This window comes from Trachypithecus francoisi, unplaced genomic scaffold (assembly GCF_009764315.1).
Source record: "Trachypithecus francoisi isolate TF-2019V2 unplaced genomic scaffold, Tfra_2.0 Lachesis_group2, whole genome shotgun sequence".
Taxonomy (NCBI): Eukaryota; Metazoa; Chordata; class Mammalia; order Primates; family Cercopithecidae; genus Trachypithecus; species Trachypithecus francoisi.
This window is the reverse complement of record NW_022681465.1, coordinates 24,664,677-24,736,765: the sequence shown is the minus strand read 5'-3', so window position 1 is coordinate 24,736,765 and position 72,089 is coordinate 24,664,677.

The following is a 72,089-nucleotide window of genomic DNA, read 5'->3' as shown; positions in this document are numbered from 1 at the left end:
GTAAAGCTAATTAGGTAACACAGATGTTTACCCCAATTACCAGGATCCCATGAACTATGTATATCCTGTATATCCCATGAACTATGTATACTGTAAAGTCCTTACATACTATAAAAACACGTAAGTAGTTTATTGTATCTGCTTGGCTATAAAAAGGGTGTAACTTCTTTCTGTCTTTGTTATCTCTTAGGGGATTGCTTGTGATATGCATTATATTTTGGTTCAACATTCATTTAAGAATAAAACTCTTTTCTGTCTACACTACCTTTGTGAAGAGGTTTTCTGGGATGGGAGATTTTGTTTTCAATTATATTTTCCCAATACAGACAAGGGATAACCAATGAAGAACTGATAGGAGGGCAGAAGTTCCCTGTGTGAAGTGGAAGAGTGTCTCAGTCATGTGAAAAGGAACAGAGATATCAGAAGGAACTAGTTGCAAGAGAAATGCAGGGAAGAACCAGATACTAAAGAGCCTCCTAAGTTATGTTAAGGGATTCGAGCTTTATCCTGAGGTAAACTGAATAAGCAAGGTGGTATTTTAATAGGATTTGCCGTTAGGAACCATCACTCTTACCATAATGAACAGAAAGAATTGGAAAGAAGTGTCAGTGGATATAAAACAATAAAGTTAGGTGAGAGATTCAGTTATCAAAATGGGTTATAATGATAACAGCAATGATAATATAATAATTGTCACTGCAACTAATACTTTCTTGAGCTATGTGCTGGTCCTTCTTCTAAGCCCTTCACATTATTTTCACAATGCTATGAGGTTTGTTTTATTATCATCTCAGTTTACAGGTGAAAAAACTGAAGCATAAACAGATTAAATGACTTGCTCACAGTTATTATGAGGTAGAGTGGGAGTATGAACCCTGGTTCCAGGGATAGTTCTCTCATTGTGTCATGATACCATAGTTTGGATGAAGGTGGTGGCTCTATACTGTCTCATGATACCGTGGTTTGGATAAGGGTGGTGGCAAAATGGATAGGCTTGAGTAGATTGATTCAAGAAATATGTAGAAGGTAAAATAAGATGTGAGGATTGAGTGGATATGGAGAATGGGCAAGAAAAAGATGTTAAGTATGTTACCTAGTTTCAGGTACAGATGTCATAGGATCCTTGGGGTCTCGCTTTGCCAGCCAGAAACCCCTGTGGCTGGTTGCACCTTCTGCCTGAGTTTTGCTCACATCTGCTGGGCTCGCTCCTCCCACTTGGCCCAGCAGGCTCAGCTCACGCTACTGGCCTGAATCCCACACCTGCCAAGGGCAAGGCAGGTGCAGAGTGGTGAGCGGTGCATGGCACATGAACATAGGGAGTGAGTGCCTGCTCCCACTCTCGGCGCCTGCTCTGGGGTGAAGCAAAGTTGCAGCTGAGCCCAGGTGCTATCACAACTCCAGCTGGGTGTGCATGTGCTAAGTCGGCACTGACATGCCAGCCCCCTGCCGCCTCATCCCCATCTGGACTTCAGGCACACATGGGCATAGGAGGGAATCCGAGGGAGTACTTAGGGTGGCTCTGCATGGGCCTGCAGGCACCCTTTGGCAGGAACAGCCTGGGCACCACTGACAACATGATTAATAGTGGCAGGAGGCAGACAGGCTCCTGGGCAGAAAGGGGCAGATCCCCGGTGAAGCTCCACCTTCAAGCTGGGGATGGCCTGAAGCCTGGGGACCAGGCTGTCAGTTCCTAGTGGCCCCAAGTGAGAACTTATTGTACCTTTTCCAGGCCCACCCATGGCTACCCATGGACCAATCAGCATGCACTTCCTCTCTTCTGAGCCCATAAAAACCCTGGACCCAGCCAGGCTCACACAGGCATCAGAATTATCAGCTATGGGAAGGAGCCACCCAATTCAGGTCTCCTTAGCTCATTAGGATGACCTGCCTGCATAAAGGAGCTGTCTACTCAGTCCACTCCGTGGAGAGTGTCTCCTCTCCACTGAAAGCTGTACAGTCATTGGGACAACCTGCTTGTGGAAAGGAACTACCCACTCTGGGTCTTCTCTCTGCTGAGGGCTGCACTCATCAGGATGACCTGCCTGCAGTAAGGAGATAACCACTTCAGGTCTCCCAAGAGCTGTTCTGTTGCTCAATAAAGCACCTCTCTGCCTTGGTCACCCTCCAGTTATCTATGTGCTTCATTCTTCCAGGATGGAAGACAAAAACTCGGAACCTGCCAAATGGTAGGACTGAAAGAGTTGTAACACAAACAGGGTTGCTACATACTCCCATCTCCCGCCACACACCCTACTTGCCACATTACAGGCAACAAGATGGAGAGAAGAGCTGCAGTCCTTCGGAGAGCCCAGATCTAGGGGCTCCCTGAGCCAGGGCTGTGACACCGTCTTTGGGGCTCTGTGGTTCCTTGCATCTCCAAGCTTCCAGGCAGCACTATGTTCCCCTTGTTCAAACACAGGTGCCCACAGCAGAAGCTACTTGTGCATCAGATCCAACAGCAGGCTTGCATGGAGCTGGCACCTGTGCCTGCAGCTGGAGCTGCCTGCCCCACAACAGCAGCCGGCATGCCCAGCTGTGTGCAGTGGCCAGACCCTGCGCTAGCTTGCTCATGCACCCCTCACTGCTCCATGCCTGGCTCACCATTGGCAGGCATGGGATCTGAGCAAGTAGCGTGAGCTGAGCACAGCCCAGCAGGTTGACCCAGCAGAATGAGCCCAGGGGGCCCAAGCAAAACTGCGGCAAAGGCGCCACTGCCCACAGAGGTTTCAGGCTGGAAAAGTGACACCCTAAGGATCCTGAGACACAGGCCATTCACTGAGGCAGAAGTACCAAGAACACAGCAGTTTTAGAAGAGAAGTAAGAGAACTTGTAGGACAGTTGCACTGAGGAGCAGGTAAAGATGTCTAATGAGGTGGTTATTATGTAGCTCTGAAGGTCAGAAAGGAAGACATCTTTGGGCAAATGGATGGCAACTGAAGTTGTAGGAACAGACCAGAACACTCTAGGAGAATGAGCACAGTAATAAGAAGAGGCATGATCCAACTCCAGGGGAACAGCAAGAAAAGAAGTATCACCCCATAGGAGATTAAGAAGGCATGTTCAGAGAAGTTTAGGAAAAAATATTAGGAGAGTTTGGTATTTGCAAAGTCCGGAGAAAAAAAATGTTCCCCAAAGGAGGTATGGTCAGTAGTGTTAAGAGCTGCCACAAAATCTTCTCAGGCTCAGAAAGCAGAGAGTCTGCGACCCTCTCTGTCAAACCACCATCCAGTCTGAACATAAACTAATTCAGTATCTCATGAAAGATTAACATGGCAATACTGTGACTTGAATTTAGTTTTAAATGTTTAGACCACGATGACTTTTCCCCTACTCGTATGCCGTATTGCTTTCCTTCTGTAAAGCTAAGTATGTAAAATAAGACATCACAAATTCTCCTGCTGCCTCAGGAAAAAAAGTGCAGAAAATGAAGACTTGTGCAGTAAGCCATCTGAGAATTTGTCTCCGGAAAATCAAAACCAGCCATTTTCATAGTTTCCCCTTAAAGCTCTGCAGGTGACAAGGATGCTATTTACTTTGCAGCCTTCCCTTATTTGTGACCTGCATCTATTAGTATCATTTTATTAGTTGGCAAGTAACTTGGCATTTTCTTTTGGAAGCAGCTTTGGGGTGAGTTAATGATGTTTGCAGAGATTTTCTTTCTTTCTTTCTTTTTAAGACTTCCTAATGGGATTTTTGACTGGTTTGTGTAGGTTAATATGGAGCCTAATATTTATGTTTGAAAATTTGGGAGACTGACTAAATAACATTTTCATTCTATGCATCAAGAAAATTCATTTCATTTTGTCACCTGACATTTGAAGATAGCTTTAAGGTTTTATTTTCTCTTTCCCTTTATTCATTCCCTCCCAAGCTCTTCTCCACTTCTCCTACTGTCCCCACTATTGGATTGTTCATCTTTATCAGCTTGGAAACAGAATTGCAGTGTGATTTTTCCACTTGGTTTCTAGTGGAATGGAACTTTTAGAAGTTTTTTTATCCTCCGGCTGCATGTGGTCAATGAGGAACGCTGTCTCCATCAAGGCTCAGAAAACATTACAATACATACCTAATAGGAATGGTTGAGGCCTGAAGTTGAGGTGCCTAGGCCAGTATATAAAATAAGGCCAGACTTGAAGAAATGGAGAAAGTAAGGAGCTACTGGAGGGTCTTAAAGGGCTCAAGGAATCCCTTTTTACCTTTTCCTTGTCTCTCTGTATTGAGTCCTCGTAGAAATAAGCTAGTGTTGGTTGGAATTTTGTGCAGGGCTCTGCCAATCAAGTTTTAGTACCTGATATGGGTAATAAATGATAGCTTGAGATAAGATGTGAGATACTGAGCAGAATGTCTTTCCTCACAGTGCCCGGTAGGCTTTTGTTTTTTCCTTAATTTGAAAAGTGAAAATCACCAAGTTTGGCTTCATTCAGTTCTGAACATCCACTCCTAGCTTTGCTATTGTTTGCTGAACATTTAGCAACTTCTGTAATCACTCTGGGCTTTGCTTGCTCTACCTTGAAATGCAAGTAGTGTCATCCCATCTTTCCAGGACAGTGGGATATTTAGGTTGCAGAGAAAGAGAAATCAGCTCTGTGGGCACCTAATCTTTTGCAATCTCCCTCCACTACAGATTAAGGTCCTAGCCAGGATACCTCTTGTAGGGATGCAAGGTGTCATTGCTTCTAAAAATTTAACTGAAGAGCCTTCCTTTTCAGGAAGAGAAGCATGGAAAATTCTAAGCGGCCTAATAACTCCTCTGAGGAACTCGTAGACTCAAGGTGGTAGAAGGTAGAGGTGACTAAAGGCTTTCTGGAGCCTGGGGGAACATGAGCCACATTGGAGACAGGAGGCTGCCTACATTCACTTCCCTGATAGTAGCTGCTGGCAACTACTCTCTGCTCCACCATTATCAGGAGAAGGATTCTCCCTCACTCCCCACATTGTGGGTAGAAGGTGGTGATGCATCTTCTGGACTTTAGGGGTGGGCACATGACCTGGATCTGGCAATGAGACTATAGTACTCCCTTGGCCACCATGACCGGGTCAGTGTCAGCCAGAGGAAATGAGTTAAGTGGGTGTCAAGTGCAAGTAGCATCCCCCACCTTCTTTCTTTTGGGGTTGCCAAGCCAGAGGAATGTAAGCCTGGAGCTGCCACTGGACGCCTTTGCCACCAAGTAAGTGCAGCCTGAGAATGAAGTGAGCAGACAGGGAAATGCAGAGGAGAGATGGATTTCTGACATCAAAACCACTCGAGCATCTCTTTTCTGCTGTGCCTGAAGCTAGACCAAAACTTTTCAATTACTGAACCAGCTTTTCAGCTTAAGAAAAATTTTGATAACTTTTATGTTACTTGCAACCAAAAGAACCCTAATATGAGCACTGACAGAGGGAATATTTAAAGATGTTTTCATTGTCCTGAATCTTTGAAAATTGGCAACCTTTGAAAATTAGCCAATACTGGGGACGTAACACACGTCTCTGAAAAGTTAAATAACCACAGAGTGCTATATGTATTATATAACATTAGTATTAGTTTTTAGTATTGGCAATAGTAATAGTTTTTATTGCTGCTGTAAATCTTAATGGTTTAACACAATACAATTTTTTGTCTTTTTTTAAGTTTTATTTTTCAGGGATATATGTGCAGGTTTGTTATATAGGTAAACTACATGTCTTTGGGGGTTTGGGTACAGATCATTTTATCACCCAGGTAATAAGCATAGTACCCAATAGGTAGTTTGTTTTTATTCTCTCCCTTCTCCCACCCTCCACCCTCAAGTACTCGCCAGTGTCTATTTTCCCCCTCTTTGTGTCTATGTGTTCTCGTTTAGCTCCCACTTATAAGTAAGAACATGTGGTATTTGTTTTTCTGTTAATAGGTTAGTTTGCTTAGTTTAATGGCCTCTAGCTCCATCCATGTTGCTACAAGGGAGATCACAATACAAACTTATTATGTGAAGTTCAATAGTTCAGAAGTTTGACGGGTCTAATGATGCTAAATCAAGGTGCCAGCAGGGCTGCATTCTTTTCTGGAGGCCTTAGGGAAGAGTCCAGTTTCTTACCTTTTCCAGATTCTACAGGTCACCTACATTTTTTGCTTTGTGGCTCCTTTCTTCCATCTTCAAAGCCAACCACATACCTTCCATAATCACATATCTTTCTTTGACTCTCCTCTTTTGCCTCCCTTTTCCACTCTTAAGTACCTTTGTGATTACATTGGACCCACCTGAAAAATCTAGGACACTCTCCCTATTTTAAGGCCAGCTGAAGAGCGACCTTAATGTCACCTGCAGCCTGAATGTCCTTTTTGTCATGTAAACTAACCTAGTCACAGGTTCTGGGCATTAACATGTGGACATCTTTGGGGGACACGACATTATTTTGCCTACTGCAAGCGCGTTCTCCTTTCATAGCAAGAAACGTGTTTTTATTTTTTATTTTTTTTAGTTTTTATTTTTTTCAGTTGCCTGCTTACTTGCCTGCTTCTGTAACAGACTGTGACTATCTCCTTTTCTCAATTTTGTTCCAGTGTCTACCATGAAGCTTGTTCCTTAGTCAGTGAAAATTATTAATTTCTGGGTTTCTTTGCTATAGAAGATCAGGGAAAAGACAACTAGGCAGGAGATTAGGAAAGGCTTTCTGGAAAGTGATTGACTTTGTTATTGCTGTCTCTTTGGCACTTACATCATAGATTTGCAAAAAAAAATGTTTGGAAAGTGAATGGATAAATAAAGGTGGAATTTGAGCTGGACCTTGAAAGATGGGTAGCATTTAAGGTTTTGAATAACAAAAGGAGCAAGTTATGCCTAGGGCTCAAAGAAGAGGAGATGAAAGTAATAGCTGGGGCCGGGCGCAGTGGCTCAAGCCTGTAATCCCAGCACTTTGGGAGGCCGAGACGGGCGGATCACGAGGTCAGGAGATCGAGACCATCCTGGCTAACATGGTGAAACCCCGTCTCTACTAAAAAAATACAAAAAACTAGCGGGCGAGGTGGCGGGTGCCTGTAGTCCCAGCTACTCGGGAGGCTGACGCAGGAGAATGGCGTAAACCCGGGAGGCGGAGGTGGAGCTTGCAGTGAGCTGAGATTGTGCCACTGCACTCCAGCTTGGGCGACAGAGCGAGACTCCCTCTCAAAAAAAAAAAAAAAAAAAAAAGTAATAGCTGGTGTCTAGGGCTCACAGAGGAGAGGACAGGTTTTGGAACAGGCAGGGTCAGGCTGGGTTACAGCCAGCCTCGGGAAGCAGCCTGTGGAGCAAACAGCTTATTGTTCTCTATAGACAGTAGAAAATCCCCAGTGCTATTACATACCCTACATCAAGCTCACTCCTTTGGCGATCTCATCCAGTCCCATCAATACCATCTATACATTGATAACTCTCAAACGTATGCTATATCCAGACTCAGCTTTTCCTCAGGACACCATGCTCACATACGCAAGTGCCTGCTTGACATTTCCATGCAGATATCTAAAAAAAGATTTTCCAGTGCTTCAAAATGAACTTCACATGTTTGAAACAAAACTTCTGACTCTCACACCTTTCCCCAACTTTCTCTTTTCCTGGTGTTCTACATCTCAATGAATAAATACTCATGTCTTCCAACTGCATAGAAGAAAAACTATGGTATCTGCTTTATTTCACACCCTACATTGAACTTATCAGAAAATCCTGTCTGCTCTACCTTTAAAATAATTCCAGAATTAAACGACTACTTCTCAGTACCTCTGGTACTAAGTCCTAGTCAACTCACCATCATCACTCATCCAGGGTTATTATAATGGATTCCTAACTGGTCTCCTTCATTTCACCATTGTGTCTTCAGTCTCAATAAAGCAGTCAGAGGAATCCTTTTAAAAATCTAATTATAGTTTTATTAAAAACCTGCAGTGGTTCTGAATCCCACACAGTATAAAAGCGAAAGTCCTTACAATGGCCTACAGTCCCCACACCATCTGGCCCCTGTCCTCTTCCCTCCCACTCATCCTCGTTGCCTACCATGCTCTCCTTTCTCACATGCACTCTGCTGCAGGCACACTGGCCTTCTTGCTGCTCCTTGAACACAGCATGTGTGCATCTGCCTCAGGACTTTGGCACAGTTCTTCACAGTTCTCTCTATATAGGCTGCTCTTTTTGTAGATCTTCCCATGACTCTCTCTCTCACATCCTCACTCATTCATTTCCTTAAAGTCTCTGCTGAAATATCACCTTATCAGAAGGGCCTTCCTTCACCACCCAATATAAAATAGTATGCCCTCCCCAACATTCTCTATTCTCCTTCTTAGGCATTCTTCCTCTCCATAGCATTCACCAATTCAAGTGCATCTGATTTACTTCATACTTGTTTATTTTGTGCCCTCTCTGCTAGAAATGTAAGCTCCACAATAGCAGTGACTAGGCCTATTTTTTGGTAAAGTATTCTCAGTGTCTAAAACACTACCCAGCATGTCATAGGAACTCAAAACGTATCTGTTGCGTGAATGAATGAACAATGAAAAATAGATTAGAAAAACTTATCTGACAGTGGAGCAGAGAAGAATGAGGTGGATACAGACTTCGGGCTATGAAATCTCCTAGGAGATGAAGACAAAAGTCCAGGTGCTTGGATGGAGGAGTATGGGAAAGCAGAGACAATGTGAAAGAAGTCCACACATAGGAACCATCTCAAACACTGGAAATGAAGGTGAAAGAAGAGTCAAATGACTTGACAGGTTTTAGATAGGAAAACAGCAATGTGAGTACCACTAAGAGAAAGATGGTGTTAGTACTGTGAACCCCTGTAACAAACAGGTGCTAAGTGTTTTGGCTAGACTGCATCTGGCATGTTTACAAAATATCCAGTTGGATGGCTTCTCTCAGGAGAAAGGGCAAAGACTAGGAATGTATCTACCATTTTGCAGGGCTCCTTGCAGAAGCCTGAAGAGACAGGCTTGTTGCATGAGCAGGAGTCTTTGTGCTCACTTGTACCATTGTCTCGGCCTGGGCTAGGGCTGGTATCCAACTCAGCTGATTAGGAAGTAATCAGATGGTGTGCCTTGCTTGACAGGCAGTGTGTTTAGAGCATGGCATACTGAGAGAGAAGACCAGCCATGGGAAGTTCCAGGAAAGTGCTGAGAAGGAGGATAGAGACAATTAACCCAGGAAAAGAAGAGCAAGAGCATGTGTTTACCTCTATTTTTTTATGTTGTTGTAAATGTATGGAATTAGGATTTCTGAAGAAAGAAAAACACCATTTAATATTAAGTGTTATGGAAATTCTTGTCTCATGAGTTGAGTGAGGCGATCTGTAACTTTAAGTTCACTGACAACTGTACTATGTTGGTAACCCTGACTGCTCAGGAATGTGCTACCTCATAAATCTTGCTTGACCACCCAGCTGAGATTTCACTTAAGTGGTTTCATCAGTTAAATATTGGCAGAGTCCTGTGTTTCTACCACTCAGTAAAAAACATGAGTTGCCTTTTCCAAGGGATGATGATGTGAGTAGAAAACCTTTCATACATTCATGAGTGAGGACAACATGGCCCTTGCTATGGAGGCTGTAGTCACTGAGAGGATGGAGCTGACTCTAGATCGGAGCAGATCCTCAGATGCCAATGGGGTACAAGTTGTTTAGGCAGACCTCATCAATGACCTAGTGAACCTTGATAAAAAGATGCTATTCCCAGGATGACTGAACTCTCAGCAAATCATTGAATGATTCTTGCCAATTCCCTTCAGATATACTTTTGAAATTGGTAATGGTTTATCTCTAGCTTGGAACCTCTGAAGCAACAGCTATGAAGAACAAATTTCTCTCTTATTTAAAAATACACACCTGTCTGTCCTCCCTCAATGTAACACGCAATAGACACTGGCTCTGATTTTCCCTCAGGGTGCCTCACTCCTCCACTTGTCTCTGTGGAGCAAGTGGTTGATTTACCTTGGGTGGTATGAATAGATTCTTAGTGGACATGTTACTTTGGTTAAATATTTAACCAATTGTCATACTCCTCTTTCAAAGAAATGGACAACTTTCACTTTTGCTAGATTTTTGCAACCTCAAATGGAAGATAACACAGTATAGTGATACATGATATGGCTTTCTTATCTCCATACATCATGGTCACTCTAGCATCATTATGGTCTAAGCCCAAGGAATCCCAAGTTTCTATGCTTGTGACCTTCCTGGGGAGGTGAAGCTATACTGAAGCAGAAAAATTGTGACCTTTCACATCATATTTGGGATCATGCTTCTTCTTCATTACTTTCTACTGGGACATTGCAGTGAACTAGGCATTCTTCCTCATGACTTCACATCTCATCCTCAATCTACCAGAATTTTCCTCTTCAGACTGCTTTTTTTCAAAGGCATTTCTTTCCTCTCCTACCTCTCCAGTACACTAGCATCAACTCTTCAACTAGAATAAATACAGGACAGATATACAAATACAGGTAGGGCCACCGCTCTCAAACAAGCCAGGAGCAATTCCTGAGACAGCAAAATGTAAAGCCTGACAACCTGGTTGGTTGAGTGAGAGAAAAAATACCAGGAATCACTAAATTACTTTCCCCATAAATTACCCTGCCCAGAACAAAGATACAATTGTAGATACTATGCAACCTTATACAGGCCATGTTTCTAATTCTCTATTTATAAAATGGGTATCTTGTAGGGTTGTTATAGGAAGTAAACACCATAGTTTCTCAAAAAGAGTAAGAAATTGTTAATTCAGTTATTTATTCTTTCCACAAATACTTTTTAGTTTCCATGATATGATAGATACCAAGGAAGAGGCAGTATGCTCCTATGGGGTTGACAAACTAATAAGAAGTTTGGATAAAAAGAAGGAAACGGTCAGCCACATAGAGTCAGGAGGAAGAGCATTCCTAGTAGGGGGAACAACACAAAACCTTTAAGGTGGAAATAAGCTCTGCACCTCAGAAAACCAGAAAAAGACCAATGTGGCTGGAGCCTGATGAGTAAAGGTGAGAATAGGGAGGTAAGTAGGGGTCAGCTCATGTGAGATTTGTAGATGAGGATAAGTAGTTTGGATTTCACATTAAGTAAATAGGAAAAGTGGCATGTTCTGATTTACATTTTGCAAGATCATGTCGTCTTCTTTACATACAGGATTGCAAGAGTTGAAGTAGTAAGATTGGGTTGGAGTCAAAGACAGTCATTTAGGAAAGAGACTCTGTGGCTTAGATTCTACAAATAGAACGTTCTACTTCCGGACAGTAAAAGTTGAGTCTTAACTGTTTTTCCACAGCATCTGTGTGCATGCATTTTGAGTAAAGCAACTTCCCTTATGATCTATATATATGAAAAGGTCTTTGTGACCCTTTTTAAACATCCAATCTATTTAATCTCTGTCACATGTAAGTCTGGTACCTTTATGGGTCAAAGTCACAGAACAGGATTCTAGAGCTGGTGAGAGACCATATGGTACATTCTTTGTCTCAGCCTGGCTATATTCAGAACCTTTCAGTCCATATGTGTCTACTTAAAAATTTTTTTAATAACTTTATTTAGATATGGTTTATATGCCACAAAATTTACCGATTTAAAGTGTTGAATTCAATGTTTTTTTTTTTTCACAGATGGGTGCAACTGTCACCGCAAGCTAGAGTATTTTTATCAACCCCAAAGAAACTTTATACCCATTAGCAGTTTACTCCCCATTTTTCATATCTCCAGATATAGGCAAATATTCACCTACTTCCTTTTTTTCTGAATTTGTTCATTCTATAAATTTTATATAAATATAATTATAAAATGTGGCTTTGTGTGACTAGATTCTTTCATTTTGCATAATGTTTTCCAGGTTGATCCATGTCATTGCATACATCAGTTTTATATTAATTCTTATTGATAAGTAATATTCTCTTATAAAGATACACTGCATTTTCTTTATCCATTCATCAGTTGATGGACATTTGGATATTTCTACTTTTTGGCTATTACGAAAATGCTAATATGAACATGCATGTACACATTTTTGTGGATATATGTTCTCATTTGTCTTAGGTACATACCTAGGAATTAAATGGCTAGGTTGTGTAATAATTCTGTGTTTAATCATTTAATAAACTGTCAGACTACTTTCCAGACAACTTTTGAAAGTACTTTCTACCCAGTCTAAGAGACTGCAACCTGTACACTTGCTGCAAATTTCTTAACTTCGTGGTCAGGAAGTTTTTATTCACAATGAATCAAAATCTTATTTTTCCATATATAAAAGTAATGTTAAAATCATAATCTCTTAGTTTCCTCCAAAGAAAAAGCAAAAATGAATGCATTAGCTTACTTTTCTTCCCTTTAAATTATTTCTTATTTTTCCTACTTATTTAAAAATAATTTCTGCTTTTATTTTAGATTAAGAGGTATATGTACAGGTTTGTTATATGGGTATATTATGTGATGTTGAGGTTTGGGATACAAATGATCCATGTAGTGAGTATAGGACCCAATAGGTAGTTTTTTTGGCTTTTTTTTTTTTTTTTTTTTTTTGAAGACAGAGTCTCATTCTGTCACTCGGGCTAGAGTGCAGAGGCATGATCTTGGCTCACTGCAACCTCCACCTCCCCGGTTCAAGCGATTCTCCTGCCTCAGCCTCCCGAGTAGCTGGAATTACGGGTACCCACCACCACACCCGGCTAATTTTTGTATTTTCAGTAGAGACAGGGTTTCACCATGTTGTCCAGGCTGGTCTTGAACTCCTGACGTCTGGTGACCCATCCGCCTCGGTCTCCCAAATTGCTGGGATTTCAGGCTTGAGCCACTGTGCCCGGCCTCCAGTAAGTAGTTTTCGAGCCCTTACCCTCCTCCCTCTCTTCCCCAACCCAGTAGTCCCCAGTGTCTATTGTTCCCATCTTTATGTCCATATGTACTCAGTGTTTAGTTCCCAATTATAAATGAGGGCCAGGTGCAGTGGCTCATGCCTGTAATCCCAACACTTTGGGAGGCCAAGGCAGGTGGATCACTTGAGGTCAAGAGTTCAAGACCAGCCTGGTCAACATGGTGAAACCCCATGTCTACTGAAAATGCAAAAACTAGCCAGGCGTGGTGACATGTGCCTGTAATCCCAGCTACTTGGGTGACTGAGGCAAGAGAATCGCTTGAACCTGGGAGGCAGAGGTTGCAGTGAGCTGAGATCGTACCACTGCACTCCAGCCTGGGTGACAGAGTGAGACTCCATCTCAATAAAAAATAAATAAAATAAAAGTTATAAATGAGAACATATGGTATTTGGTTTTCTGTTCCTCTGTTAATTTACTAAGGATAATAGCCCCCAGCTGCATTCATGTTGCTGCAAGGGATATGCTTTCATTCTTTTTTGTGGCTTCATAGTATTCCATGGTGTATATGTACCACATGTTCTTTATCCAATCTCCCATTGACAGGCACCTATGTTGATTCCATGTCATTGCTATTGTGAATAGTGCTGCAATAAACATATGCATGTATGTGTCTTTTTGACAGAACAGTTTCTTTTCCTTTGGGTATATATTCAGTAATGAGATTGCTGGATCAAATGCTAGTTATGTTTTTAGTTCTTTGAGAAATCTTCAAACTTCTTTCCACAATGGCTGAACAAATTTACATTCCTACTAGAAGTGTATAAATTGCTCCTTTTCTCTGCAACCTTGCCAGCATCTGTTATTTTTTGACTTTTTAATAATAGCCATTCTGACTGGTGTGAAATGGTATCTCATTGTAATTTTGATTTGCCTTTCTATGATGATGAGTGTGTTGGGCATTTTTTCACATTTGTTGACTGCTTGTATGTCTTCCTTTGAGAAGTGTCTGTTCATGCTCTTTGTATTTCTGCTTGCTGAATTGTTCAAGTTCCTTATAGATTCTGGATGTTAGACCATTGTTGGATGCATAGTTTGTGAATATTTTCTCTCATTCTACAAGTTGTCTATTTGTTGTCACTTTGGCTTGCTGAGCAGAAGCTCTTTAATTTAATTAGATCCCACTTGTCAATTATTGGTTTTGATGCAATTGCTTTTGAGGAATTAGTCATAAATTATTTGCCAAGGATGATGTCCAGAATGGTATTTATTTCCAAAGTTTTCTTCTAGGATTTATTGTTTGAGGTGCTGCATTTAAGTCGTTAATCCATCTTAAGTTCATTTTCGTATATGGTGAAAGGTAGGGGTCCAGTTTCATTCTGCATATAGCTAGCCAGTTATACCATACTATTTAATAAATTTGGAGTCCTTTCCCATTCCTTATTATTGTCAACTTTGTCAAAGATGAAATGGTTGTAGATATGTGTCTTTATTTCTGGGTTCTTTCTTCTGTTCCATTGCTCTACATGTTGGCTTTTGTACCAGTACCAAGCTGTTTTGGTTATTGTAGCCTTATAGTTGGAAGTCAGATAATGTTATGCTCCCAGCTTTGTTCTTTTTGCTTAGAGATTGCTTTGGCTATTCAGGCTCTTTATTGGTTCCATATAAATTTTAGAACAATGTTTTTTTCTAATTATGAGAAAAATAACATTAGTAGTTTTTCAGGAATAGTGTTGAATCTGTAGATTGTGTTGGGCAGTATGGCCGTTTTAATGACATTGATTCTTGTAATCCATGAGCATGGAATGTTTTTCCATTTGTTTATGTCATTTATGATTTTTTTTCGCCATGTTTTGTAGTTCTTTATATAGAGACCTATCACGTCTGTGAGGTGTCTTCCTGGGTATTTTATTTCTATTGTGGCTGTTGTAAATGGGATTGCATTTTGGATTTGGCCCTCAGCTTGAACATTATTTCTGTATAGAAATGCTACTGATTTGGCCAGTCATGGTGGCTCATACTTGTAATCCCAGCAGTCTGAGGGGCCAAGGCGGGCAGATCACAAGGTCAGGAGATCGAGGCCATCCTGACTAACACAGTGAAACCCCGTCTCTACTAAAAAAATACAAAAAATTAGCCGGGTATGGTGGCAGGTGCCTGTAGTCCCAGCTACTCAGGAGGCTGAGGCAGGAGAATGGTGTGAACCTGGAAGGCGGAGCTTGCAGTGAACCAAGATCACGCCACTACACTCCAGCCTGGGTGACAGAGCAAGACTCCGTCTCAAAAAAAAAAAAAGAAAGAAAGAAAAAAAAGAAATGCTACTGAATTTGTGTTTGTTTCTTTGTTTGTTTGTTTATTTATTTATTTATTTATTTTCGAGATAGGCTCTTGCTCTGCCACCCAGGCTGGAGTGCAATGGCGGGATCTCAGCTCACTGCAACCTCTGCCTCCCAGATTCAAGCTATTCTCCTGCCCCAGCCTCCCAAGTAGCTGGGATTACAGGCACACTCCACCACACCTGGCTAATTTTTTGTATTTTTAGTAGAGACAGGGTTTCACCATGTTAGCCCAGCTGGTCTCAAACTCCTGACCTCAGGTAATCTACCTGCCTTGGCCTCCCAAAGTGCTGGGATTACAGGTGTGAACCACCGTGCCTGGTCTACTGATTTTTGTATATTGATTTTATATCCTGAAACTTTACTGAAGTCATTTATCAGTTCTAAGAGCCTTTAGGTGAAGTATTTAGCATTTTCTAGGTATAGAATCATTTCATCAGTGAAGAGGAATAATTTCTCTTCTATTCCTATTTGGATTCCTTTTATTTCTTTCTTTTGCCTGATTACTCTGGCTAGCACTTCCAGTATTATGTTGAATGGGAGTGGTGAGAGTGGGCATCCTTGTCTTGTACCAGTTCTTCAGGTGAATACTTCCAGCTTTTGGCTGTTCAGTCTGATATTGGCTGTGGGCTTGTCATAGATACCTCTCATTATTTTTAGGCATGCTTATTTAATGCCTAGTTTTTTGAAAGTTTTTATCATGAAGCAATGTTGAATTTGATTGAAAGCTTTTTCTGCATTTACTGAGATGATCATATGGCTTTCATAATTCTGTTTATGTAGTAAATAATATTTATTAATTTGCATATGTTGAACCAAACTTGCATCTCAGGAGTAAAACCTATGTGATTGTGGTGAATTAACCTCTTGATGAGTTGCTGGATTTGGTTTGCTAGTGTTTTGTTGAGAATTATTGTGTCCATGTTCATCAGGGACTTTGGCCCGTAGTTTTCTTTTTTCTTTGTGTTTTTGCCTAATTTTGGTTTCAGGATGATGTGAGTTTCATAGAATGAGTTAGGGAAGAGTCCCTTCTCCTTGATTTTTTGGAATAATTTCAGTAGAACTGGTACCAGTTCCTCTTTGTACGCATGGTAGAATTCGGCTGTGAATCCATCTGGTCCAGGGGCTTATTTTGGTTGGTAGGTTTCTTATTTCAGATTCAATAAGAAACTTGGAACTTGATATTGGTCTATTCTGGGTTTTAGTTTCTTCCTGATTCAATCTTAGGAGGTTGTGTTTCCGGGAATTTATTAATTTCTTCTAGATCTGTGCATGAATAGAGGTGTTTATAATAGTTTCCGAGGATCTTTTTTGTTTCTTTTGGATCAGATGTAATGCTACCATTGTTATTTCTAATTGTGCTTATCTGGATCTTCTCTCTCTTTTTCTTTGTTAATCTAGCTAGTCATCTATTGATCTGTTTATCCTTTCGAATTACAAACTTTTGGTTTCATTAATCCTTTGTATGGATTTTTGGGTCTCAATTTCATTCACTTCTGCTCTGATTTTAGTTATTTCTCTTCTGTTAGTTTTGGGCTTAGTTTATTCTTGTTTTTCTAGTTCCTCTGTGTTTGTGATGTTAGATCATCAACTTGAGCTCTTTCTGACTTCTTGAGGTAGGGTTTCTTCTTAACACTGTTTTTGCTGCATCTCAGAGATTTTGGCATGTGTTTTCATCAATTTCAAATTTTTAAGAATTCCTTCCTTAATTTCATTATTTATCTAAAAGTCATTCAGGAACAAGTTGTTTAATTTCCATGTAATTGTGTGATTTTGGGAGATATTTATGTTGATTTTCATTTTTATTCCACTGTGGTCCAAGAGTATGGTTAGTAACATTTCAAAAGTTTTTGAATTTATTGAGACTTGTTTTATGGCCTATCATGTGTTCAATCTTAGATTATGTTCTGTGTACAGATGAGAAGGATGTATATTCTGTGGTTGGTGGGTTGAGTATTCTGTAGATGTCTATTATGTCCAAGTGATCGAGTGTTGAATTTAAGTACAGAATTTCCTTGTTTTTCTGCCTTTATAATTTGTCTAATGCTGTCAGTGGCATGTTGAAGCCCCCACTATTATTGTGTGGCCGCTTAAGTCTTTTCATAGGTCTAAAAGTATTTGTTTTATGAATCTGGGTGCTCAAATGTTGGGTGCATACATATTTGTAATAGTTAAGTTTTCCTATCAAACTGAACTCTCTATCATTATGTAATGCCCTTTTTTGTCCTTTTTTACTGTTGCTGGTTTAAAGTCTGTTTTATCTAATGTAAGAATAGTGACCCTTGCTTTTTTTGTTGGTTTTTCAGTTCCATGATAAATCTTTCTCCAACCTTTTACTTTGAGTCTGCATGTCCTCACACGTGAGATGGGTCTCTTAAAGACAGCAGACAGATAGGTCTTATTTATTTTATTTTATTTTTTTATGGCAATGAGTCTTTATTTTTTGTACAGGGTGCCACTGCAGGTAACCATCAGAGAACACACTGCTATTTTTGAATATACAGAACTGAACAGAAGCATTTTAGCATGCTGCCTTACTGTACATAGAAAACTGGTGAGCATCTTCATACACTAAGACCAGGAAATAAAATGGGTTAATGCTATTTGTTGATACATTTATGAATCACTCAGCAGTGTTAATATAGCCTATCTTTACCTGAAAGCAGAATTACAGTCACTCACTCTGGCAGCACTCACTGGGCAATTCTAAAATTCAGGTCTAGTGAAAGGTAGTCACAACCAACAAGCAATCAAGGAAAAGATGCCATGTCTGCTTCTGAACGGAGTGACTGATTTTGAACCAGACTCTGCAGATTTTAAGAATTGATATAGCTCTCTTAGCAGCTTAATATTGAGTTTCCCTTACTTTGTATGTTGGCAGTCAACAAAAGTGAGGATTTCTGAAATGAACTAAATAGGATTAAAAAGCAGAACACTGCCCATATGACAGAATTGCTGCTTCACAACTTTTGCCCAGTTATTTATTTATCTAACTTGCCACTCTGTGCCTTTTAAGTGGATTGTTTAGACTGTTTACATTCAATATTAATATTGAAATGCTAGGTTTTGATTCCATCAAAAAGTTGCTAGCTAGTTGCTTTGTAGTTTCTATTGTGTAGTTACTTTATAGGGCCTGTGGACTATATACTTAGGCGTGTTTTTGTGGTAGCAGGTATTGTTCTTTTGTTTCCATGTTTAGAACTCCCTTAAGGGTCTCTTGTAAGGCAAGATTAGTGGTAATGAATTCCTTTAGTGATTGCTTGTTTGGAAAACATTTTATTTCTCCTTCACTTATGACGCTTAGTTTGGCAGGATATGAAATTTTTGGTTGGAATTTATTTTCTTTAAGAATGCTGAAAATACGCCCTCAATCTCTTCTGCCTTGTTAGGTTTTTGCTGAGACATCCACTATTAGCCTGATGGGGTTCCCTTTGTACATGACCTGACCTTTTTCTCTAGCTACTTTTATGGTTTTTTTCTCTAGTGTTGACTTTGACAGTCTAGTCACTGTATGCCCTGATGATGTTCATTTTGTATAGTATCTTGCAGATGTTCTCTGGATTTTCATATCTGCATATCTACTTCTCTAGCAAGATTAGGGAAATTTTCTTGGATTATTCCTTCAAATAAGTTTTCCAGTTGTTTACTTTTTACTTTTTCTCCTTTTCTCTCAGAAATCCAATAATTTATATATTTGGTCACTTCACATAACCCCATATTTTTCAAAGACTTCGTTTATTTTTGAAAATTATTTTTTTTTTATTTTTGTCAGACTGGGTTAGTTCAAAAGACTGGTCTTTAAGCTCTGGAATTCTTTCTTCTGCTTGGACCACTCTATTATAAAGATTTTTCTTGCATTTTGAAATTCCTTAAGTGAGTTTTTCAATTCCAGAAACTCTGACTGATTTCTTTTTAAGATGTCTATCTCTTCCTTCATTTCCTGAATTGCTTTAGAAGTCTCTGTGTGTTGTTTTGTCTTGGATCTCTATTGGGGGAACCAGCCCCCAATATTTCAACATAGGTTCTTTTCTATTTTCCCTAAATGTCGGCCAGTCTGTGAAATAAAGAGAAAGAGTACAAAGAGAGAAATTTTACAGCTGGGCCTATGGGGGGTGATATCACATGTTGGCAGATTCCGTGATGTCCACCTGAGCTGCAAAACCAGCAAGTTTTTATTAGGGATTTTAAAAGGGGAGGGGTGTACGAATGGGGAGTAAGTCACAAGGATCACATGCTTCAAAGGGTCATAAAGATCACAAGGTGAAGGCAAAATTACAATTACTGATAAGGTTCTGTGTCCCGCTGTGCACACATTGTCTTGATAAACATCTTAACAGGAAACAGGGTTCAAGAGCTGACAACCAGTCTGACTAGAATTCACCAGGCTGGAATTTCCCAATTCTAGTAAGCCTGAGGGCACTGCAGGAGACCGGGGCGTGTTTCAGTCCTTATCGTAACTGCATAAGACGGACACTCTCAGAGCAGTCATTCATAGACCTACCCCCTGGAATGCATTCCTTCCCCAGTGTCTCAATTATTAATATTCCTTGCTGGGAAAAGAATTCAGTGATATCTTTCCTACTTGCACATCCATCTATAGGATTTCTGCAAGAAGAAAAAAATGGCTCCATTCTGCCTGACCCTGTAGGGAGTCAGACCTTATGGTTATCTTTCCTTATTCCCTGAAAATCACTGTTATTCTGCTCTTTTTCAGGGTGCACAGATTTCATATTGTTCAAACACACATGTTTTACAAACAATTTGTACAGTTAACACAATCATAACAGGGTCCTAAGGTGACATACATCCTCAGCTTACGAAGATGACGGAATTAAGAGATTAAAGTAAGACAGGTGTTAAGAAATTATAAAAGTATTAATTTTGAGAACTAATAAATGTCCATGAAATCTTCACAATTTATGTTCTTCTGCCATGGTTCCAGCTGTCCCTTCGTTCGGGGTCCCTGGCTTCCTGCAACAGATCTCATTGAGCTTCCTTGCAACCTGTGCTTTGAATTCTTTATGTGTTATTTCTGAGTTTCCACTTTGATTAGGGACCATTGCTGGAGAGATAGTGTGATCCAAATTTTCTATGGTACCAGAATTCTTGCGCTGGTTCCTTCTCATTGGAGATGTTGGCACTTCCAATTTTTGTAATTATTTTCATGTGCATAGGATTTTTTCTTTCTTTCTTTTTGTATAATTAAATATTTTTTCTTTCACTTTCCCCTCCTCCCTAGGGGGTATGACTGTTGAGAATGTTGGGTAGGCTCTTTTGGCTTTGCTTCTATAGCCTTATGTATTTCTGCCGGCAGGTTTTATATTGGTCTGTGCAGTTCAACCTACAAACCAGTAGATGATGCTTATGGGTAAGAATCACCTGCAGCCAATGCAAGTGGGTATATACTTGATCTTTGCTTACTGGGAAGAGCTCTCTGTTACCTCAGGCAATAGGCTGATCTGTGAAGTGCACAGTGGTCTGAATTTCCTGCTTATCCCTGTGGAGAAAGGGACAAAGAAATGTGGGTCTGGACTGGACAGGCCTGCCTACAGGTCCCCGAATGGCAGGCACAAGCACCGATGCCAAAGAAAGATCTAGCAGATGACCACTGAATGCCCAGAGGTGTGCCTGAGTATGGAGTTGGAAAACTTCCTTGGCCCCAAATTCTATGAATGAGAAGTTGGGGATCAATCTAAATTCCTAATCCAGGAGAGTGAGTGCTCCAGATGCCTGAAGATCTGCCTGAGTATGGAGCAGAGAGGGCTCTGTTGCCCCATGTTTTATGCACAGGAAGGTTGGGATCACTCGGGCTGCTAATCCAGGTGAGTGGGAGCTCCAGGTGCTTGGAGATCTGCTTGGATATGAGGCAGAGAGAGCCCCACTGCACCACAATCTATACACAGGAAGAGTGGGTCAACTCAGGCTCAGGCTGCCAATCCATTTAAGTGGGTTTTATGAATTCCTGGTGATCTGCCTGAGCATGGAACAGAGAGGGCCCTGATGCATCACAATCTCAAGGAAGCAGGTTGGGGCACCCAGCAATGGTACATGAAGACCAGTTCCAGGTCTCCAAGCTGGCTCTGGATGCAAATTTCTGCCTATGAGAATCTGCAGCTGCAGCAGCTCTCCTCCCACCCCAGACCTGCAACAGGGAGAAGCACAATTCCACTGCCTACTGCTGGGATGCTTTCCATACTTGCCACTCAATTCTGGCTGTGATGGCCCCTACCCCAATCCATTCCAAGTGCTCCAATCTCTGGCCTTAGATTAAAATGTCTGTGTGACCATGCTGCTGAGTTGCCAAAGAATGACTGATATTGAGTCTATATTAAAAATGGCTTCCTGCTCTTAGTCCTGGGTCTCGAAAAATGCCTGCAACTTTTCCTAGTGTTTTTCCCTCTCAGCATCTCCAAGTCTCTCCACCAGTTAGCTCAAAGTGCTCTTCCTTGGCCTGGGTTGCATGGATGCCCAGTGGAAGGGTAGGTCACATAGGGAGCCTTTTTGCCCCTCTCAAGTAATAGGGCTTTGCCCATTTTTATAAGCCAGACACTGTCACAGGGGCTGTTTGGCCACCTGCTCCTCCCCTGGACTCTCCTTTCTATTCCAAGGGATTTCCATTTTCTTTCTTAAATTAAAGCTCACAGAGTGGATCTTAATGCACTATTTTGCTATTTTCAAGTGGCTGAGTCACACTAAAAGCCTCCAATCCACCATCTTAGGGGAAAAAAAACCTACTTACTTATAGACTCCTTCACTTAAAATAAAGAAATCAAACAAGATCCATCACCCTAAAAAGGATCTGACCAGTGCCATCCATTACAAAAGATTGCTTTCCTAGTAACAGCACATATTGCTTTCTTAATTATATTTAGAGTCATTTTGACGACCCACAGGCTTTTTCCCACCATACTTCCATGAGTTGGGTTAATCTTCTCTCTCCTCTCTCCTCTCTGTGAGGTTTTCCATACTTATGTGTATCACCCTAAATGCCAATGCTTGAATCTAATGTTCACTTGGCTCCTGAAATTGACGCTCTTTCTTGCCCACCTTCACCTGTAGATGAGAATCTTATTTATTTCTCTATTTTGGCTCCATAACACCAGCACACATTTTTCAGAGGCTGAGAAAAGGGACCCTCCTCTTAAGTGAGCCCTGTTTTACATTTTCAGCTCCCTCTAGGCTCTTCCCTTTGAAATGGAAGAAGCTGAATTCTCCTTCTCATGTTCAACGTGATCACTCAGGTTGGATCACATCTCTTTATGAACCAATGCTTTCTATTGATTTTCTTCATTCTTTTCTCAACAAATAGTTATTGAGTACCAGCCAGGTACTGTTCTAGGTTCTGAGAACACTATAGTGAACAAAACAGACCAAGACCCTACCCTCATGGTTTGTTTAGTGAATGTTATACAATTTAAGCATAAACAAGCTTGAGCTATGAGATAAAAATCATTTGAAAGTTACTTTATATTTTCTGGCAAAGTCTACTTTCTCCCCACTTTTAAAAAACAAAGCTATAAGACTGAGACTACTTGACTTGTTCCTAAGCTGTCCCTGATAGAGCCAAACTAGATCTAAGGTGTTAGACTCTCAGCATTCTTTCCACCACACTGCGCTAATGGAAAAGGTTTGAGAAATCCCTCAAGCTGACAGACACGACATGAATTCATGTAGTGCTTCTTAGTAATAGGAACATTTATGAGATGTTAGCTGATATTGCTGTAGATCTTGAAATGAAAGAACACAAGGAACATGGAAGAGAAGAAAAGCCAAAAAGTAGTATTTGAAACTTCTTTGGTGAACCAGACCCCTTTTACTTCAGTAAGCTGCTACAAAGTCAGACTTCCAAGTTGCAGTAAATAGTGTGAGCAAATATATATGACTTAGTGAATCTTTCAGAAACAGATCCCTTTTGTTTTCTTCGAGGGAATATAAAAGCTGCTTTCAGAGAGCAAGTTAGGCAGTGAATTTTCTTGTTTTAATTTCAAAGTTCAGCATGTCATTTTACATTCCCAATGGCTTCCTGTTTCTCTTTTCCTTCAGAGTTAAGATTAACAGCAATTTTCCATCTCAAAAACAATGCAGATGTTCTGCCTTTTTGGATTACAGGGGGACTGGGTTAATGAATGTCATGGGAACACCTGGGCCTGTATGAGGTAGCGTGGGCTTTTTCTTAAGCCTTCCCTATAGACTGGGCAAGGGGGTGGCTTTTCTTCACAGGTGAGGGAGATAATTCCAAATTCCCTTTTTTTTTTTTTTTTAATTAAAAGCCCATGCTCAGAGTCACCCTTCCAAGGCTTCTAGTTTTGCAGTCTGGGAAAATCACCCTTTGTGATGTCTACACTTTGCTCTAATGCTGAGCACCGAGTCTTCCTCCATCCCTGAGACCAGAAACTGTCAATGTTGACTCCACGCTGTTGGGCCCCTGCCTCTGTCAGCACATCTTTTCCCTTCTGCAACCTCAGGGGAATCAATGAGGAATTAGTGGGGACAGAAAAGACTAGAAACAGAAGTAAATCTGTACCAAGAAAACGTACTTCTAAGAAAGAAATTTAAGAGGAGGAAGCATTATGGTGACTCAAAAGTGAAATATTTGCAGATTGGCGGCGAATTTGGAGATTTTTAAAAAAAGTTTACAAAGAAACACAACAAAATCTTTAGGAAATGTCTATCCTTCCACACTTCCTCGTCATTCTACCTTCCCCCCACTGCAAACACTTGCACACACGTACACTCTAAGTTGCCAACAAATGTAGTCTGGCAAAAGTGGCAGTAAGGGAGTAAGGGATTTAATCATTTCCCAAGTGAAATGAAGGAAGATCTGTTCCTTTGTCTCTAGAATTTATGATTCATAAGGCGTCAAACAACCCTACACACTGCAAATGGAAGCAATCGTGTTTCCTGACAGAAATCCTTCTGTCTGCATTTGTTTGCTTAGAGATGATGCTTGTTACAACCATCAATCCTGGGAATCAAAACTCTGGTTCTCAGCTGTCATCTTGCCACATACTACCTTTAGCTAAATCTTGAAGATATCTACCTTTCTGTGGTCATTGAGGTAAAGTGAGATTATTTTCAATTCCATCATTTTTTTTTTCCCTCTGGAGAGTTAAAAATGAGTACTACATTTTCTGGCTTCAAGTCGATCATAGTCTTGTCTTTTTTAAAATGATCAGAAGCAGAGTAATCTAGTGAGTATGGTGACCTTATGTGCATGGTCTCTGTCAAAGACTGCTAACTGGTTTGAACATGAAGTTCTGGTAAACTGCATCTTTCACTTGGGGCTTAAGTCCCTCTGATAACTGTTGAGTGGCTGCAGATCCCAACAAATTTTTCCAAACAGTCATAGCCATGTAGGAATATAAAACTTCAGATGTCTTAGAAAGTTCCCAGGTGGATAGTAACTATTTTTCATGCTTATAATTATAGGAGTGGATCAGTGTAACTTTCACTGATATTATATCATGGTAACTACACATGAATCACATGGTGATATAATTAATCTTCAAGAACCAAATTACATTCATTCCGATCCATCACCCTTACTAGGATCCAAGAGAAATGCAGAACTATTTACAATTTAATAGAATAAACAGAACTAACACCTAGGAGGCAGTAGAATGGATAAGGTTCTAGAGCCAGACTGTATATTTGAATCCTGATTGTGCTACCCACTAACCATGGAAACTTTTCTTAGTCTATAGCATGCTTTGGTTACCCCACCTGTAAAACTAGAAAAGTAATAATAGAGTCTGCCCCATGAAGTTATAATGGCCAAATGAATTAATACAACCATCCCTCCATATCTGCAGATTCAACCAACTGTGGATGAAAAATGTTCCAAAAACTAATAAAAATAACAGCATCAGCATAAAAATAATACAAATAAAAACAAATATAACAACTATTTATATAGCATTTACATTGTAATAGGTATAAATAATCTAGATATTATTTAAATTATATGGGAGGGTATGTATAAGTTATATGCAAATACTATATCATTTTACAGGTACTTGAGCATCTGCAGATTTTGGTATCTATGAGGGTCTTAGATCCAGTCCTCCATGGATACTAAGAAACAGTTGCACTTTTGAATGTTTTTGAAGTGTCTAAGCCATGATAAAGGCTCTGTAAATGTTAGATATCAATATAGTAACTGCCTTAAAAAGCTAGACTAACTTGGGACCAACTGATAATAATATTAACCACATTCGGAGTTCAGAGCACATACATATGTCAATAAAGTCTGGAGAAGTTAGTGTTGGCCTCATGGAGGGGGTGATACTGAAGCTCAGATTTGTATACAGGTATAACTTGCAAGGTAAAGGAATAATGCTGGCAATGTCGTACATATATAAGTGTTATGTGTAACACTTATATATGTGTAAACGTTGTACATTATGTGTAAACGTTGCACATAAGGAAGAGGCTGAGGAATATGTTCCACAAGAGCCAAAGCTGCAAGATCCTCAGGCAACGGCTGCGAAGAATAAACACTCACTGTCCAAAATTCTTCCCAAACCAACTGATTGGTAGTGAAGGTGACAGAGTGAGTACATTGCAAAAGATGACAGAAAACAATTTTAGAAGTAGAATTAATTTATACTAGTACAAGAAAACAAGCACCATTATTGAGTAGAAATTTAGAGGAGTTACTAGGAGGGTGTGTAAATCAGACTACTAAGTTGAAAATAACAGAATTCATTCTGTCTGTTTTAAGCAGAAAATGAATTCATTAAAAGATATTAACAACCTCTCAGAATGGAGAAGGAAGAATAGCATCAAATTGTAGAGCTACACAGCCCAAAACAATGCTTAACCATGCATCTCTAGCTAAAATTTCCTGCCACCACTGTTCAGCACCCACCACATTTGGGACTGGATAACAGAAGCCCCATTAGTGCCGTCTCTGGGTTAATGTTGTAAGTCAGCCTATGGCAAACTCATGGGCTAATTGCCTATTTTTGAAAATAAAGTTTTATTGGAATACAGCCATATACATTAGTTCACATAGTGGCGTGGTAGCTTTTATGCTACAACAGCAGAGTTGAATAGTTACAATAGAGTCCATGTGCCCATAAAGCTGAAATATTTATTATGTGGCCTTTTCCAGAAAAAGTTTGCCAAAGCCTGGTCTAGATAATTTTTTACCCCTGAGGAGGAAAAAGGACCCATTCTAGAATCAAAAATGAAATCATGGCCTACCCTACCAATCAGCACATTCTCTCTATCCTCAGATACAGGCTACAATAAACAGAAGCAGCTTCCACAGAGAAGTGAGCAAAGTCTTCAATGGAAAGATAAGAATGTTACTAATAATCACAAAACATTTGAAGCAAATTTACCTTAGTTTGCTTATTTAGCAAAATATACATAGAAGATAAAATAACCCACAAAAAAAAAGTTATCAGAACAGAAAATACCTTAAAATAAGTATAAGTGACTTCTATAGAAGTTTAAGAGAAGATATTACATCCAGAAAACAAGACAAGTTGATTATGCTAAAGAAGCAATTTGCAAGTGTGGAAAATTTTAAAAATGTGATCATAAAAACAAGAGATGAATGCATTTAGCTAAAAAGTTTAAAAAAAAAAAGTGAGTGAAAATTCTTCTAGAAAACATCTTAAAATAATGAAGATTTTAAAAGTATGAGTGGTATGAAGGATAGATGAGAAGTTCCCACATCTCTCCTGGAAGAGAAAATATAAAAGACAAGGAGAGGGTAAGGGCCAGGGGTAATCTGGAGGAAAGAAAAAAAGAAGAATATTTATATTAAATGGCCCCTGAATGCTGAATGCTGAGCAGTCTGAGCGTAAAGTGGAAAACAACCTTTTTTTTTTTTTTTTTTTTTTTTGAGACGGCGTCTGCCTCTGTCGCCCCCCAGGCTGGAGTGCAGTGGGCCGTGATCTCAGCTCACAGCAAGCTCCGCATTCTGGCTTCACGCCATTCTCCTGCTTCAGCCTCCTGAGTAGCTGGGACTACAGGTGCCCGCCACCACACACAGCTAATTTTTAATATTTTTAGTAGAGATAGGGTTTCACCGTGTTAGCCAGGATGGTCTCGATCTCCTGACCTTGTGATCCGCCCGTCTCAGCCTCCCAAAGTGCTGGCATTACAGGCGTAAGCCACTGCACCCAGCCAAACCCTTCCCTTTCTACATATTTTGTATGACACCAACAATATGAAACCTTAAAACTCAGAGGAAAAAGCGTAAAGCTCTCTGGGTTTCAGAGCTAGAGTTACCTCAACAAAATGAGAACCAATTTGGCATCAGATATTCCATTGACACATTAGATCCTACAAAATAATAAAGCAGATATGAGGAAAAAGATATCATTATGAATAAAATTTTAGTATTACAGGAAACTACCATATGAAAAAAAATCCATATGAAATGAACATTTTACAGCAAAGCAGCACCTAAACTTGCTCTAAAGAGTAGAAAAAAAGAAATCAGTGTCAATGGAAACATAGAAAACATACTCAAAAGATCTACACCATAGAAGGCAGCAGATCCTGATCTTTTATAGGGGATCACTGCCAAACTTATCAAGAACAGATAATTTTTGTTTTGTAAACTATTAAAAAGATAGAATAAAGAAAGTTTTGGTAACTTGAATTGTGAGGTTAGCATAACTTTTACACCTACCCAAATTAAAAAAAAAAATGTCATGGAAAAGGGAAAGTGTAGAAAATATAACTTATGAATGAAGCTGCAAAACTCTTAAATAATTGTTAATAAACTCAAAAATGTGTAAAATGAATGACTCATATCATTTTATCAATCCGTTTCTTCCCCTTTATTAATTTGGAAGTTACAGCCTCTTTTCATTCTTTTACATTCTTTAGTTTGTTAGTTATTTGGTGTTTTTAGTAATGAATTTTTATCTTTTCCTCTAGCTTTTCAATTATTTTCAGCAGAAAGGGTAGTTCAAATTATGTTGTCCACCATTCCTAGAAATATAGGCTCTGGAACTTTCATTTTGGGAAAAACTAAATCAGTGCCCAATTAAACATCAATGTAAATTCTAAATGAAATGCAGGATTAGCAAAAAATGAAGACTTTTTAAATTGTTAAAACCCAAATGCTATAAGGAAAAAAAGATTAGTAAACTGGACCACATGAAAATTTAAATTTGTCTAAATTTAAATTAAACTGATTACAAATTTATAATTACAAATTTAACTGTTTTACTTGACTAAAGACATCTTAAATAATGTTAAGAGATAAAAGACAGTTTGAGAGAATATATTTGGAGTTCACATAACAAAAAATAATATCCATAGTATGAAGGGAGGATTTATATATAAATAAAAAAAATGACAAGGAACTGGGGCCCCTGCCAAATGAACCAAAATTATCAGCAAGCAATTCACAGAACAAAAAATGCAAATGATGAGTAAAGTAAGGAAAATCATCAACTTTACCAATAATTAGTGATTTGAAACCAGACTATAGATAAACTAGCACTGGTATATCCTGCTGGCAATAGCAAAACTTGTATTTACCTTTAGCTAGCATTTTGCCTCTGATTATCTATCTAAACAACATTCACACAGGTTTACAAAATGCTTATTTGGAAATCCTTGATGCCATTCTGTAAGCAAGTGATAAATAAAGGGAAATATATCCAAACTGTCAAATGTTCTGTGTAGTAGTTTAAAATATGTAGATGGATTTATGGGTGCTTAAGGGAAATATCAGTATGACATGATAGTAGGTAAAAGAAGTAAGTTTGAGAACTTTTTTAGCTATTAAAAAATTTCTATGTGTATTTGCACACACGTGTTTGTCAATGTTAAAGCAAGAACAGAAAGATGTACAAACTGTTAGCAGTTATTGCATCTGGGAGGCATCTGAGAGTTGGATGTGGGAGAGTGGGAACTTTCATGTTTCCCTACACACTAATATATTTCTTGAATATTTTATAATGAGCTGTATTCATGCATTACTTATATGTTAAAAGAAAAAAATTTGGTGCATAGGCTGTGAGATATAATTGAAGGAGCCTGAACTTCAGAATCAAGCAAACTTGGCTTATGTAAGCCTGGTTGTTTCCTTCTGGCTGTAGGACTTTAGGTAAGTCACTCAAGCTCTCTGAACCGTTATATGAATTTATCAATCCTTAAAATGAGGGTAATCACATAAAAATATCTATGTATGCCACTGTACTCCAGTCTGGGCAACAGAGCGAGACTCCATCTCAAAAAGAAAAAAAAATATATATATATGTAAATGTCAAATAATGCTTTATACATAGTAGGTTTGAGGTAAAATCAGCTATGTTCCTTCTCTTGGGGAATAGAAAAAAGTAAGTAGAGGTAGGGCAGAGAACTCTTAGTGACTTGATTCGAAATTTGTTTTAGGAAGATTTGTTTGGCAATTCTTTAAAAAAAAAAAAAATCCATTGGCATGGCTTCATCTTTTCTTTTCTTTCTTTCTTTCTTTCTTTTTTTTTTTTGGTCTAAACAGTGGCATTGTAAACTTGTAATCCTTTGCAATGAACTATTTGCTAGCTGAAAATCTGGACAAAAGAATGAAAATTCCCCTGGGAAGACCATAGCTGGGTAGCTTTATTTGGTCTTCTCATAATCAGCATTGTGGCTAAGCTCCCATGGAGGCCTTCTCTCTAACTGTTTTTCACCAGGTCTCTTTTCCTTTCAGGTTTCTAAGCTACCACTACAGGCATTGAAGTGTAACCAATTATTCCTCAGGAAGTTGAAGGATACTTTGAAGGTAGACCTAGTTCAATTAGAGCACGAAATGTTGCCATCATAAATATTCCATGAGGATTTCTCAAAGTTAGGATAGACATTCTGCATTTTCCTGGAAGATAAATGATATTCTGGAAAGATAATCTCACATTATATGCCCCATCTGCCTAGCCAAAGCCCAGTCCTCCTAGTTTGGTCAATCAGGATAACCTTCACATTCTAACACATGCCCTAGGGGATAATATTTGGCTGTGGTGGACTTAATGATAATAATAGTAACAAATCCTACAAATACCTACAATAGGGAAATGAGACTGTGCCTGTTAACAGTCTTCCCATTAGGGTTCTCTCATCCTATGTCTTTATCTTCATCTTCTCTTCATACAAGAAACCATCCTGATTGAATCTCCAGATCTTGGTGGTACTACACTGAGCTCTGCCTTGAGAAGGCAGGAGATAGGTGTCAACATTTTTGGTGTTCAGTGTGCTATCAAGTCATGACACTACTGCCCATATCAGCTTCCAAAGACTTAGAAATAGAGATTTTTGTAGTCAGTGATAAAAGTGGATAGGCTGAAGTGCATGAAATGTTAAGAAAGCAACTGCTGTGTGCCTCTTAGTGCATCCTGTGAATCATTTAACATCCTACTCTGAAAACCACACCTTTTCAGGCCCCTTTATGTGTGCTCTATGCTCTGGGATGAGCACTAAGTTTATTTTAAGATCACACAGAGATGGTCCAAGGTCCAAGGAGGCACTGTGTTTCCTAGAAGGTAAAGAAGCAGAGGTAAGCTGCCAGAGGCTGTGGAAGTAGGGAGGATGGAGTAGACAGTTTATACTAGGCTGAGGCCTCTGTCCCTGCTTTAATCTTGTTCTTTTCTTTCTCCTAGTATTTAGCCTAACCATTGCACTCTTGTATCCAAGGCCTCACTAGATTCTCCTGGTAGACCTGAGTGAATTGTGTGAAGCTCTTGCCAACATCATATTGTCTAAGAGAAAGTATACTAGGCTAAGTTTCTGGTTGGGAGTCTTGCCTTTTAGTTATCCTCTTCAATTGGCCCTTGTGGTTTGTCATCTGTCATTTGGTTGCTCTGTGCCTCAGCAGGTACTCTCACAGATGACAAGACAGATTTGTACAGAAGCACGTGCTTTCTGACCAAGATGGGGGTAACAGGGTATATACTTATCCTTCCGACTGGAACAACTAAAATAGTAGACAAAATATGTGGGAAAAAATGGCTCTCAAGACACTGAACATCAAGCAATAAAGACAATGATCCCTGAGAAACAAAAACAAATTAAGTGACCACTATAATTGACCAGCTTACTGGGGAACATTTCCAGGCTGTGGTACATGGAAGGAGACCGAGGCAAAACTCAGAGGTCTCCCTGAGTTAAAGAGATGAAGCTGGGTGTCTGAAGAAGCCAATGAAGTGGGAGTTTACAAGGTAGAGTACTGATATAGCTTGGCTGTGTCCTCACCCAAATCTCATCTTACATTGTAGCTCCCATAATTCCCAAGTGTCATCAGAGGGACCTGGTGGGAGGTACTTGAATCATGGGTGCAGGTCTTTCCCATGCTTTTTTCATGATACTGTATAAGTCTCATGAGATCTGATGATTTTATAAAGGGGAGTTTCCCTGCACCTGCTCTCTTGCCTGCTGCCATATAAGACATGACTTTGCTCCTCATTCACCTTCCACCATGATGGTGAGGCCTCCTCAGCCATGCAGAACTGGGAGTTAATTAAACCACTTTCCTTTGTAAATCACCCAGTCTCAGGTATGTCTTTATTAGCAGCGTCAGAACAGACTAATATAGTAAATTAGTACCAGTAGAGTGAGGTGCTACTGTAAAGATACCCAAAAATGTGGAAGCAACTTTGGAATTGGGAAACAGGCAGAGGTTGGAACAGTTTAGAGGGCTCCAAAGAAGACAGGAAAATGTGGGAAAGTTTGGAATTTCCTAGAGATTTGTTGAATGGCTTTGACCAAAATGTTGATAGTGATATGGACAATAAAGTCAAAACTGAGATTGTTTCAAATGGAGATGAGGAACTTGTTGCGAACTGGAGCAAAGGTCACTCTTGTTATGCTTTAGCAAAGAGACTGGTGGATTTCGCTCCTGCCCTAGAGATCTGTGGAACTTTGAACTTGTGAGAGATGATTTAGGGTATCTGGCAGAACATGCTTCAAGAGGAAGCAGAGCATAAAAGTTTGGAAAATTTGCAGTTTGACATTGTGATAGAAAAGAAAAGTTTTTCTTTTCTATTCAAGCTGGCTGCAGAAATTTGCATAAGTAGCAAGGAGCCTAGTGTTAATCACTACGACAATGGGCAAAATATCTCTAGGGCATGTCAGAAAGCAGCCCCTCCCATCACAGAAATGGAGGCTTAGGAGGGAAACATGGTATCCTGGGCCAGGTCCAGAGCCCTCCTGCTGTGTGCAGCCTCTGGACTTGGTGCTATTCATTCCAGCACCTCCAGCCATGGCTAAAAGGAGCCAACGTACAGTTCAGGCCATGGCTTCAGAGGGTGCAAGCGCCAAGTCTTGGCAGCTTCCATGTGGTGTTGACCCTGTGGATGCACAGAAGTCAAGAATTGAGCTTTGGGAACCTCCACCTAGATTTCAGAGGATGTATGGAAACTCCTGGATGGCCAGGCAGAAGTTTGCTTCTGGGGCAGGGCCCTCATAGAGAACCTCTGCTAAGGCAGTGCAGAAGGAAAAAAATGTGGGGGTGAAGCCCCAACACAGTGTCCCCACTGGGACCCTGCCTCATGGAGCTGTGAGAAGAGGGCCACCATCCTCCAGACCCTAGAATGGTAGATCCACTGACAACTGGCACCATGAGCCTGGAAAAGTCACAGACACTCAAGATCAGCCTGTGAAACCAGCCAAGAGTGGGACTACACCCTGCAAAGCCACAGGGGCAGAGCTGCCCAAGGCCCTAGGAGCCCACCTCTTGCATCATTGTGCCCTGGATGTGAGACATGGAGTCAAAGGAGATCATTTTGGAACTTTAAGGTGTAATGACTGCCCTGTTGGATTTCAGACTCGCATGGGGCCTGTCACCCCTTCATTTTGGCCAACTGTTCCCATTTGCCATGGATATGTTTACTCAATTCCTGTACCCCCATTGTATCTGGGAAGCAACTAACTTGCTTTTGATCCTGCATATTCACAGAAAGAAGGGACTTGCCTTGTCTCAGATGAGATGGTGGATTGTGGACTTTTGAGTTAATGCTGAATGAGTTAAGACTTTGGGGGACTGTTGGGAAGGTACGATTAGTTTTGAAATGTGAGAACATGAGATTTGGGAAGGGCTGAGGTAGAATAAATAATATGGTTTGGCTGTGTCACCACCCAAATTTCATCTTGAATTTTAACTCTAATAATTTCCACATGTCATGGGAGGGACCTGGTAGGAGGTAACTGAACCATGGGGGCAGGGGGCTTTCCCATGCTGTTCTTATGATAGTGAGTGAGTTCTCATGAGATCTGATGGTTTTATAAAGGGGAGTTCCCCTGCACACACTCTCTTCCCTGCTGTCATGCAAGTTGTGACTCTGTTCCTCATTCACTTTCCACCATGATTGTGAGGCCTCCCCAGACATGTGGAGCTGTGAGTCAATTAAACCTTTTTTCCTTTATAAATTACCCAGTCGTAGATATGTCTTTACTAGTAGCATGAGAACAGACTAATACAAGTACTACAGAAGAGAGATGCTCAGAGAGATAAATTAGAAAGTTCATAGAGAGTCCCCCTTCAATATTCAGTTGATTACTGATCAGAGCATTCATGTGAGAAAATTACCTTGAGTCAGGAAAAAGATCACTAAAAGAATTGGAAGGAAAAAAGGCCAGAGCTTACAAAGGGCTGGGACTAGTGCTGATTCCCACCAGCCAGAACCAAAACTTCATAAGTCATGGGACATCAGATAGAGAACTACTAAGGGTCTTGCTTCAGTAGTGGGGCATACTTAGCCCTAGACTAAATGCTGTGCTGAAGGTCCTACCTGAAAAGCTTAAAAGCACCAGCTAAATAACCAAACTGTTTCCAAGTAATGTAACTATGCCCCAGACCAAAGTTCATGAATATTTTTAGGAATACAAAAATATTCCCCACCTAAGGTACATTCACAATGTCTGGCATCCAATACAATGTTACCAGGTGTCTTGAGAGGCAGGGAAATACAACCCATAATGAGGGAAAAAATAAGTCATTGAAACTAACATAGATATGCCACCAATGATGGCATTAGTAGTCAAGGATATGGAAAGCATTACAATAACACTATTCTATATACTCAACAAACTAGAGTAAATATTGATTATACCAAGAGAGACATAATAGATACAAAAATAAAAATTTTAGTGATAAAAACTGCCTGAGGTGAAAAATATACTAGATGGGTTGATTAGATTAGAGATTGAAGAAAAATGATAAGAAACTTGAATAGAAATTATCTAGAATGAAACAGAATAAGGGATGAAAAAAATGAGTAGAGCATCAGTGAACCAAGGGACAACATGTAGGAGCCAAAGATTGTGAAATTGGAATCTCTGGAGGAAGAAATGGGAAAGAGAAATATTTGAAGTAATAGTAGCTGAGTGTTTCCAAATTCAATAAAAACTACAACCTACTGATCCAAGAAGTTCAACAAAACCCAAATACAAGAAAACCAAGAAAAATGCACCATGAAATAGTACAATAAAATTTCTTAAAACTGTTGAAAAAGAGAAATGCAGTCAGAAAATAAGTACCTTACATGCATACTGAGGAATAATGGTAAGGATGACAGATATCTTGTAAGAAACCACACAAGCTAGAAGACAATGAAGCAACATCTTTAAAGAACTGTAAGAAAAACAGTCAACCTAGAATTCTTTATCTCACTAAAAAATCTTTCAAAGGCAAAGTCAAAATAATGACTAAACACATGCAAAGGCTGAAATAATTTATTACCAACAGATTTGCACTATAAGGGATGTTAAAAATAAGCCTTTTATGCAGAAGTAAAATTATACCAGATAAAAACATAGCTCTACAAAAAGGAGTAAAAAGCTCCAGAAATGTTTACTGAAAATAAATGGGATAGGGGACCAAGTTAAACTACACCAGGAAGAAAAAAATCAGCCAAACCCAGGACATGGAACATTTCTTATTTCTCCTTAGTTTCTTAAAAACAAACAAACAAACAAACAAAAACAACCTCTGTATACTTACTAGAATGGGTAAAATAAAAACATTAAAAATGCAGCATGTTGACAGGATATGACTCAACCAAAAACTCTCATACATTTCTGGTGAATGTGTAAAGTGAAAAAACACTTCCGAAAATTTTTTAATAATTTCATATAATGTATGTTATATTTACATACATTTTTACCATATGAACCACTAATTTCAATCCCGGATATTTACCCCAGAAAAACAAAAGCTTACATCCACAAAAAGACAAAAGAGAATGCTTATAGCTTTACAGCGCCTATCTTCATAATAGCCTCAAACAAGAAACAACTTAATCTACAGTAGATAACTCAACAAATCATAATATATCCATAAAATAAAATAACATTTAGCATGAAAAAGGAATGAGTTACTAGTGCAACCAAAATATGGATAAATCCCAAAGACTTTATGCCAAGTCAAAAAGCCAGACACAAAAAAGATGTGTACTTCATAATATTTATATAAAGTTCTAGAGCAAGTTCAAAGCCAATCTATGAAAAGTGAGTGCCTCCGAGGTGGGGAACTGACTGGATAGGCGTGTGAGAAAACTCTTCGGCGATGGAAAGTTATTCATCATGATAAAGGTGTGGGTCACACAAGTGTATCCACTTGTCAAAAATTAAATGATATACTTAGATTCATGCTTTTCATGATATATAAATTATAATACAATTTTAAAAGGGGGGATGGAGAGAAAAAGGCATTATCATCAAATGTGTAGACCCTGTATAGATCTCAATACAAAATAACAAAACAACAATAACAACAACAACAAAATCTGACTGTAAAACAACATATTTGAGACAAAGAAATGTGAAAATGAACCAACTGTTAGATGATATCAAAGAATTATCATTAATTTTGTTCTAGACGATAAAGCTGTGTAAGCAAATAATCTTTATTTTTATTTTTGTATGAAAAATATTTAGGCAAGATAGCATGATTTTAGGAATTTGCTTTTAAATGCAATTTAAGAATAAATTTAAAAAGGAAGGCTAGTTGGGGCCAGTGTAGCAAAATGATGATATTTGTTGAATCTGAGTAATGGGTAAATAGAGATTCATTAGAGTAAATTCTCTACTATAAGATAGGGATGTATGTGTGTGTGTGTGTGTATGTGTGTGTATAGAGAGAGCGGGAGAGAGAGAGTAGAGATAATTAGAGTAAATTCTCTGCTATGAGGAATATATTATAGATGGATAATTTTATCAATTATCCATCTATAATATATATAGTAAATACATAGGTGAAAAATTTTATAATAAAAAATATAAAATGTTCCATGAAAACTTCATGATAAAAATGAAAAAGATGTTTTTAAAAATGAGTTGTACTGATCTCCATGATTTGAAACTGAGTACTAGGCTGGTATCTTTATGATCAAAGATGACCCTATATTTTCTTTGCACGTGGTATTGCTGGTAGTGAGGGCTCCATTTGGCCTGGAGGCTACTTATCAAGCCCGTGTCTAGAGCTCTTTGGAGGAATTCCTCCTGGCTCTGTTCTTTCTAGTGACATGAGTCGCATGACCATATTCTGTATAGTTTACTTTCTTTTCTTTTATGTTTTTGTTTTGGTGTTTTGTTTACAGAGATAGCGTCTCACTATGTTGCCTAGGCTGGAGCACAGTGGCTATTGGCAAGTGCAATGACAGTACACTGCAGTGTACTGGCCTAAAGCAATCCTCCTGCTTAGTTTTCCAAGTGACTGAGACTACAGGCACATACCACCATGCCTGGCAATATTCTCTGTATTTTTGATAGTGCTTACGACTCAGGCTGATGTGAACCTGGACTCAAGGGTTATTTCACATTCCTTATCTCGAAACTTTTTGATTACACACCCTTATCAGTTAAAAAAAAATGAGCAAACACTTCCAATACATTTATACTTATTTATTTATAATTTTACACACACACCAATGTTCTAATATATTTTGTAGTTAATTAAACATTACAAAATTTGTCTTAAAATATGGGACAGAGGTAAAATAATTACTATATTTCTAACTAATATTGTAGCTTTATAATATTATTTGTCAATATCTCAAAACACAATATACATGTGCACACTATGATATACAGAGGCTGCCTACTGACACTAAGCATGATCTAAGTCTATTGTCTGTAAAAGTCTCAGACAAGCCATCACCCCATATGGCAGGGCCTGGCCCTCCCCTTGTACTACACCTGCTTCAGGTAATCCATGTAGACACTGATTTCTTTTTTTTTTTCATTATACTTTAAGTTCTAGGGTACATGTGCACAATGTGCAGGTTTGTTACATATGTATACTTATGCCATGTTGGTGTGCTGCACCCATCAACTCGTCAGCATCCATTAACTCGTCATTTACATCAGGTATAACTCCCAATGCCATCCCTCCCCCCTCAACCCCCCATAATAGGCCCCGGTGTGTGATGTTCCCCTTCCAGAGTCCAAGTGATCTCATTATTCAGTTCCCACCTATGAGTGAGAACATGCGGTGTTTGGTTTTCTGTTCTTGTGATAGTTTGCTGAGAATGATGGTTTCCAGCTGCATCCATGTCCCTACAAAGGACACGAACTCATCCTTTTTTATGGCTGCATAATATTCCATGGTGTATATGTGCCACATTTTCTTAATCCAGTCTGTCACTGATGGACATTTGGGTTGACTCCAAGTCTTTGCTATTGTGAATAGTGCCGCAATAAACATACGTGTGCATGTGTCTTTATAGCAGCATGATTTATAATCCTTTGGGTATATACCCAGAAATGGGATGGCTGGGTCGTATGGTATTTCCAGTTCTAGATCCTTGAGGAATCGTCATACTGTTTTCCACAACGGTTGAACCAGTTTACAATCCCACCAACAGTGTAAAAGTGTTCCTATTCCTCCACATCCTCTCCAGCACTTGTTGTTCCCTGACTTTTTAATGATTGCCATTCTAACTGGTGTGAGATGGTATCTCATTGTGGTTTTGATTTGCATTTCTCTGATGGCCAGTGATGATGAGCATTTTTTTCATGTGCCTGTTGGCTGTGTGGATGTCTTCTTTTGAGAAATATCTATTCATATCCTTTGCCCACTTTTTGATGAGGTTGTCTGTTTTTTTTCTTGTAAATTTGTTTGAGTTCTTTGTAGGTTCTGGATATTAGCCCTTTGTCAGATGAGTAGATTGCAAAAATTTTCTCCCATTCTGTAGGTTGCCTGTTCACTCTGATGGTAGTTTCTTTTGCTGTGCAGAAGCTCTTTAGTTTAATTAGATCCCATTTGTCAATTACGGCTTTTGTTGCCTTGGCTTTTGGTGTTTTAGACATGAAGTCCTTGTCCATGCCTATGTCCTGAATGATATTCCCTAGGTTTTCTTCTAGGGTTTTTATGGTTTTAGGTCTAACATTTAAGTCTCTAATCCATCTTGAATTAATTTTCATATAAGGAGTAAGGAAAGGATCCAGTTTCAGCTTTCTACTTATGGCTAGCCAATTTTCCCAGCACCATTTATTAAATAGGGAATCCTTCCCCATTTCTTGTTTTTGTCAGGTTTGTCAAAGATCAGATGGCTGTAGATGTGTGGTATTATTTCTGAGGGCTCTGTTCTGTTCCATTGGTCTATATCTCTGTTTTGATAGCAGTACCATGCTGTTTTGGTTACGGTAGCCTTGTAGTACAGTTTGAAGTCAGGTAGTGTGATGCCTCCAGCTTTGTTCTTTTGACTTAGGATTGTCTTGGCAATGTGGGCTCTTTTTTGGTTCCATATGAACTTTAAAGCAGTTTTTTCCAATTCTGTGAAGAAACTCATTGGTAGCTTAATGGGGATGGCATTGAATCCATAGATTACCTTGGGCAGTATGGCCATTTTCATGATATTGATTCTTCCTATCCATGAGCATGGAATGTTCTTCCATTTGTTTGTGTCCTTTTTTATTTCACTGAGCAGTGGTTTGTAGTTCTCCTTGAAGAGGTCCTTTTCATCCCTTGTAAGTTGGATTCCTAGGTATTTTATTCTCTTTGAAGCAATTGTGAATGGAAGTTCTTTCCTGATTTGGCTCTCTCTTTGTTTGTTACTGGTGTGTAAAAATGCTTGTGATTTTTGCACGTTGATTTTGTATCCTGAGACTTTGCTGAAGTTGCTTATCAGCTTAAGGAGATTTTGGCCTGAGATGATGGAGTTTTCTAAATATACAATCATGTCATCTGCAAACAGGGACAATTTGACTTCTTCTTTTCCTAACTGAATACCCTTGATTTCTTTCTCTTGCCTGATTGCCCTAGCCAGAACTTCCAACACTATGTTAAATAGGAGTGGTGAGAGAGGGCATCCCTTTCTTGTGCCAGTTTTCAAAGGGAATTTTTCCAGTTTTTGCCCATTCAGTATGATATTGGCTGTGGGTTTGTCATAAATAGCTCTTATTATTTTGAGGTACGTTCCATCAATACCGAATTTATTGAGAGTTTTTAGCATGAAGGGCTGTTGAATTTTGTCAAAGGCCTTTTCTGCATCTATTGAGATAATCATGTGGTTTTTGTCTTTGGTTCTGTTTATATGCTGGATTATGTTTATTGATTTGCGTATGTTGAACCAGCCCTGCATCCCAGGGATGAAGCCCACTTGATCATGGTGGATAAGCTTTTTGATGTGCTGCTGGATTCGGTTTGCCAGTATTTTATTGAGGATTTTTGCATCGATGTTCATCAGGGATATTGGTCTAAAATTCTCTTTTTTCGTTGTGTCTCTGCCATGCTTTCGTATCAGGATGATGTTGGCCTCATAAAATGAGTTAGGGAGGATTTCCTCTTTTTCTATTGATTGGAATAGTTTCAGAAGGAATAGTACCAGCTACTCCTTGTACCTCCGGTGGAATTTGGCTGTGAATCGTCTGGTCCTGGCCTTTTTTTGGTTGGTAGGCTATTAATTATTGCCTCAATTTCAGAGCCTGCTATTGGTCTATTCAGGGATTCAACTTCTTCCTTGTTTAGTCTTGGGAGAGTGTCCAGGAAATTATCCATTTCTTCTAGGTTTTCTAGTTGATTTGCGTAGAGGTGTTTCTAGTATTCTCTGATGGCAGTTTGTATTTCTTTGGGGTCAGTGGTGATATCCCCTTTATCATTTTTTATTGCATCTATTTGATTCTTCTCTCTTTTCTTCTTCATTAGTCTTGCTAGCGGCCTATCAATTTTGTTGATCTTTTCTAAAAACCAGCTCCTGGATTCATTGATTTTTTGGAGGATTTTTTGTGTCTCTATCTCCTTCAGTTCTGCTCTGATCTTAGTTATTTCTTGCCTTCTGCTAGCTTTTGAATGTGTTTGCTTTTGCTTCTCTAGTTCTTTTAATTGTGATGTTAGGGTGTCAATTTTAGATCTTTCCTGCTTTCTCTTGTGGGCATTTAGTGCTATAAATTTCCCTCTACACACTGCTTTACATGTGTCCCAGAGATTCTGGTATGGTGTATCTTTGTTCTCATCGGTTTCAAAGAACATCTTTATCTCTGCCTTCATTTTGTTATGTACCCAGTAGTCATTCAGGAGCAGGTTGTTCAGTTTCCATGTAGTTGAGCGGTCTTGATTGATTTTCTTAGTCCTGAGTTCTAGTTTGATTGCACTGTGGTCTAAGAGACAGTTTGTTATACTTTCTGTTCTTTTACATTTGCTGAGGAGTGCTTTACTTCCAACTATGTGGTCAATTTTGGAATAAGTGTGATGTGGTGCTGAGAAGAATGTATATTCTGTTGATTTGGGGTGGAGAGTTCTATAGATGTCTATTAGGTCTGCTTGGTGCAGAGTTGAGTTCAATTCCTGGATATCCTTGTTAACTTTCTGTCTCGTTGATCTGTCTAATGTTGACAGTAGGTGTTAAAGTCTCCCATTATTATTGTATGGGAGTCTAAGTCTCTTTGTAAGTCTCTAAGGACTTGCTTTATGAATCTGGGTGCTCCTGTATTGGGCGCATATATATTTAGGATAGTTAGCTCTTCCTATTGAATTGATCCCTTTACCATTATGTAATGGCCTTCTTTGTCTCTTTTGATCTTTGATGGTTTAAAGTCTATTTTATCAGAGTCTAGGATTGCAACCCCTGCTTTTTTTTGTTGTTGTTGTTCTCCATTTGCTTGGTAGATCTTCCTCCATCCCTTTATTTTGAGCCTATGTGTATATCTGCTTGTGAGATGGGTCTCCTGAATATAGCAAACTGATGGGTCTTGACTCTTTATCCAATTTGCCAGTCTGTGTCTTTTAATTGGACCATTTAGTCCATTTACATTTAAGGTTAATATTGCTATGTGTGAACTTGATCCTGTCATTGTGATATTAGCTGGTTATTTTGCTTGTTAGTTGATGCAGTTTCTTCCTAGCATCGATGGTCTTCACATTTTGGCATGTTTTTGCAATGGCTGGTACCACTTGTTCCTTTCCCTGTTTAGTGCTTCCTTCAGGATCTCTTGTAGGGCAGGCCTGGTGGTGACAAAATCTCTAAGCATTTGCTTGTCTGTAAAGGATTTTATTTCTCCTTCACTGATGAAACTTAGTTTGGGTGGATATGAAATTCTGGGTTGAAAATTCTTTTCTTTAAGAATGTTGAATATTGGCCCCCACTCTCTTCTGGCTTGTAGAGTTTCTGCCAAGAGATCTGCTGTTAGTCGGATGGGCTTCCCTTTGTGGGTAACCCAACCTTTCTCTCTGGCTGCCCTTAACATTATTTCCTTCATTTCAACTTTGGTGAATCTGACAATTATGTGTCTTGAAGTTGCTCTTCTCAAGGAATATCTTTGTGGCGTTCTTTGTATTTCCTGAATTTGAATGCTGGCCTGCCTTACTAGGTTGGGGAAGTTCTCCTGGATGATATCCTGAAGAGTGTTTTCCAACTTGGTTCTATTTTCCCCGTCACTTTCAGGCACACCAATCAGACGTAGATTTGGTCTTTTCACATAATCCCATATTTGTTGGAGGCTTTGTTCATTTCTTTTTCCTTTTTTTTCTCTAGTCTTCTCTTCTCACTTCATTTCATTCATTTGATCTTCAATCATTGATACTCTTTCTTCCAGTTGATCGAGTCAGTCACTGAAGCTTGTGCATTTGTCACGTATTTCTCGTGTCATGGTTTTTATGTCTGTCAGTTCGTTTATGGCCTTCTCTGCATTGCTTATTCTAGTTATCCATTCCTCCCTTCTTTTTTCAAGATTTTTAGTTTCTTTGTGCTGGGTACGTAGTTCCTCCTTTAGCTCTGAGAAGTTTGATTGACTGAAGCGTTCCTCTCTCAACTCGTCAAAGTCATTCTCTGTCCAGCTTTGATCCATTGCTTGTGATGAGCTGCCTTCCTTTGGAGGGGGAGATGCACTCTGATTTTTTGAATTGTTTGAATTTCCAGCTATTCTGCCCTGCTTTTTCCCTATCTTTGTAGTTTTGTCTGCCTTTGATCTTTGATGCTGGTGACATACTGATGGGGTTTTGGTGTGGGTGTCCTTTCTGTTTGTTAGTTTTCCATCTAACAGTCAGGACCCTCAGCTGTAGCTCTGTTGGAGATTGCTTGAAGTCCACTACAGACCCTGTTTGCCTGGGTATCAGCAGTGGAGGTTGCAGAAGATAGAATATTTCTGTACAGCGAGTGCTGCTATCTGATTCTTGCTCTGGAAGCTTCATCTCAGGGGTGTACCCTGCCATGTGAGATGTGAGGTGTGAGGTGTCAGTCTGCACCTAGTATGGGATGTCCCCCAGTTAGCCTACTCAGGGGTCAGGGACCCACTTGAGCAGGCAGACTGTCGGTTCTCAGATCTCAACCTCCCTGCTGGGAGATCCACTGCTCTCTTCAAAGCTGTCAGACAGGGTCATTAACATCTGCATGGGTTTCTGCTGCTTTTTTTTTTTTTTCTATGCCCTGTCCCCAGAGGTGGAGTCAACAGAGACAGGCAGGCCTCCTTGAGCTGAGGTGGGCTCCACTCAGTTCGAGCTTCCCGGAAGCTTTGTTTACCTACTTAAGTCTCAGCAATGGTGGGCGCCCCTCCCCCAGCCTGGCTGCTGCCTTGCAGCTAGATCTCAAACTGCTGTGCTAGCAATGAGGGAGGCTCCCTGGGCATGGGACCCTCCCAGCCAGATGTGGGATATAATCTCCTGGTGTGCCGTTTGGTAAGACCCTTGGTAATGCGCAATATTAGGGTGAGAGTTACTGGATTTTCCAGGTGTTGTGTGTCTCAGTTTCTAAAGGGATTCCCTTCCACCTTGCACTTCCCAGGTGAGGCGATGCCTCGCCCTACTGGCACTCGCCAGTGAGATGAACCCAGTACCTCAGTTGAAAATCACCCGTCTTCTGTGTCACTAGCGCTGGGAGCTGGAGGCTGGAGCTGTTCCTATTCAGCCATCTTGCTCGCACCCCTCTATAGACATTGATTTCTTTACCTAAAAATGTTTCATTAGACAATGGTTGCTCTTGTTCTCCCAAGCCTCCCCTGCCTACCTTTGTATCCTCACTTAGTCATTTTCCTCTGGACCTTTGACACTCTCCTTGCTGGACTCCCTGCCTCCCGTCTTTAACCTCACTGCACTGTACCATTAGATCAAACTTTCCATGGTCCCACATTACCTACAGAAAAAAGTTCCTGGCACCTCTACCTGACCATCATAAAACTCTGCTTCTTTCCTGCTGCTTCATTCTACAGTCATTAATTTCTGTGGTTTCTTTACTGTACCCAAACATTTTGGGCACATCCCTGTATCCTAGATTTTTAAAGTGCTTTTCTACCTGCAATGCTCTCCTCCCTCCCTTCCTTAATGATCTTTAGATTTAAGTTTCAGTTTGGATACCCCTCTCTATAAGACATTTTTAGACCATCCTGACTGGTGAGAATTTCTTCTTCTTCTAAATACCTACAGTGGTTATTGATGTTTTCTCTCGTTTTGTTTTTATAGACCACAATTTATGCTTCTTTTATATTCTTTCTCTAATGTAGGTACAATATAGATGCTAAATAAATGAATAAGTGAATGAAAAAAGTAACTGTTATCTACACTTGTCTCTGGAGGTGATATCCTGGTCCTTTTATTTTTTCCTAAAAGGACACAGAGCAGTTAAACTGTAGGGATTAGAAAAAGCAGCAGAGGGTCATCAGATTGCCCTAACTATGAATGGCAGTCTTGGTCTCCATGAGACAAAATTCTAGCCTCTCCCTGACCTTATTCCTTCTCCCAGGGTGTCTTGTACTGTGTCAGAAACCTTAGTAACACTGATGATTTTGTTTCTCAGCTTGTCTCTCAGGTCTCCTCTCTGGCCCAGGGTGTAGGGTAAGCTGGAGTATGTTGGAGGCAGAGCTTTTCTACCTCTTAGGGATGGATCTACTACCTACGTCCTCTGAGGAAGTGTATAAGATTAGAGAAGATTGAAAAACTGACCCTAGTGGAGCCAGGATCAGGTCATAGAGGTTAGCACAAGAATTAAATATAAGCTCAGATATTGGTGTGAGAGGAGTAATGTTAGGGAAGGTGTGCTTTGGACATTACTTGAAGGAGAAATTATGAGACCGAGAGGTTACTTGCTGTTTCTTCATTTCCTTTTAGCACTGAGAGATGGATGATTCCTTTGTAGGTATTTTGCCTACCAACTGAATACTGGTCAGTATGGGTGTGGTGGGGCGGAGTAAATAACCAGGATTTTTTTCTAGGTAGAGGAGGAGTAACAAAGAGAATAGAACATGTAGCTAATAACTTAAGCATTTCTGTTTAAAAATGAACTCTATTTAAAATAAGGGCATGCATACACATCACTAATGACCCGTGAGTATATTAGGAAGATCCAATTTAGTGCTTATAGGCCCAGGTTGGTAATGTCTTTCTTTATTTGAACATTAATTTGCTTTAAATGCTTAACTAAATGTGGAATTTCTTTATTAAGTGTTTATTAAACACACTTTGTGTTTAACATTGATAATAATACAAAGAACTATTCTTGTATTAATATTTCTGTAAATTATATTTTAATCTTTCTTAATGTAGATTCAAAAGGTAATGGGGTAAATATGGATTTTAGATCTGCTGCTTTAAAACTGATAGGCATATGAGGGTAAGGTAAGTCCACTAAATGAGAATGCAGTCTCTAAGTCAATATTTTGGGCCTGAGGACCTGGAATAAAGGGCAAATTTGTAAAAAGAAAAAGAAGCATTTTGAGAGACTGTATCAGACAGCAAGGAATGTGTAGGAATGTATCCACCAACCAGAAGATGCAACTTGCCGAGAAAGGATCAAAAAGCAGGAGAGAATTAGTGGATTTTCAGGAAATGGTCAGTGCAAACAGGAAAGGCCTGGGGTCTGCATCTTGACAGATGAGCTGGGCAGAATGTGAGCACAAGTAGCAGATGAAATTTTAAGGAGAATGAGAGAGAGAGAGAGAGAGAGAGAGAGAGAGGAGAGAGAGAGAGAGAGAGAGAGAGAGAGAGAGAAAGTAGCATTTGGTTTGTGCCTGACTTATTTAATCTCTGAACCACCTGTGAGATGGGGAAAATAATAGGAACACCCATGATAGGTGTTCCTATTATTGACCAATAATAGGAAGTCAAACTGTGGACTGTATCAAACAATGTCACTATGTATTTATAACTAGCCCACCTATGCTATCACATAAGCAGCATATTTGTATTTATTTAAATCTTTATTACATTTTATTTCTTTTTTCCATTAGAAATAGGATTAGTCCTCTAAATGGCCTGGTCATGGATGTGCTGCAAAGGCACTCAGAGGGATGGAGATCAGAAGACATGAAGGGAAAGGGAGACCATACATACAGAGGATTGTAAAAAGCACATGAGCAGCTTAAAGGATCATATAAAATGTATATCCATACAGCTATCTCCTGGGTCAAGAAATCAAATCCAGCCAGCACCTAGAAGTTCCCTCTATGCCTTCTTCAACTCCAGCACTTTCCTTCAGGAAGATATCTTAGATCAGGGTTCCCCAGCCCTCAGGCTGTGGATGGGTACCTGTCCATGGCATGTTAGGAACTGGGCTGCACAGCAGGAGATGAGCTGTGGGCAAGTGAGCATTACAGCCTGAGCTCTGCTTCCTGTCAGATCAGCAGCAGCATTAGATGTTCATAGGAGCACAAACCCTATTGTGAAGTGTGCATGTGGGGGGAATCTAGATTGAGTGCTACTTATGAAAACCTAATGCCTGATGATCTGAGGTGGAACAGTTTCATCCTGAAACCATCACCCGACCCCACTGGTCCATGGAAACATTGTCTTCCATGAAACCAGTTCCTGGTGCTGAAAAGGTTAGGGACTGTTGTCTTAGATTACTGTAAAAACGTTATAATTTTGCATTTTACACTTAAGCTTTTAATTAATCCTGAACAAAATTTACTTTTTGTTCATTCATTTAGCATCTATATTGTGCCTAGATTTGCGGTACAACCCATTAAAAAAAGATTGAATTCTTTTTTCTTATTTGCACACTCAGTTGTCTCAGTACCATTTTTTCATTTATTAAAAAGTCTATGCCACTGCTCTGCATAAATCAAATGTTCATTTGTGTATATATCTGTCTCTAGACCCTGAATGTATTCAACCTTATTTAAGGAAACACTTTAAAAGTTTGTGAATTTAAGCCTCTAATTATTGTAGCTTTACTTTCTTGAGCATTAACTCTGAGGCCTTTCCTATGTTTAACAATCACAGGTAGACAATCTTCATTTAGTCCTCACAAGAACCCTGCATGGGTGTTCCTATTATTTTCCCCATCTCACAGGTGGTTCAGAGATTAAATAACTTGCCCATGATCACCTAACTAGTTAGTGATAGTCAAGATTCCAAAGTCTGTCCTCCTGTGCTCAGTCTGAAACCCAGACACTAATGGCTAGCAATTCTGTTTCTGACCATTTTGGTTACAAGCTTTTAGGCAAATCATCCTGGACCATTGCGCCATTCTAAATATGTGACTTGCTTGCTGTGTCTATATATGTCTATGAAGACGTGTCTGCCGATTGGATTTTAATTCTTTGTCTCTTTAAAGAATCAAATATCAGTCAGCTGCCAAGCAGCCATGTCCCAGGCTCTCAGCCATGTGCTCTTGCCAAGGGTTCTTGGCTGGGTCTGGGGTTTTCCCAAAAGAGTTTGATACTTGATACTTACTCTTCAGCCTAATTTTCAACCTGTGATGCCTTCCTGAGCCCACACAGGTAGTTGATTGTGCAGCTTTTTCTTTATGTGCAAATAATATTCCGTCACCAGCTCAGATTTACTCTTCTCAAGGGTGTCAGTGAGAGACAGCAGGCTGTCGAAATGGGAGGGCTGACTGGAGGATTAGAAATGGATCCTTGGATTGACATGCACTGCTTGGATTGCCAAGCAAGGCTGCATTTTCAAATGGAATAATTATGTAAGGTCTGTTTCAGCGCTAAAATCTGGTTTATAAAAAAGGAATAGGTTAGGGGCAATGCCATTCACACTGAATTCACCAAATCCTTGATTATGAAACGTTTTCAGAATGTTGGAAATCATTTCTGGGTAACCCCACTTACACAATAGTTCCCAAAGCTGCCAGACACTGGTATGAAATGCTTAAGTAAGGTCAATAAACAATGTGCAAGTTCATTGCCTTTCTCTGAAATATCTTACTGACTCTGGATATGAAGAATCTGGATAATCTTTCCTGCTGAATAAACACATTGCCGCATGGATATTACTATCTTGACCCATCTACATGACATAGCATGTATTGACCTAGGCCCCATGAGGTTGCAGGAGGGAATGATGCAACATGTGATTTTGTTGTTTAAATATTTTATACTTATTTGTTCTTGAGATATGATGGCTAAGGGCCAGCAGCATTTAAGAAAGAAAGGTTTTATCTCCAAGTCTGTGCCATGCTCGATGATCCCCAACCACACATCCTTAGGTTTACTGACAATCTGTCAGCAGCAAGATGATGTTACTTCTTAACACAGGTGGTGTATTCTCCTGGAAAATGTGGTAGACACTGTGAGGCCACTGCTTGGGTATGCAGTGATTATTTTCTCTTTCACAGGACTCAGGTCCTAGTTTTCTTGAGGAGTAGATAGAATATGCCTGTATTTATTGACCACTTATGCCACCAGATTCCTCACTGCCAGTCTATGATATGAAGATGCTTTTGATGTACCTCATACCTTTTCACCTTTAAAAAAATTGTCATCAGCAGTTGTCACCATTCTCAGCATGGGTTCCAAGAATGACCTCGAATGATTATGTAAGTATTGGATTTATTTATGAAAAGGAAAGACATAGATTCCCTCATGGCAAAATCCTGAATTGCAGTGACACCTCCTCTTCAAAATCAGCTGCAAGCTAAGTGTTTATTTCAGAATGTCCTGGCACTGGAGAAAGCTGAGAGAATGAGGAAAGAATATTCTGTCAATTTAACATGTTCTGGACTTACATATAGCTAGTTCCATGAAAAGACATTTCTCAAAGACTGAATTTTTGCTGTTAGTCCCAAAAAGTTCTGGCACATATTGGTTCACTGTAAATGGGGCTCAAGAAAATCAGCGAAAACCTGTAACATTATATTTTTGAAGTGATCTTTAACAGATAGTGTCTAAATTTATAGAGAATGTGATGACAGCAAGAAAATTGGCATTGATTAAAAATCTGGGAGAATGCAAGTTATAGATAGACAGCTGCTAGGATGTTTCTCTCTCTTGTTTGCTGATTTGGGATGTGGTAAATGAAAGTCCTCCTCTTCCACTTGCACTACTAAATCATCTTTCTGAGAGCATTGGAAATTGGGAGAGAAAGACTTTCTGATGTATTAGAAGATAAACCAATAAAAGCAAAAGGCCATATCTGAGGTAGTTAGGATGGCTGGTGCTGCCTCTCCCCACCCCTGAATCTGTGTTAGCTGAAACACGAAGCAAGGTGGAATCCAAGAGTAGTGTATGAAGCCAAGACTAGGCTGGGTGAACATAAAGCCAGATGGCAGCTTCTGTCTTCATGGCAGCCCACCCCATCCCATTATCATTCTCAAGGACTTTTGAGAAGTTTCCCTCTAGCTTCTCAGAATATATCTGGGGTTAGTAACCTCTTTGTGAGTTCTCATCTCCAGAATGCCTGCAACTTTATTCTTCTAGTCAAAGGTATTCCTGGGCTCTGAGGTGTGCAGTGAGTGCCTTGGAACTTTAGGTTTTAATTAATAAGATTAAAGGGACAGGGAAACTCCAGGAGGTAGAATTTGTACAGAATAATGGCATAGCGCTTTACAGCTTACAAACTGTTTCACATCTAAGATGGGAGAGACTGTCTGGTCATAATTGATTATACCCAAAAACAGCCACAGCCTGACACTGAATAAGTGCCAATATTTGCTGAATTTATGATTAACAAAAAAATCTATCATTTTCACTTGATAGCCATAATCTAACCAATGATGTAGGCAGAGTTGTTGTCACACATCATGATTTTGCAGATGAGGAAATGAAGTCTCTGAATACTTTTTAGGGATAAATGCATTTTCCCTAGAACTCAGGCTGCTAGATTACTGCATTGGAACCATAATTGAGTTATTTTTATTCCAAACCCAGTGTTCTTCCTACCATACCAAAGAAAGAAAAATAGAGGAGAAGGAAACTAAAGTTATTTGAGCCATACTTTTAGGGAAATTGATGAATTTCTAATTTTCTGTAAGTTTTTACAGAGATTAGTTGGAGGATGTTAGGGGCTACAAGTAGAGAAACTTCTTAGGGCATGGTCAAAGCGCTAGCTATTGGTTTAGAAGGTAAGATGTTAATCTTACCTTCTGCTATGAAAATTCAAAGCAGAATCTGGGATGAGAGGACTCACAAGGCAAGGGATGGAGGTGGGCCCCAGGGGTTACAATATGCAATAAAGTAGGACAGACAGAGACTTGGGGAAATTCTAAGGGTCAGAAGCTAGAGTGCTTTAAAAAGAACCAGAGTTGAGCCAGAATTAATGCTGCAAACAAAAAGATAAGACAAGTGAGACTTGCAGAGAAAAGACAACATCTTTTATGACTGTGTCTCTATAGTAAAGCCATGACATACAGTAACATACTATGTATTTCCCGCCCTTCTCTTCACTCACCCTGCCTCCTGGGGAATCTAGAAAAGGTACAAGTTTAGAACCTACAGCAGCTTCCGGGAGAATGATAGTAAATGCCTGTCTTAACTCCTAAAAGTTGAACGTGAGATCCTGAGCCATATAACATGATAAGTTCTTATCCTTCATCTCTTGCACATTTCAAAAGAGGCCTTCTCTGTGTCCCTCACTCACTGATATGTTTTGGCTGTGTCCCAACCCAAATCTCTTCTTGAACTGTAGTTTCGCATAATCTCCACGTGTCATGGGAGGGACCCAGTGAGAGGTAATTGAATCATCGGGGCAGTCCCCCATGCTGTCCTCTTGATAGTGAGTTAGTTTTCATGAGATCTGATATTTTTATAAGGGGCTTTTCCCACTTTGCTCAGCACTTCTCCTTCCTGCTACCATGTGAAGAAGGAAGTGTTTGCTTCCCCTTCCACCATGATGGTAAGTGTCCTGAGGCCTCCCTAGCCATGCAGAACTGTGAGTCAATTAAACCTCTTTCCCTTCTAAATTACTCAGTCTCAGATATGTCCCTATAGCAGTGTGAGAATGAAATAATACAGTAAATTGATACCACAGTGAGTGGGGTGCTGCTAAAAAGATACCTGAAAATGTGGAAGCAACTTTGGAACTGAGTGTCAGGCAGAGGTTGGAACAGCTTGGAGGACTCAGAAAAAGACAGGAAGATGTGGGAAAAGTTTAGAACTTCCTAGAGACTTGTTGAATGGCTTTGAACAAAATGCTGATAGTGATATGGACAATAAAGTTCAGGCTGAAGTGGACTCAGATGGAGATGAAGAACTTCTTCGGAACTGGAGTAAAGGTTACTCTTGGAATTCAAAGAGACTGGCAGCATTTTGCCCCTGCCTTAGAGATCTGTAGAACTTTGAACTCAAAAGAGATGATTTAGGGTATCTGGTGGAAGAAATTTCTGAGCACCAAAGCATTCAAGGGGAAGCAGAGCATAAAAGTTTGGAAAAATTGCAGCCCCATCATGCAACAGAAAAGAAAAAAACATTTTCTGGGGAGAAATTCAAGCTGGCTGCAGAAATTTGCATAAGTAACCAGGATTCTAATGTTAATCATGAAAACAATGGGGATAATGTCTCCAAGGTATGTCAGAGACCTTCACAGTGGACCCCATCACAGGCTCAGAGGCCTAGGAGGAAAAAAATGGTTTCCTGGGCCAAGTCCAGGGCTCCCCTTCTCTGTGCAGCCTCAGAACATGGTGCCCTGCATCCCAGGCACTTCAGCTCCAGCCATGGCTAAAAGGGGCAAAGGTAGAGCCTGGGCCATGACTTCAAGGGTACAAGCCCCAAGCCTTGGCAGCTTCCATGTGGTGTTGAACCTGTGGGTGCAGAGAAGTCAAGAATTCAGGTTTGGGAACCTCTGCCTAGATTTCAGAGGATGTATGGAAATGCCTGGATATCCAGGCAGAAGTTTGCTGCAGGGGTGGAGCCCTTATGGAGAAACTCTCTGCTAGGGTAGTGTGGAAGGGAAATGTGGGGTCAGAGCCCTCACACAGAGTCCCCACTGGGCTACTGCCTAGTGGAGCAGTGAGAAAAGGGCCACCGTCCTCTAGACCCCAGAATGGTAGATCCACTGACAGCTTGTATGTATCATGCTCCTGGAAAAGCCACAGACACTCAACACTAGCCCCTGAAAGCATCCAGGAGGGTGCTGTACCCTGCAAAGCCACAGAGATGGAGTTTCCCAAGGCCCTAGCAGCCCACCTCTTGCATTAGTGTGACCTAGATGTGAGACATAAAGTCAAAGGAGATCATTTTAAGGTTTAATGATTGCCCTATTGGATTTCAGACTTGCATGGGGACTGTAGTCCCTTTGTTTTGGCCAATTTCTCCCATTTGGAACGGGTGTATTTACCCAATGCCTATACCTCTATTGTATCTAGAAAGTAACTAACTTGCTTTTGATTTTATAGGCTTCTAGGCAGAAGGGACTTGCCTTGTCTCAGATGAAAATATGGACTTGAACTTTTGGGTTAATGCTGGAATGAGCAAAGATTTGGGGGGACTGTTAGAAAGGCATGATTGTGTTTTGAAAAGTGAGGACATAAGATTTGGGAGGGGTCGGGGGAGAGTAATAGTGTTTGGCTGTGTCTCCAACCAAATATCATCTGAATTGTAGTTCCCATAATTCTCATGTGTTATGAGAGGGACTTGGTGGGAGATAATTTAATCATGCAGGTGGTCCCCCATGCTGCTCTCATGATAGTAAGTGAGTTCCCATGAGATCTGATGGTTTTACAAGGGGCTTTTCTCCCTTTGTTTGGCACTTCTCCATCCTGCACCATGTGAAGAAGAACATGGATGCTTCTCCTTCCACTATGATTGTAAGTTTCCTGAGGCTTCCCTAGCCATGCAGAACTGTGAGCGAATTAAACCACTTTTCTTTATAAATTACCTAGTCTCGGGTACATCCTTATAGCAGCATGAGAACAAACTAATACACCCACCCAGAGAGAAAATGTGTTGAAATGGCAAGATTACGAGAAGAAGACTCAGGGACATAGGTCCAGTCCTGGCTTTGCCAAAAATTATATGACCTTAGACAAGTCACTCAGACTGCCTGGGTTTTACTATCCCCATTTGGAAATAAAAATATTAACACAGATCCTATGTTATAGAAGATTTGGCTGGGCACGGTGGCTCACGCCTTTAATCCCTGCACTTTGGGAGGCCGAGGCAGGTGGATCACGAGCTCAGGAGATCAGGACCACAATCCTGGCCAACACAGTGAAACCTCGTCTCTACTAAAAATACAAAAATTACCTGGGCATGGTGGCGGGTGCCTGTAGTCCCAGCTATTCAGGAGGCTGAGGCAGGAGAATCACTTGAACCCGGGAGGTGGAGGTTGCAGTGAGCCAAGATTGCACGACTGCACTCCAGCCTGGAGACAGAGCAAGACTCCCTCAAAAAAAAAAAAAAAAAAAGCCCTGAGTCTAACAATCTATGAAGCAAAAGAGAGAATCAGATACAGCTTCTTCATAGATAGGTTCTCCAGAGGCTGTGTTAATGCATAACTCTCAAGTCAGTCTGGTTCCCAGGTCCTGATTCATCAGGCTGGTGATTTATTAGGCTTAAATAACTACTATTCCCATATAAAAACAAGCAAGCCTAATTTCATTTATTTCTCCTACCTAAGAAAGAAGTCAAATGTTAATAATTTATAAAAATACTGAAATAAGAAAGGACAAGGGATTGAAAGAACCAGAGGCAACGACTTTTTTCGCTTTGAGAAAGCTGACAGACCATTTCCTTGAGTTATTAGTGTACAGTGTCTGGGGAATGCATATAAAGAGCAGATGAATCCATTTGGCATGTCCACACAGCAATATTTGGAGAGGATGGGAGTATTTCCAAAGAATGATAAACACTACATGCCTTCAAAAGCCTGAACTTGGGGTGGAGCAGAGACTTAGGAAGATACTAGTCTGAGAGTGACATAATTCTAAATGCATGACTCACATTTACTTTCACTGAGCAAAGTTTCTGGGTAGAATATATAGCCAGGGAGGTTGTTAGTATTCCTTGTAGAATCATTACCTGGGACAACAGTTAGTCAATTACTAATATGTCTGCAGATTGAAAAGAGATAGGCTCCATGCAGGATGAGATTGAGTTTTACTTGAATGTTTTCAAACATACTTTTCTTATTATATTTACTGTACTAGAGAAGCAGTGTGTGCAGTGGTTAGAAACTTGAAGACAGTCTACCCATGGTGTATCATTTAGTAGCTGGGTGACCTTGAGCAAATTATTTAATCTCTTGCTTCAGTTGGCATGTCTTTAAAACCAGATTATAATAGAATATCAGAGTTGTTATAAAGACTAAGTGAGCTAATACTCATATATAGCTTGGAAGAGTGCCTATTGAGTGCTGAGTAGCACTGTGTGTTACCTAGGGTAATTATTGCTCCCATTACATATGTTGGTGTGGAATAACTTGTGTGCCCACGACCAGGTAAGGAGCAGGTGTCTAATTTGGAGTCATGATTGGGCACTGGCCAAGTAATGATAACTGTTAACATTGGCTGGACTAAAAAGACCAAAACTTCGGTGGAAAAGTCTTACTACTTCTTACTAATGGTTAAGTCTTCTCATATAACCAGTAGTTGGCTGTACTTTGGTTTTCGTTCTAATTGGGAATTACCTTCATATCCCTTCTCTCCAAAGTGGGAAAGAAGAGTTGAATGAGTATAACTTGATAATGATATGAAAAATTCAGTGGTCTGATATGGAAAGGTGATGTGTTGTGACAATTCTTTCAACAATATTGGGAACTGGATTAGGAGTGAAGGATCATGAAACTAGCAGCTATTATAATTCACAGATGCATTTCACTCCAGAAATAGGATATTCCAAGCTCTTTCCAAGCTTACTTAGTTCTTTATAGATTTTCAGTTTTAGCAAGAGAGTATTTGCCAATCATATGGCACTATCATATGCTTGAAATGAGAAAAACACCATTTGGGGACAACTGGACTCAAGAGAATTAACATGTTTCCATGCTGTCAATATTACTAAGAGGGAGTCAGACATTCCTTACACAATATCTTCTTTCTATACTTTTTATTTTAAGTAGATACACTGATCTGTGTAATGTTTCTAGTTTCAACTCTGTGTAAATAAAAAAGGAGAGGTGGATTGGATAGCAGGTTATACTCAGAGAACAACATGACTCTCTAAATAGCGGGTCATACTCAGAGAACAGTATGCCTCTTAATTTATTTACCTCTTTTCAAATAGGTAAAACAGCCTCTGTTTTCTTCTCTTTTCCTCTCTGACATCCTGGTAACTTTAGTATCCATTATTCAAACAACTATGGCTAAAAACAAAGTTCAACATTTTTTGTATCTAATTGGGAAACAATGAAGGGTTCTCATTACATGATGATAATAAACACTATCTTGGGCTTGTTCTTTCCTAAATTCATTTCTTATTTGAAAAACATCCTTTCTGCACCCCAGTAATTGTTCACATAAACCATAGTTCATTTCTTTAGTTCAAGTCCAAGAACCAAACTTTGCAAAAGTGCAATCTTCACTGAGTACGGTTTGCAAACAATTTCATTTTGCGTATACTAAGAAGGGTGCAAGGCTGGAAATGAGGGATATGAGGCTATAGACTCCGGATAGTAGTGGACATTTTTTCTGAGGTAATGACTTTAATAATCCTACACTTGACAGAAAGGGTAAGATAGAATATAAGGTTGACAGTTCTAAGCTCTATTATTCCCCTGAATTTTGGCAATTACTTTAGCTCTTGTAATCAGTCATTACACTTACCATTTTATCTCTAAAGCCATAGACTGAAAATACTTACACACATCCACGAATCTCTATATCAATGGTATCAAGTGGATGGTAGATTGTATAAGTTAGGATTAGTATCAACTGCATATAACAGGCAAATTCAGATCGACAGTGACTTAAACAAGATTGATGTCTCTTATTTCTCTCTCACACAAAAGGAATACTAAACTAGGCAGTCCAGAACTGATAAGGTGGCTCCACTGAGTTGTCAGGAACTTAAGATCCTTCCATGTCTCTGTTCTATTATCCCTAACTGTGGCTCCTGTCCTTAAAAGCCCCCCAAATCCTCCAGATCACATTTATAGACCAGGGAACACATGAAGGAAGCTCTCCCTTAAGGGATTTCTCCCCGGAACTCCACTTAACGATTATATTTACATCTCATTGACTGAAATTTAATGACAGCTAAGAAGGCTGCAAGAAAGGCTGAAATATTGTGCCTTTTGCTATGTAGTCACAAACACAGCTAAAGATGTGGTTTCCTATGGCCAAGAAGCAAAGTATAGATAATGGAAGTTAGCTAGCAGTCTCTGTGCAGAATATTGTGGTAGATTGTAAGGGCAGAAAGAAATTGAAAGGAGCCTGTGAAATAACACCTAGCCTTTCAGAAACCTATGTTTATCTTCTCTAAGTTTATTGTTTCTATAAGTAAATGCAAGTTAGCAGGTTATATTATTAAATTCACATATTGATAATGTAGCAGTTGTAAAAACTGATTATAGAAAGTGGATGACATAAGAGAATTAAGTCAGGAAGTTAGCTTTTCTACTTTTCTCAGATCACCCATTTGCTGATCCTCAGGAAGTTACCTGCCATGATAGTGTGAGCATTATGCACATATCACCACATCCTGACACCTCTACAAACAAAAGGCAAGTACATATACAAAGAGAAGGTAATTTGAGGTATAGGGGAGATGCAGACATCTTGTCATAACCAAATAGATGACTGCAGAACTGCTGCTCAGTTGATGAAAAATTCTATTTAAAGTTCTAGATAACTTAAGAGAAAGCATATATTTAGAATAACCTATCTAGGAAATGCAATTATGTAGAATATTATGATAAAAATGAGCCCATGAGTGCTGAAAGGGCACAGGACAAACACATACACAAAGGTAGGACTTAGTGAAGAAAAGCCTGGGAAGAGAGAGTATTGAGGGTCTAGCTGAATGAAGGTCCCAGTCAAGAAGCCACGTGGAGGATTCCGGCTGGCTGAGAGGGTTTTGGTAGTTTGTTCTCTTCTCACAATGTTAGTTTCAAACACCTCTTAGGGCTTAGCAGAAAAAAATGTGCAATGTAAGCACCTATTACTCCAGAAATAGTTAAAGCAAGAATCAGAATCACATCTATCATTCCGTAAAAGTCAAATACTGAAATTTTAAATGGAAACTAAGGGCAGAAATGCAAACACCCACTTGCAGATCACAGAAAGAACACCTCTCTTAGGGTATTTTGTTCTTTGCCCTAGCTGTAAGGGAATCCCAGGTCAAGTCCACACGTGGAGCTCACTGTGGTCAGGTAGCCCTGGGTGACCTGAGTCTTCTCTGGGATCTTTGTGAAACACGCAACCCTATTGACTTTACAGTTTTATTTAGTCTCACTCTAAGGGGTGGATCACTCTTTCTGACTGACCTGAGACAACCCCGTGCAGCTGTGGCCTTGAGAAAATTCTCAGTTATCCCTCTGGCAAGGACAGAAATGAAATCATGAAAGGATTAAAAAAAATTTTCCTTTTTCTCTAAGATTGCAAAGTGGAGATAGTCGAGTGGAGAGCAGATAAGGAGAATGTGTGAGCTGAGCTTTTCCTCAGACCTGAGCCCTCCTGTAGCCCAACCCAACAGCATTTTGCCCCTAGGATTATAAAGAGAATGACTGGGGAATTAGACCAGCAGTATTATTAGCAATATACTAGGAGGCACAGCCCCTACTTCTACCTCAGGATCTGAAGTACCTTTGATACATCTTCTGGTTTCTTGGGTTTTGTCCTATTCTGATAACAAGTGCAGGCACAATTCGAGAGGCTTGATGTATCACACTTCTTAAACATCCTCCATGTGGCTTGCCAAAAACAACACTTGACCATCCTCTTTCTTCCCCTTGAAGGTGCTGTAGGGCTGTATTTGGAACACTTGGGGGTTCTGGGAGCCACCAGTGGTCCTTGCAAAGAGAAACTAGGGAATGGGGATGCTTTCAGCTGTGAGGATCTGTGAAGGGTATTCTTCTAGCCTTCTACCTGGTAAAATGTCATAGAGATGCATAAAAGGGAGACAAGCAAGGCTCTTCAAACTGTTTATGGAAAAGCACAATATTCATTTATTAAATTAACATCTGATGATGCCCATCTTAATCAGACACTAAACCAGGAACTAGGGATACAATGGTGAACAAGACAAATAGGGTCTCCCCTGTAGTGGCACTTATATTCTCATGGAAGAACAAATTTTGGATGACCAAGTTCATAAGTTAATTATTTAGTTGCAGGGATGCTAAACTGCTACAAGGAAGTGCTAAGTTTTACAGAGTCTATTACAAGGGCATTGACCCATCATGTAGTTCAGGAAAGGCTTTCCTGAGGTTGTGTTTGAGGTTTAAGTTGATATCTACAGGAGCTTACTAGCAAAGATGGTGCTCCTGTCAGAGGAAAAAGCATTGGTGAGGCCCTAAGGAAGAGGACAGAGCATCACCACGAGAAAGAAAAACAGTAAATCTAGAACACAGTGAGTAGAGAGCCTTCCTACATTGGACTGAGGCTGGCAGGCCATGTTAAGGATTTCCACATCCTATGGAGAAAAAGAATTGCAAAAGCTTCCAGATAGGGAAAAGCTTCCAGATAGGGAGCTCTTCTTCTTAGACTTTGCTCTTTAGCTTCTGATTTAACATCTCTAGCTGATGAACTTCAAATTTTAAGGCAAATTAAGGAAAATCAAACCAATCTTTAAGCTTTGTGTAAAATTAGATTCTTTTTGTTTTTCTGAGAGAAAATATTTACTTATTTATCTTCTTTTTTTAAAATTTTATTTTAGGTTCAGGGTATGTGTTCAGGTTTGTTATATAGTTGTCATGGGGGTTTAGTGTACAGGTTACTTTATCACCCAGGTAATAAGCATGGTACCCAATAGGTAGATAGGTACTCTCCTCCTACCCTTCACCCTCAATAGGCCCCAGTATCTGCTGTTCCCTTCTTTGTGTTCATATGTACTCAATTAAAACAGAATTCTTAGATAATCAACAAGCAAATGTTCAGAAATGTAATAATGTTTTTATCTGATTTAATACATCTATAATTCAGTAGATTTGGCCTTGGCACTTGAACTCATTTACTTCTAAACCCGTATGCACATATGTTGACCTCCTGATTCATATCCATTCACAGCTTTCTGCAGAAAGCATCAAATGCGTGCTAATTTTGAGCAGTGAAAGGAAAACAGGTTCTCCTGGATCAAGGAATAACTTTATTGGGAACACAGAAACTTACTGATGAAAAAGTAAAGTACTTTCTTGCTGCAAAATTGGATATCACCCTTTCACCTTGATCAAAGTATGGAGACATCAAATCCATCTAATAAGGGTAAAAAGTAAGGTTAAAAAAGAATGTACCCACAAAGACTTTCAACTCTTAGTCTACTTAAAAATTCCTCAATCTACTATTCCTGAAAATGTAAGCACTTGAGACATAAAGAGCTTATATTTCTTTTTCTAACTCTCATGCATCTAGAATGATAAGATGGTAGGGCTATTTTGCTTACTGCGACACAGGCTTTTAGCTAATTTTCAAACTCAATTCCTCCTCTTCTTGGGAACACAGCCTGACTACACTTCACATTGCTGTCATGTGTGTCCAGTGGAATAAGAATGGAAGTGATGTAGGCCATTTTGAGGTCTGGCCCATAAAACTTCCCCAACAGGCCATTCTTTGTGTTCCTTTTTCCTTCATCAGCTTAAATGAAAATAAGCATGGTGACCTTAGAAATTACATGATAAAGATGATGGATCCATAAGACAGGGAAAGCCTGGGTCCCTGCATCAAGGCTTGTCAAAAAGTAGCCTACCAATCAGACACCTGCGGCTTAGGGCTCTGACTTTGAGTTCATCCTTAATATCTGGCATATGATTACTTTTTTCTCAGAGTTCTGCTATGATTTAAACCTTACGCTTTGTTCCAGCTGTATATTTCTACGTAATTACATTGGGAAGATATCACATATTAGGTCCCTGTGTTGCTGGAACCAGAACTGTAATAATATGTACATTATTAGTGCCCTACTAAGTAGCAAAATCAATATTTAAGAGGTAGTTTCAGATCTTGCAGTGCCTCTTATCATCACTATAAGCTATCATATTTCATTGTACCTGTTAGAGTTGGAATCTCTGGTTAGTTGTTGGATGAATTTGGCTTCTTATAAGTATTGTGGATTGGCCTGATTATGAGAAGATGTTTATACTTTATGTGCCCTAAACCTTAAGGGAGGGGATTTCCACTTAGAGTACAACATATTCAAGTGATCTATCTAACCTTCCCAAGTGAGACAAACCTCCAAAATTTTAATATTACTTAGTAACTTACAATCGTGGGAGAAATTGCACAAGAAATAGTGTAGACATCCAGGGAAAAAAGAGCATTATGGAAGGTGATAAAGCAAGAGAGGAATTGTTCTACAGGAGGGTGTAGTATAGTGACTAGGAGTCAGACATCCTGAATTTACTGCTTAGCTGTGCAACCTTGGGCAAGCTACTAGCCCTCTCTGAACACAAGTTTGGTTTATTTTTTCTTTATTTCTTTCTCTTTTTTTATTTTTATTTTTATTTTTGAGATGGAGTCTCACTCTGTCACCCAGCTGGAGTGCACTGGTGTGATCTCAACTAACTGCAACCTCTGCATCCCAGGTTCAAGCGATTCTCCTGCTTCAGCCTCCTGAGTAGCTGGGAGTACAGGTGCATGCCACCATGCCTAGCTAATTTTTGTATTTTTTTGTAGAGACAGTGTTTCACCATGTTGGCCAGGCTGGTCTCAACTCTCTTGACATTGTGATCTGTCCATCTCAGTCTCCCAAAGCGCTGGGATTACAGGCGTGAGCCACTGCGTCCGGCCCATAAGTTTTTTGTTGTTTTTTGCCCAGGCTGGAGTGCAGTGGCACAATCTCAGTTCACTGCAACCTCCGCCTCCTGGGTTCAAGCGATTATCCTGCCTCAGGCTCCTGAGTAGCTGGGATTACAGGAATGTATCAGCACATCCAGCTATTTTTTCTATTTTTAGTAGAGATGGGGTTTTGCCATGTTGACTAGGCTGATCTTGAACTCCTAACCTCAGGTGATCCACTCACCTCAACCTCCCAAAGTGCTGGAAATACAGACATGGGCCACTGTATCTGGCCCAAGTTTCTTATCTATAAATAGAGAATGATATTAACTATCTCATAAACTGTAATTTGGAAAAGTGAGAGAATACATGTAGATTACTTGAAACACAGCCTGAAACAAAGCAAGCACTGAATATATACTATATATGACTATTTAAAATTACTCTAGAAGTGGATGGGGAGGAAAAATGGCAACTGTGCTTGGTTGAAAGCTCCTAAAAAGGCAGCTTGCCAGCCCTCCTTGGAGCCCGAATCTGTTATCCAATCATGCAGTCCACTGCCTTAGCTGACTTTGGACACTTCAAATCTGGCCTCCCACTCTGTAATTAAGGGCCCTGAAAACCCACAAGGTCATAGTGGCAAAACTGGGCCAGCTCTTCTCTCTCCCAGGCCCTCCTCACCACTTGTTGGCAACAATCACCATAGCTCACTGTCAACCAGTTGCCACCACTATGTTTTGAAAGACTCAAAACCCCCATGATTCCATTTCCACTGCCAGACTCAGGGCTCAAAAAGAAAACATGCTTCTGAATTTTTTGAATACTTTCCAGAAGCCCCTTTGGAAAGATCCAGGCTTTTGCTTTGAAAAATACCTTTGAACAGAGGCTGCTCTAGTGAAACTTGATCAACGGTATCTTAAAATATATAGTAAATGCTCAATAAATAAGAACTACTACTATGAGTAATTTCTTTAGTCACTACACTATTTAAAGTAAGTCTTTATATTCATTTTTATAAAATTTCAAACATTCTGACAATACTAGTTTTGTGTTTTGCCCAAATTCCATGAGGTTTTAAATTTTTAATACTAAGGAGATTTATGAGTCACTGTCTGGCAGGATCTGCAGCGTTTAACGTCTCTGGTGTTAGAAAAGGGATCCATACAAGATACAAAATTGAAAAGGAAAAAGTGATCAGTCTCAGAAGAAGCTACAGAAGTAGAGCAAACAGAGGAGAAACAGAATTTCTGATTATATCAAAAACAATTTGGAGAAATAAGACATTAAGAATTTTATTTCTTAGATCTAAGTAGATATCCTTTTCAATATTTATCCTGTGGCTTTGCTTGGCCTCTGTTTTTCCACTGGGTGGTCTTGGCTTGACAAAGGACACGATTTCCCATACAATTTTCATTATTCTCATCTCTTGTGGGCAAGTCCACCATGCTAGAGAATGTAGAAAAGCAGAGTTGTAAACTGATCTCTGGATTGACAGAGGAACCTGACCCTCGTCTTCCCATTTTTTTTTGCCGTTAAATCAATCACAAGTATAAACATTTGCCCACATTATTTGGAGCTGAAAAACAAGGGGGCAAGCCAGAGGAAAATGAGACATTGGCCTAAGGAAGATATACATATTTTTAATTTCCCTTTCTGGTCTCTTAAGTTTTGAGTGTGAACTGCAGAAATAGATGGATTATTTTCACTCTAATCCCTGAAGGAAAGGCAGTGGATAGCGTGTGGCAGATACCATGGTGGTTAGTACTGGAAGGTCCTTTTCCAAAAAGGTATGTGGTTATAAGAAAAAAAACAACCAAAGCATCTTTCCCATTGTTTTATTCAGTAATCAATACAGAGTACTTTTGTGAAATGTGTGGGGTTATTTTCCTATACCCTAGGCAATCAACTAAGTCTGCAGCAGACATCAACTGAGTGTCCTCTAATTCAATTCAATGCTGACACTACCTGGAGATAGCATCACCTCCTATCGGTTGAGAGCTCAGTCCCACAAGACTGTCCTCAATCCCTCACTTCAGACGCCCGTCACAAGCCCCAGGTTGTTTTACCTGTGTTTCTGACTGGCTGGCTATATATTGGGGTTCCCATGATCCCTTCCTTGGGTTCAATTACTTTACTAGAACAGCTTGCAGAACTCAGAGGAACACGTACTTACATTTACTATACATTGTAAAGAATACTACAGAGGATACAGATGAAGAGATGTATAGGGCAAGGCATGAGGGAAGGAGTGCAGAGCCTCCATGCCCTCTCCAGGCACACCACCCTCTAGAAACCAATCATTCAACTAGCTATCCAGAAACTCTCTGAACCCAGTCTTTTTGGGATTTTATGAAAACTTCTTTAGGTAAGCATGATTAATTAAATCACAGGCCATTGATGATCAACTCAACACTTTACCTTTTTCTCTCCCAAGGCTGGGAGTGAAGCTTAAAGTCCCAACCCTCTAATCATGCTTTGGTCTTTCCAGTGACCAACTTCCATCATGAAGCTACCTGGGGCAGCCAGCAGTCAATCAACACATTAGTATACAAAAAGACACATCACTTTGGGCTGGGCATGGTAGCTCACGCCTGTTGTCCCAGCACTTTGGGAGGGCAAGGCAGGTGGATTGCTTGAGGCCAGAAGTTCAAGACCAGCTTGGAGAATCGCTTGAATCTGGGAGGGGGAGGCTGCAGTGAGCTGAGATCATGCCACTGCACTCCAGCCTGGGTGACGGAGCAAGATCCTATCTTAAGAAAAAAAAAAGACACATTGCTTTGAAGAATAGTAGGATTTTAAAAGTCATATGCCAGGAAATTGGAAGAAGACCAAATATATATTTCACAATATCACAGTAAGCTGAACTCCTGTCCAATGGCTCACACAAAATTTTAGGGTTTGTGACCAGCCCCACACCAAGAAACCTCTCAACTTGATGGTAAGTCAGTTGAGCCCAGAGTGACTTGCCCAAAGTTCTACAAAAACAGGAGATTCAGTTTTACTGATTAGTGATCTAAACTACTGAGAAATTATTGGCCCTAAAACGTGCCACATTAACATCTTGATGTGTCAAGATTAACATCATTGTAAGTCTTAACATGACTTGATAGTATAGAACAATCATGCATTGCTTAACAATGGGAATATGTTCTGAGAAATGCATCGTAGGGTGATTTTGTCATTGTGCAAACATCATAGAGTGTATTTATACAAACCTAGATGGTATAGCCTACTACACACCTAGGCTATATGGTACAGCCTATTGCTTCTAGGCTGTAAACCTACACAGCATGTTGCTATACCAAATACTGTAGGCAACTGCAATACAATAGTAAGTGTATTAGTCTGTTTTCATGCTGCTGATAAAGACATACCTGTTTGGACGAACGGAGGCAAGATGGCACAGTTCCGGGTTCTTCACCGTCAACTTTCCTGCGCCCGGGAAAGACACAGGTCGACTGCGCAGGCGCAACCAGACCTCCGATGGAGAAAAACTGGAACCCGCCTAGCCACGCCTACCGCCCGGTCCCGACCCGCCTATGTCCCGCCCACTGCCCTCCCACTCCCAGGCCCAGGACATAAAAGCCACTCCCGGCAGGCACGCTGTGCGAACTTCCTCAGCCCCCACTCCTGTTGGGACTGCCTTAGGAACCTTGTCCGAGAGCTCCACCGGGCGACTCCCTTGGCCTCCCCTGCCGGAGACTGATGGACCTCACCCCTCCTCCACAAAGCTGGCTGACCAAAAAAATAAATTTGCAGTTTTGCTCCTAGCCTTGCCTACTCTCTGGTCCTTTAATACTCGCCCTGGTGAGCCTGGAAAGCAAATCAGTTTCCTGGAAAGCAAATCAGTTTCCTGGAAAGCAAATCAGTTTCCTAGAAAGCAAATCAGTTGGTGCCGAAACCCAGGAGGAGACCCCTCCTCAGGCCTCTAAGGATTGAGGAACCTCCTCCTGCTTCCACGCTGCAGACGGACCAGGACCTGAGACCCGCTTCCCTCACTCTCACGGCCTCTCTGGGGTAAGTGCCCTTGTCTCCTCTTTGCCTCCCTTGGCCAAAAATCCTGCGCAGGTCTGAGGCCCACTTTTGAGCCACCAAGTGGCTCGGGAGACCCATTCAGGACGGAGAAGTCCGCCTGAAGGTAATCTCCACCTTGGCTCCAAGAGCCACCAGTCTAGTCTGTCTCTGCTGGTTCCAAAGGATGCTTTGAAGCCAGGCAGAGATCCACTTCCATTTCCATTGTGTCCATTGTGTAAGTAAAGAGGAAAGAAATGGGAAACCCCCAGTCCAAATTTCCAAAGAGCACCCCCTTAGGGTGCCTCCTAGCCAATTTAAAAACCTTACAGCTCGAACAAGACCTTAGGAGAAAGCGGTTAATTTTCCTCTCCACTGTGGCGTGGCCCCAATCAGTGGCCACCAGAGGGCACCCTAGCAGCAATTTCTGCCAGCGGCTAGGCAAGTGGTCCGAAATTAATTACATACAAGGCTTTTGGGCCTTATGCTCTTGTCCCGACCTGCCCTGTACTCCTCCTTCTCTCCCTGCTCTCTCCACCCCCTCCCTTCCTGCCCAGACTCCTCCTCCTTGCTCCTCATCGACTGGTGGCCCGCTCGCTCCCGTGCCCCCTTCCACGTCCTCAGCTGGCCACCTAGGGTCCCCTATCTCTGCCCACACCCACTGTAAGTGCCCTGCTGACACCCCCACTCCTGTCCCACACCCTCCTACAGTGTTAGCGCCTTTGCGAGAGGTAGCTGGGGCGGAGGGGGTAGTCAGAGTACATGTCCCTTTTTCACTGGCTGACCTTTCCAAAATTGAGAAGCGTTTAGGGGATTTCTCAGCTAATCCCACTGTATACATAAAGGAATTTAGATACCTTTGTCAGGCCTATGATTTAACTTGGCATGACCTCCAGGTTATCTTGACCTCTACCCTAAACCCTGAGGAGCAAGAGCGCATCTTAGCGGCTGCCAGGCAGCACGCCAACCAACTACATTTAACTGACACCGCCATTCCACTATGGGAGCAAGCAGTCCCCTCGGCAGACCCAGACTGGGACTACCAAGTAGGCCAGCCTGGGCGCTGTAGGAGAGACATCATGGTCCAGTGCCTGTTGGCTGGTATGCAAATGGCTTCAAACAAAGCTGTAAATTTTAACAAATTAAAAGAAATTTCTCAAAATCCAGAAGAAAATCCAGCCACATTCCTAAATAGGCTAACTGAGACTCTAACCCAATATACCCGGCTAGATCCGGCCTCCCCTACAGGGGCCACCATTTTGGCATCTCATTTCATTTCCCAATCAGCTCCTGATATTCGCAAAAAACTCCAAAAGGTGGAAAATGGTCCCAAGACACCAATACCGGACCTAGTTAAACTAGCCTTTAAGGTCTATAACTCCAGAGAGGAAACGGCTGAGGCACAGCGGCAGGCTCGCCTCAAACAGAAGGTACAGCTCCTAGCAGCAGCTTTACAGGCCAGTCGTAACCCCAAACCAGAGAGCACACACCCCACAGACTCCAAGGTTACAAAAGGAGCCTGCTATAAATGCGGTGAGGCAGGACACTATGCCAACAGGTGTCCACAAGGCCCCCGAGCCCCAACGCAGCCTTGCTATAAGTGCAAGGCGTCAGGACATTGGGCCAGCGAATGTCCTAACCCTCGTCCACCAGCAGCCCCCTGCCCTGCTTGCCAACAGGAAGGACACTGGAAGTCTGATTGCCCCACCCTGAGAACAGGTGCCACGTCTCAACGTGACCCCCTTTCCCAGGATCCTGGGAGCTCCCTCCAGCTCCTACATCTGGACGACGATAACTGAACTGGGTAATTTACAAAAGAAAGAGGTTTAATTGGACTTACAGTTCCACATGGCTGGGGGAAGTCTCACCATCATGGCAGAGGGTGAAAGGCACTTCTTACATGGTGGTGCCATGACAGAATGAGAAGGAAGCAAAAGCAGAAGCCCCTGATAAACCCAAAGGATCTCATGAGACTTATTCACTATCACGAGAATAGCACAGGAAAGACTAGCCCTCATGATTCAACCACCTCCATCTGGGTCCCTCCCACAACACATGGGAATTCTAGGAGACACAATTCAAGTTGAGATTTGAATGGGGACACAGCCAAACCATATCATTCCACCCCTAGCCCTTCCAAATCTCATGTCCTCACATTTCAAAACCAGTCATGCCTTCCCAACAGTCCCCCAAATTCTAAACTCATTTCAGCATTAACCCAAAAGTCTGCAGTTCAAAGTCTCATCTTAGACAAGGCAAGTCTCTTCTCCCTAGGAGCCTGTAAAATCAAAAGCAAGCTAGTTTCCTCCTAGATACAATGGGGGTACATATATTCAGTAAACACAGCCATTCGAAATGGGAGAAATTGGCCAAAACAAAGAGGTTACAGGGCTCATGGAAGTCCGAAATCCAGCAGGGCAGTCAAAATTTTAAAGTTGCAAAATGATCTCCTTTGACTCCATGTCTTACATCCAGGTCATGGTGATGCAAGAGGTGGGTTCTCATAGTCTTGGGCAGCTCTGCCTCTGTGGCTTCTGAGGGTACAGCCTCCCCCCAGCTGCTTTCACAGGCTAGCATTGAGTGTCTGTGGCTTTTCCAGGTGCACAGTGCAATCTGTCAGTGGATCTATCATTTTGGAGTCTGGAGGATTGTGGCCCACTTCTCACAGTTCCACTAGGCAGTGCCCCAGTAGGGACTCTATGTGGGGGCTCCTACCCCACATTTCCATTTGGCACTGCCCTGGCAGAGGTTCTCCCTGAGAGCCCCATCCCTGCAGCAAACTTCTTCCTGGGCATCCAGGCATTTCCATACATCTTCTGAAATCTAGGTGGAGGTTCCCAAACCTCAATTCTTGACTTCTGTGCATGTGCAGACTCAATACCACATGGAAGCTGTCAAGGCTTGGGGCTTCTGCCCTCGAAGCCATAGCCTAAGCTGTATGTTGGCCCCTTTCAACCATAGCTAAAGCAGCTGGGACACAGGGCACCAAGTCCCTGGCCCATGAAACCACATTTTCCTCCTGGGCCTCCAGGCCTGTGATGGGAGGGGCTGTTGTGAAGGTCTCTTACATGGCCTGGAGACATTTTCCCCATAGTCTTGAGGATTAACTTAGGTTCCTTGCTACTTATGTAAATTTCTGCAGCCAGCTTGAATTCTTCCCCCAGAAAATGGATTTTTCTTTTTTATCACATTGTCAGGCTGCAAATTTTCTGAACTTTTATGCTCTGCTTCTTTTATAAAACTGAATGCCTTTAACAGTACCCAAGTCATCTCTTGAATGCTTTGCTGCTTAGAAATTTCTTCTACCAGATTCCCTAAATCGTCTCTCTCAAGTTCAAAGTTCCACAAGTCTCTATGGCGGGGCAAAATGCCACCAGTCTCTTTACTAAAACATAACAAGAGTCACTTTTGCTCCCTTTCTCAACAAGTTCCTCATCTCCATCTGAGACCACCTCAGCCCAGACCTTAATGTACATATCAGTATCAGCATTATGGGCAAAGCATTTAACAAGTCTCTAGGAGGTTACAAAGTTTCCCACATTTTCCTGTCTTCTGAGCCCTCCAAACTGTTCCAACCTCTACCTGTTACCCAGTTCCAAAGTTGCTTCCACATTTTCAGGTATTTTTTCAGCAATGCCCCACTCTACTGGTACCAACTTACTGCATTAGTCCATTTTCACACTGATGATAAAGACATACCAAAGACTGGGCAATTTACAAAAGAAAGAGGTTTAATTGGACTTACAGTTCCACGTGGTTAGGGAAGGTCTCACAATCATGGTGGAGGGAGAAAGGCACTTCTTACATGGTGGTGGCATGAAAGAATGAGAAGGAAGCAAAATCAGAAATCCCCGATAAACCCATCAGATCTCATGTGACTTGTTCACTATCATGAGAATAACATGGGAAAGACCAGCCCCCATGGTTCAACCACCTTCCCCTGGGTGCCTCCTACAACATGTGGGAATTCTGGGAGATACAATTCAAGTTGAGATTTGAATGGGGACACAGCCAAACCATATCAGTAAGTATGTATGTATCTAAACATAGAAAAGTAAATACAGTAGATTTATTATAAAATTAAATACAGTAAAATTACATATTATAATGTTGTAGGACCACCATTGTATATGTCATCTGTTGTTGACCAAAGTATCATTATGCAGCATATAACTGTATTCTCCGCCTATCCATATTGCTATCTGTTGTGAACCTCAGAACTCTTCTCAGTTGAAGGTCCTAGGGATTGAGAAGTTCTTCCTGTTAGCAAGGCTCAGCTAGGACTAACCTTTACAGATATGCTTCCAATCTGGTTATTGCTACTGAAATGGAAACAAGGATAATGAAATAAAACCCATCACGGATGGATACAAAAGGCTTTCATCACATTCTTCCATTCTAATGCTTTGAACAGAGAGATAAAGCAAGCAATGGGATCCCACTAGGTTCCACCAACAATCCCCAACACCACTGGCCTTGAACACTGCTTCAAGCAAGCTATCCAAGGGCCTTCTTCTCTTGTTGCATAAAAAGGCAGTGAAGAATAGCTTCACCAGAGACTTTGAAGTACAGGTATTCTGAAAATACTGGGGCTTTCTTCTGTAGCATCCACCCTTGAATAAAGAGTGACTAATTAAGATAAATTTCTAGCTTACATAATGTCCCTTGCACAAGAATATGTTTGCACTCTAGAGTGTTGACACTGGCAAATGGGGCCAGACTTTTGGCAAGTTTTTCCAAAAAAACAATGCCAAACTGGCTAACTTCCTATATTTCTCTAGTCTCTTTTGGAAAATACCTAGAACACTTTCCAAGAAATTAGTTTGGGTCATTCAGAGTTTATTCTGGATAGTACTGTGTTTATTGTTGCATAAGACTCTAAGTCAGCATCAACTCCCCTTCCAGACTCAAGGCAGTTAATGCTGACTTTAACACATGGACCTTTTTGCTCTGGGAATGAGGCAACTGAAGGTTCTAGGAGGAAACACAAACTATATTTCTGGGTGACTCGAATTGGTCATGACCTCACTACAAATACTGAGGCTTTGAGGGAACTCTGGTTGATAAGAGAACAATACTATCTAAATAATTTGAAAAGCTAAGAGTTTCTGTGTGTCTATCTTTTTTCCTGGCTGGTGGAAGTAAGTATGGTAGGAAGGGAAGAGGACAAAGAATGAAGCCAGTGACTAAGTTTGAACCTGGGCTTTCATATTCCCTAGCTATTTACATCAGATAGTTTAGTGGGAGATAAAGTGTTCAATGGCCAAGTCATCATATCAAATTTCAATAAATCCAAGTTCAATTTAAATATCATTTCATCATAAAATATATTTCTAGTCCAACAATAACTTAATTATGACAATTTTATTAATTTTTTAATTGACGATTTTAAAAACTTTGACCTGTTGCAGGAACAAGAATCTATCAGTACTGTCAGGTAGTAGATTTCTCCTATGATTACACTGTAAATTTGCAATACTAAATAGTCACTCATTTTCCGATGAAGGTAGTTCAGGAACAACATAATTTTTGGGCAATTCAGCTAGTCTTAGATACTGCTAATAATGGTGTTGGCACCCAGACATTAAGTGTTCCTTTCTTCCTAGTGGTCATTTAATAAGATAAAGCCTTATCTTCTCTTATCACCTACTAAATGAATTTTATTGAAACAATGCTATAAATGGAAGCTTTGTTCACTGCTTTAATAAGATGCTTTCTGAATATTTTTAGAAGCCAACTTAAAATTTTTCTATATAAAATTTAACATTTTTCACAGTAATCATAAGTTATTGCAGAATTTTACTAACTGCTAGAATTTCAATATGTAAAGCACATAAATAGATTTTGACTTTATGCCTGGAATCTACCCTACATATGAAAGTGAATATTCAGTAATTAGTGATAAATTCAGATAGTGTGTCCTGTTTGTTTTATTTTCATTGTACTGGTTAGATTTGATTTTATCTGGTGATTAGTATTACCATTGATCATAAACATGTCCAGAAATGCTAAAAGCCTTGAAGACTATCCAGCCTTTCAAAGGCTAGGGATGAAGTCCAACTCAAATACCAGAGTTTGGTCAAATCTTTAGGCTGACACTAAGCTATATAAGGGCAGGCAGGTTACTTAACCTTTCTAATCTTTACTTTCTTTATCTGAGAAAGCAGTCACCGCTTCTTTCCACCTTTTACTAAACTGCTGTAAAGATAGGAGTTAGACAATAAACTTACATACTCCTTCTGAATGGTAAATGTTTATATATACACAAATTACTGTTCTTAGTTATTTTAGAAATGTCAGCACATCTTCTATTACACAAGCATAGGGGGAGAGACAGTGTGTCAGTGTGACTGCTGTCTGTAGATGCTTTGTTCCTCAAAATCTCCAGACCAGGTACCCCATCACTGTGTCCCTCTCATCCCCCAACACAACCCACTTCAGACTCTGACTGCCTCATGTCTGACCTGTATTAACACACTGGCCTCATTAACGCACTCTCTGTCCCCAGGACCCTCTTGACCATTCTGTCCCAAACACCAGGATCAGATTCTTTTTTTTTTTTTTTGAGTCAGAGTCTGGCTCTGTCACCCAGGCTAAAGTACAGTGGCACAATCTTGGCTCACTGCAACCTCCACCTCCTGGGTTCAAGTGATTCTCCTGCATCAGACTCCTGAGTAACTGGGTTACAGGTGTGCACCACCACACCTGGCTAATTTTTTGTATTTTTAGTAGAGACAGGTTTTCACCATGTTGGCCAGGCTGGTCTTGAACTTTTGGCCTCAAGTCATCAGCCCACCTCAGCCTCTCAAAGTGCTGAGATTACAGGCATGAGCCACCACACCCAGCCGCAGGATCAGATTCTTATGTCATTTCACACTCCAGTGTTGCTCCTCACTGCTTACTGGATAAAGTCTGAACTGTCTTTGAAGCCCTTCACAGTCTTGCTGCAGCCTACCTTTAGAATCTTACTCTTCTCTTTCCCACTCCCTATGGTCCAATCAAATCACACCTCTTGTTTTCTTTCCATGTGACTTCTGGCTTTTGTGAGTTAGCATCTCAGATAGCATCTCTTTTTATGCTATGCCTTTTACACAAAATACCCTCTTCTTACCCTCTTGATTATAGAAATCTTGCCTACCATTTCCAGGTTCATTTCATATCCATAGTATGTAGTAGTTTATGATATAGGTACATATGTATATCAAATATGCATGTATGTGTATGTATATGCATGTTTAATTTCATTCAATTATATAAATAATACAGGCTCTTTTAAAAAATTAATACATAAAACTATAAAGAAAATAACAATTACTTAGAATTCCAACTTCAGATAATCACCATGAACATTTTTGTGACTCTCCTTTTTTGTATTTCTTTATGTATAAATACATAAAGATATATATTTATCCTGTTACATAAGTGGTATAAAATCATACCTATCTTTTTAAATCACATTCAGTTTTATATAAAAATAAAATTTGGGGTTTTGTTTTGTTTATTGCATAGCTCCTTTCTCATGCTGTTCAAATACCAATCCCTCTGACAAACTCGCCACAAGTAAGCAA